Genomic DNA, 72089 nt, shown 5'->3' on the forward strand with positions numbered 1-72089 from the left:
TAGGGGAGCATAATCCAAATCTAAGAACTCTTGCCAGGGGATCTCATACCCACAAACGGTATCATCCTGCGGAATTCGGCAAAGTGCCTTTGTACCACCCTCCTCAGTTTGCTCATAAGGTAGCAATGCACCTACCACATGAATCCGTAGAATCCGGTAACAATCCTCAGGCATCACTGTGATCTTGCTTGTCACCAAATGAAATGTGTTCGTATCACTGTGCCACCTCTCAGCCAATGTTGTCAATAAATCCCAGTTCACGGTAAACCGAGGCATCTCTAACAACAAGGATAGGCCACACCTCTCAATAATATCCCTATCAGCCTATGTCAATCATGGTATTAATGACCACGATCTCAAAAATCGCTCACATGACTGAACCACTCCAAGGTGCTGCTTTCGAACAACAAAACAAGTCCAATATTTGATTCCTCATCAAAAACATAGATATCAAAATCAAATTCATATCAAAACTTGAAACTTTGAAAAACTAATCAAGTTCCACATCATATTAATCCATTTTCATATCAAATCATATTAGCTTGTAACACAACTTAAGTTTCACAATCATATCAACTTATAAAACAACTCAAGTTCCACTATCAAATCTACTTGTAACACAGCTCAAGTTTCACATTCATATCAACTTGTAACACAACTCAAGTTCCACAATCAATGCAGCTTGTAAAACAACTCAAGCTCCACATATATATCAACTTGAATAGTAGAGCTATCAGCAAGCTGTAGGACTGTTGGAGTTGATCTAAGACTAGTAATGTTGAGTTGCTACATGACATCCTTAGTCATCACATTTATGGCTACTCCTAAGTCTATCAAGGCATTTTTAATTTGATTTCCATTAATAACTACCTTGATAATAGGGTGACCTGGGTCAGAATATTTAGGGACAACAAATTTTCCTAACATAATATCATCCAATTGTCCTACTACATGCACTATTTTTGGGTCTTTTTTCTTTCTCGCAGGTTTCTTCAAACATGCCTCTTTAATAGTTTTTCCATATATGGGAATGTCTTTAATATCTTTAAATAGTGGAATCTTGACACACATATGTTTTAGTTGATCTATGAGATCAAAAACTATATCATCCTACTGCCTAGGCACTTCTACCTGTAATCTTTGACGAAACGGGGGAGTTCTTATAGGTGTATCTGAAGTTTCAGACTGCTGAACTTGCTCAAAATTTTCAAGTTTATTAGGTATGTTTTCCTAAGTAACCTCCTCTGATGGTAACTCTGTTATGACTGGAGGAGATGGAGTAGGTAGTCTTGTCCTTGACTGCAAATGAATATCACTTATATTGAGAGAGTATGCAAGACATTTATTAACATCATTCAAAAAAACTTGTTGTTGTTGCTATGGTTTGTTATTTAGATTTGGCATAGGATAAGTTGGAAGTTGGGTTGGCTTGGATGGAGTGGCATTGGGAGCTGGTGGCATTAAAGCCGACTGTTGGGACTGTTGTTGGGGCTGCAGGAAACCTGATGATTGGTTTGCCCATTGTTGTCCTCCCCTCCATTGTGGTGATTGTTGCCAGTTACCCTGAGGGGGAGACCAATTCCCTTGTGGCTTCTACCATTGAGACGAGGGACTCTGATAATTAGGCCAAGGGTTTTGAGATTTGTTCCAAGAATGAGGAGTATAATTTGCAAAATTTTGGGAATGTGGAGGTTGCCAATGATTGTTTTATGCATTGAAGTATAAGGATTAGAAAATGACAATGGATCTTGTGGCATACATTGTATTGGAGGCCAAGGCCTTCGTTGTGCAACATAAAAGAGTTGTTCATCATCTGCATAGACAGGCTTGAAATCTGGGGAACTCTGTTGGCTATCAATTTTAGCTAACGGTTTGCATCTATAGTCCTTCTTTTGTCGACAATGAGGACAAAATTCAGCAAGCATAACCTCTACCTCCTCATGCTTCTTCTTTGCCTGAAGTGTATCCAATTGGGTAGCCATATTATTAATTATATCCTCTTTAAAATCCTTCAATAGATGAGTTATTTCCTTTCTTGAAACTATTGAAGATGACTTTGCAATTGAAGAACCACGCCTATAATGTCTTTCCCTTTTGGCTGCAGCTCTTGAGTACTTTTGATAGATTTGTTTGATAGCTTCCCATTGAACTTGAGTAATATCTCCTCCTCCCATTAGATCTAAGGAGTCAACACAATCATCATTGATGCCCCTTAGAAAAATTAACTTCATAGAGTCTTCACTTAGAGTATTATGCTTGGATTTCCTAACACTAAATAAAAACCTTTCCAAATAGTCTTCCAGGCTTTCATCTTCTTTTTGTGTCATCCTGAAGATATCATCACCATGTCGCTCCATTCCCCTGCAATAGTCTTTATACTTATCCAAGAATTTTGTCTTCATCTCCTCCTAGGTAGTGATTAGATCTCTTCCTAAACTCATAAACCATCTCAAGGCAGCTTCTTTCAAAGTAGCATGGAATAACTTAAGTTTATGAGCATTAGTGGTATAATCATAACTTCTGCAAAGGATATCAAATTCAAACAAAAAGGTGTCCAGATATTCTATTACTAATCCATGAAATTTTGGAAGTGAAGAAGCTAGTATGTTTTTCAAATTTGCATTATCATGCTGGCTAGGAATGGGAAACTCAAATGTTGGGTTTACAAGTGAAGGTGGAGGATTTGCTACCATTGGTCCTTGATAAATGACTAGAGGTAAAATGTTTTGTTCAGGGGGTTCATTTAGGAAGTCTAGATCTTCTTCTGACAAATTAAAGACACCTCTATTTAGCACATAAGTTTCTACAAAAGGGTTTAGTTCAGGTGCTTGGTGTAATCTTATATCTTGAGGTGGAATGCAAGGGAAAGAATCTTCCTAGTGCATCTCTTCTCATCCTATGAATGCAGATTAATGAAGAAAATTCAAAGAGATAATTTAGAAAACTTAGAAACTAATGGTTACAATAGGTTCTTATCTTGGCACCATCCCCAACAATGATGCGAGAAATGATGGTCCTCACAACTGGAATGGAAACTAGGTAATAAAATAGAATTCAGAGATTGAATATTGCTGAATAGCTAACTTTCCTATGGCAAAGGCTCATTTATTTATCAACCAGGGACATAAACTTGAAATGGGCAAGCATTGTATGTGCACCAGGTGCATATTGCAACCATTCTATATTACTCCGGGAAAGGAAATTCTTCTAAAGTAAACACACAAAATCTTAATGAACTACTACTTAATCTTACAACTATAAATTACTTTAAACAACTACTATTAAATGATTAAGTTCTGGCAAGCAACAAGAACTACACTATTGTTGTGGCTACACGAACAAACACAAGAATTGTTTCCAATGGCTACAAGAACAGATAATTGCAGAAATAACTACTACAAAAGTATGCAAACTAACTAAAAAATACAAAGGATTAGTGACCAAGTGGTTCCCCTTGAGTGAGTATCTCCAGAACTTCATATTACAATTGTTTAAGTATTGAAAATCATATCAATCTCTTTATTTCATCTTGACTATGAAAAATACATAAAATACCAGAAGACTGCATATTACAAAATATTATGGTTGTTCTCTACTGTCCCCGAGAGGAGAGAGATCTCTTTATTTATAAGAAAACTTATAACAAACTTCTAACTGATCGACATATTCCTGTGGAATAGGTGAACAAGATTTATTAACAAGAGAAGAAGAAGAAGTCAGCGCAAGAAAACACAACAACATCTGTCCTGCAACTGTGAAAATATAGCATGACTTGCTTCCTAGATCTAAGCTCCACTAAGAAGAATTATAAATGTTTTCATAAATCAGTCTGCTGAAGAACCAGTCGAGTGGTTTCAATCATTACTACATTTCTCTGACTGGGTTGGTATTGCAGTTATATAGTTGATGCTCCTTTAAACCACCATTTAGTTTTTACTTCACCTTTGTTGGCCTTGCATCATGATATTAATTTGCACAACAAACATGTGTATATACTAATGCTAACATGATATAATGTAAACCATATTTATAATTGATTTTATATATTTGCATAGATAGATCATTCAAAACAATTATATGACATCCTTAGGTATAAGTTAAACCAGTTTCAAAAAAACTTAAAAGGTATCAACTTAGGAGAGTATTATAATCCAAATGTCATCTAATCACAAGATCTAGGCAAGAGTATCATATCAAAAATCTATCAAAGTAGAGCCATTATTTAGGCTCATCATTTCCCTATCATGCTCTATTTGTTTTGGTGGTCCGCATTGACTCTTGTGCACATTCTTGGTGATTTTGTTGATCTGGTGATATTCTTCGTGTTAAGTGGTATTTTTGATGGTGTAGCATGTTGCGGTTGATCTTGGAATTCATTCCAGTGGTGTTGCATGTTTGTGCATTTGGTTTAGGTCCATGTTATGTCATGTACATAATTATACTAGTCTAGTGGTCGATCTTTGTATCATGTGATATAATTTTGTAATTGTGAAATGAGGGTTTAGCCTACCTTGTTGCCAAGTTTGATGATCGGTATATGTAGATAATTTAGTCATGTAATTTATGTGTCAATGAAGTGTCTACAATATCAGAGAGTGATATAGGTAGTGCTTAAGTGAATTTATCCTTCAGTTTGGTCTATTGAGAAGAGATTGATGTTGCTTAGTAGACAAATGTGCTTAACCAGAACTATCATCAAACATAAGGAAATGCTATATTTGGAGTTCATGTAATCCAAATTGTTGTCTAAATCTTATTGTATGGTAGTGAGACTTCCTTGAGGGTTGGAGCCTTCTAGGTCATCTTATTTTGAGTAGTGAGCTCTAGGTAGTGAGCCTGAATGCATGTGAATCTCCCATTATAATATTTACACATACTACTGTAGAGTATCATCTTATTGTGGTTAGGTTCCCATCGTGGGTTTTCCCTTAACCGGGTTTTCCATGTCAAAATCTTGGTGTTGTGTATTGTGATATCAATTTGCTTATCTTTGTTATTGCTATAATTTATCATATTTTCATTTGAGATTGAGCTTGAGTTTGATAATCAGGTGAAAACTAATTCACCCCCCCTCTCAGGTTTGCTTCATTGTTGTTGCCAACAATCTTTGGTTCAGTAGTTTATTTATGTATCATGTGATATAATTTTGTAATTGAGGGTTGAGGGTTTGGCCGACCTTGTAGTCAAGGTTGATGAATTAAATAAATAGTTGTTAAATTCATGTAATTTAGGGTGTCGATATAGTCTCTACATTATCATAAAGTAGTGTATGTGCACATAAGAGAATTTATCCTTTGATGTGGTGTATTGAGCAGAGATTGTTGCAGAGAAGACAAATGAGCTTAATCAAAATTGTCATCAAGCATTAGGAGATGCTATTTTTGTAGTTCATGTAATCCAGGTTGTAGTCCGATCAGTATTGTAAGGTAGTGAACCTTCCTTGAGGGTTGGAACTTTCTAGGTCATTATATTTTGAGCAGTGAGCTATAGGTAGTGTGCCTGAATGCATGTGCATTCCCCATTATAATGTTTACACATACTACTACTGAGTATAATCTTATTGTGGGTAGGTTCTCATCATGGCTTTTCCCTTAATCGGGTTTTCCACATCAAAATCTTGGTGTTATACACGTGTTGCTTCTATTGTATTTATCTTTATTCCAGCTACAGTTAATTGAAATTTGAGATTGTGCTTCATTGGTTTAATCCAGTGAAAATTGATTCACCCTCCCCTCTTAGTTTTCCTTCAGTGGTTCTATCAATAATTCATATCAGAGATAGATCCTCCAAAAGAATCTTAATTGCTTGGGGAGATCCGAGATGCCAGCCTATGTGTTTAAGATGGAGATTCCATGATTTGATTGAAGCAATTATGTTATTTGGAAGGACCAGATGGAAGTTCATTTGAAGTGTCTTGGAGATGCTCTTTGGAAGATTACAAAGAATGTCTACAATGTTCCTCAAAATGGACCAGTTACTACTACTGAGATCAAGGATGTTGAACATAACATAAGAGATAAGGAAGCTTTGCAAAGTTCCTTGACTGATTTAGATATGACTAATGTGATGGTTTGAAGACCACACATGAGATCTGAAAGAAGTTAGAGACCTTGTATGAATGAGATGCACAAGTTAAAGTTGCTAAGTTGCAGAGTTTGAAAGGAAATTATGAAGCATTGACGATGAGAGAAGATGAAAATATAACATCCTTTATGGCCAAGGTGAATGAGCTTGTCGTGAACATCAAATGTGCTATTGGAACCCTTGAAGAAGGTGAGATCATTGCTAAGGTGTTGGGATCATTCCCTCTTGCTTACAAGCGTAAAGTAGTTTCTATTGATGAAATCCAGAGTGTGTCTATAGTGACTAGATATATGTTGGATGGAAAGCTTGTTGCATTTGAGTTGAGCAAATTTGGAGAATCACATGGTAAATTTGAGACTGCATTTAAAGCTTTTGTATCCATGGAGTAGAAGTATGATTCAGGAGAAATTTCATGTTGGGTATCTAGATATGAAAGACAAAAGAGAGAGATGGAAGAGAAAGAAACATAAATGGATGAGCTTGAAGCCCTTATTTCTTGGTTATTTCCTAAGGGAGACAGTAAGTATGAGGGAAAGTTAAATTTGAAATTTTTCTATTGTAATAAGATAGGACATTTTTCTTCTAGGTGCTCTCAGAGAATGTCTAGATATGATAAGCATGATAAATTTGAAAGGTGTGATAGATCTGATAAGTATGATAGATATGAGAAGAGTGATAAGAGTGATAAGCCCTATAAGCCCTATCAAAATTTAAGAAATCAAAAGAGATGTTATTATGTTGCTAATGAAGGTGTGATGGATGAAGAATTAAAAAATGAGAATTCAAAAGATGAGTTTGTACTTATTGCTATCAACGAAGATGATTCAATAGTAATGAATCCTACAAGCTGCATTGTTGAGGAGAAAGCTTTGGCTACTAAGATAGAATAGAAAGATGAATGGGTTATTAACAATGGTTTTTCACATCAAATGATAGGCAATAAAAGTAAATTTGTGAGTATGGAAAGATATGATGGTGGCACAGTGAGATTTGGAGATGGTAAAGCTTGTGTGATTCGTGATAGAGTTTCTATATCTTTCAATGGTAATCATAATACTAATGATGTCTTGTATGTTGAAGGTTTGAAGCATAATCTTTTGAGTGTTGGACAGATGGTTGACAAGGGATATAATTTGAAATTCAAGAATGGTAAATGCAAGATCCTAAATGCCTTTGGTGTAGAGATTGCATTAGGAACTAAGACTAAAGGTAATATCTTTCACTTGAATGCTAGTAAGAAAAGTTGTATGATTTCTCAAATAGATGAAAGTTGGTTATGGCATAGGAGGACATGTCATGTTATTTTGACTACATGATAAGGATAAGTTCTACTCAAGCTATTAGATATTTTCCTATGATTGTAAAGCTTGCTGATACGGTATGTAAGAAAAGTGAGATGGGAAAGGAAACAAGAACTTCAATTAAGAGTAAGTTGTATTCATCTAATGGATTGTTAGATCTAGTGCATAGTGACTTATGTGGTCCTACTAGAGTGAGAAGCGTGCATGGTGATAGATATTTCATGTTTCTGATTGATGATTGTTTTATGATGACGTGGGTTACCTTTCTAAGGGAGAAATCAAAAGTGTTGGAAAAATTCAAGATATTCAAAGTCAGAGTGGAGACTGAGACAGGGTTGAATCTAAAATGCTTGAGAACTAGTAGAGGAACAGAATTTACAAAAGGAGAGTTTGATACATTCTATGAGAGGAATGCCATTAGAAGATAGTTATCTGCTCCTAGAACCCCTCAACAGAATGGTGTTGTTGAAAGAAAAATTATAACTATTTTAGATGCTACAAGGACTATGCTGATTGAAGGAAATATTGCACAGACCTTTTGGAGAGAAGTTGTTAGCATTGTTGTTCACACATTCAATCAAGCACATATTAAAGGTGATTCTGGTAAGACTCCTTATGAGCTATGGTTTGGTCATGTTCCTATAGTTAGATATTTCAGAGTTTTTGGAAGTAAATGTTATATCAACAAAGATGAGGATATAGGAAAGTTTGATGAAAGATGTGATGAAGGAATCTTCTTGGGATATTCTACCAAGAGAAAGGCCTGTCGATGTTACAACAAGAGACCGAGAAAGATAGTGGAGAGTGCAAATGTGAAAGTGGATAAATATATTGGAAAGAAGATCACAACATGTGGTTATGATTTTGATGATTTTGATGTTGTTTCTAAGCCTATGCAGACTGAGATATTGAAGCAAATTGTTCTGATAGAGACAATCATTCCAGATATTGCTATTGTCGATGAAGAAGTGCAAGAGTCTAAGAACTAGAACAATCAGAAGACTCCGAGGTATGTAAGATTGAATCATTCAAAAGTCAGATTATTGGTGATAAGAATAAAGGTGTGATGACTAGGAGAAGGATTGTTATTGAAGAGATATGCTTGATTTCATTGTTTGAGCCTAAAGATAATGTAGAAGCATGTAAAGATAAGAATTGGATAAAAGCTATGGAAGAAGAGCTGAATCAAATTGAGAAGAGTAACACTTGGGAGCTTGTTTTGAGACCTAGAGATAAGAATGTAATTGGCACTAAATGAGTGTTCCAGAATAAACTGAATGAAGTTGGTGAAGTGGTAAGAAACAAGGCAAGACTGGTATGTAAAGAGTGTTCTCAAATGAAAGGAACTGATTATGAGGAATCTTTTTCTCCTTTGTCTATAATTGAAGCCATTAGATTGTTGCTTGCATATGCTCCTTAAAAGAATTTCAAGGTGTATCAAATGGATGTCAAGTCGGCCTTTTTGAATGGTAATTTGGAAGAGGAAGTCTACATTGAGAAACTACATGGATTTTCTTTATCAGATGAACGAGATAGGGTATGAAAATTGAAGAAAACACTGTATGGACTTAAGACAGTCCCTAGGGTGTGGTATTATAGATTAAACAAATACTTGACAAAGCTGGGATTTATTAAAGGTACTACCGATATCAATTTATACTTTAAGGTTGAGAATGATAACATTTTTATTGTTGAAGTCTTTATCGATGATATCATGTTTGGAGGAGATGATGATTTGAGTATGAATTTTTCTGATGATATGCAAAAGGAATTTGAGATGTCTATGATTGACTTGAAATGAAATTCCTCCTAGGATTGCAGATTAATCGAACTGGTAAAGGTATTTTCATTTCTCAATCTAAGTATGCAAACAAATTGTTGAAAAAGTTTATATTAGTCAATTCTAAACTTGTTGGAACTCCTATGGTGATTGGATGCAAATTGTCTAAGAATGATGAATCTCATAAAGTTAATTAGACTTTGTATAGATCTATGGTTGGTGGATTATTGTACTTAACTAAGAGTAGACCACATATTATGCATGTTGTTTGTCTTTGTGCTAGATTTCAAGCTGATCATAAAGAGACTCATTTTACTACTATGAAGAGAATTTTCAGATACTTGAAGCAGACTTTTGACTATGGTTTGTGGTATCCAAAGAATGATGATTTCCTATTATGTGCCTACGTTGATTCTGATTAGGCAGGTGATGTTGATGACCGGAAGGGCACTACCGGTAGAGAATTATTTTTGGGAAAGAAGCTAATTTCATCATCCAGTAAGAAGCAAGATGTTGTATCTCTATCTACTGTTGAAGTTGAATACATTGTTGCTGCTAGCAACTATACTTAGGTAGTTTGGATGAAGCATATGTTGAAGGATATTAGAGTGATTTATGATGAGCCTACTACTATTTATTGTGATAATTCAAGTGCTATTAATATTTCCAAGAATCTAGTACTACATTCTAAACCAAAGCATGTATCAATTGAGCATCATTTATTGAGGGAGAAATTCAGTGATGAGGAAGTCAGATTGGAATATATATCTAGAAAGGATCAGATTGTAGATATTTTTACTAAACCTTTGCATTCAGATACATTTGTCTATTTGAGAGACAAGTTATGGGTTTTTGCGTCTTCTGATGAGAACTAGATGCATGGAGTTGCATCAATTTAGTGCATTTTAGAGCCTTATCTCTTTATCTGAGTTGATGAGATTGTGCTGCTACTCAGCTAGAGTAGTGGTCTGGTGGTTTATTTATGTATTGTGTGATGTAAGTTTGTAATTCAGGGCTAAGGGTTTGGTCGATCTTCTAGTCAAGGTTGATGAATTGTATAAATAGGTGTTAGATTCATGTAATTTAGGGTGTCAATGTAGTGTCTGCATTATGAGAGAGTTGTGTATGTGTGCATAAGAAAATTTATCCTTTTATGTGGTGTATTGAGTAGGTATTATTTCCGAGCAGACAAATAAGCTTAACTAAAACTATTGAATCAATCATTAGCATATTTTATTTTTGCAGTTCATGTAATTGAAATTGTAAGGTAGTGAACCTTCCCTGAGGGTTGGATCCTTCTAGGTCATTATATCTTGACAAGTGAGCTCTAGGTAGTTTGCCTAAATGCATGTGCATTCCCCATTGTAATATTTACACATACTATTGCAGAGTATCATCGCATGGTGGTTTTTCTCTTAACCAGGTTTTCCATATAAAAATATTGGTGCTATGTGTGTTGCTACTATTGTGTTTATCTTTATTCCTACTCTAGTTAATTGAAATATGAGATTGTGCTTAATTGGTTTAATCTAGTGAAAAACTGTTTTATCTGCCCCCCTCTCAATTTTCCTTCATTGTTGTTGTCAACAACTCTCGTATTTTAACAAATTATAAATTATGGGGGGTGAATTTAAAAATTCTCCTCTTGGGTTTAATAACTTTGTTATTCGAGGTAAGCCCTAATATTTTTATACCTTCAAAAAGTAAAGGAGAAGGGGTAGCTAGCCTCTTATCTTAGTTGTTTGGCATTGTTGCACTTTCAAATTAATGGTTTAGGTCTCATGTCTCCTTGTGACATACTAAGGATTACCTTGGAAAGAATGTATAGCATAAATTAATACCTTTAGCCATAGCTTAGTATGGTTAAAATATATTTAGATCACCCCTAATTACTCACAAAATACATCTATGTTGTAAGATAGAGCTAACTAAAGTAAATTAGCTAGCCACTTTTAATAAAGGATTTGACATGTATGTGGTTTTGTCTACTATCTATATATGGGTAGATAGTATTATCTCTGGGTCCACACAATTATATATTCTTAGCTAATTAATTTAAAGATTATTAGTGTAACTTTTTCTTTTATTATTCTTAGCTTAGAACCTCCTCATTTGATGCCAATGGGGATCTCATCCTCTTGACCTTTAGATTTTTTAATCTTCTTTATTTTTTAATTGAAGCTTTTAAAAACAAAAAATTCCAAAAAAATTATAAAATCCATTAACCAAAAAAAAAATTGTCCAAATGGTTCATGCCACCCATTACTAGGTTGTAAGAAAAGAAAAATATGGAACACAATAGTTTACAAATATTTTCAACTAGTCAATATTGTCAAGAGAAGAGTATACAAGTCCACTTTAGAGTTGAAAAATATGACATGGAAGATCAACCTAAATGTCCTATGTTTGTTGATTTTATAAAATATGATCTTACTCATACTTATGTAGATTACTATGTAGGTTTGGATAAAACATATTTCTTTGTTGGGTACACATAAATTTCACCAATCCATTGTGTGAAATCTCAATAGAAAGGGAATTATAGTTACCTTTTCCTTTCAAAACCAATATATGATATGCTCCAAAACATAATCATAACTACCTCTAACATCATCCTATATGAACTTAACACTTCAACATGCAAGAACCCATAGTAACCTCAGCCTTGTAAAATTTATTATAGGAACATTTATAATAAATGATGAACTATCCTCCTAGATGTTATCTCCTAATAGGAGTGTTTCTAATTTTTTCTACTTTATCATCTTGTAATCATATTACTTCTAATAGTATCAAGAATTCACCTCCTTTAAAATTAAACACATCATCTAACACAACTAACCTTAAGATCCAACCCACTTGAGCTAAAAAGCCTAATTAATTAACATCAAACTTCATTCACATCCATGACATAACTAATAAAAAATTTATTAACCTTTTCTTTTCCTCAACCATAATATCCTTAGTTAACCATGATTCTATCTTACACTTCAAATTGTAATGACCTATAACTAATATGAATGGAAATGAAATCTAAAAATTCTATTATAAATTATTGAAACACAAATAGGTTTAGCTATAGTCCTATAGGAGAGTTGAACACTTGGATTATGTTTGTTTGTTGCAATATAGTTGAGATTTTGAAGTGTGTGTTTGAGATATAAAGTTAATGATAGTAAAATTGTTAGAGTTATTTGTATTAGCTAATAATTATTTATTTAATTATTAGTCTATTAAACTCTACACTTAAGCTAAACTTAGGCACTTAATAAATACTGTAAGTATTTAATCATTATTCTAGTTTTTGAATACACATTATCCCTTTAGGGTTTCTATTATCCTTTTATAAGGATTGTATTGTACTTGTTAATTCAATTGATTCCCTTTCTGAATGATAATCTTCTTCTTTAGAGCATTTATGTTTTTTTGTTTTATGTGCCTCCATTCTTCTCTTGTGACAGGTATTTGCATGCAGGTGTTCTCGGGATCTTTGAAGTTGTATTTCCTCAACTTCTTCATGGTATTAGAGCCTACATTTGCTGCTGCTTGTTCTTGATTTTTTAGAAGATTTTTGGGAGGAGGGTTTCAATCTTTTTCAGAGGTTTTTTATTGGATCTGGGGTAGTTGTTTTGTTTTTTATCATTTTAGGCTCAAACAGACCTCACCGTTGAGCTTAAAATGACACCTCATTTTACTTGGGATCTTGCACATCTTGTGCCTTATTGTACATGCACTGCTTATAAAGTGCCATGGGGGGGTTGATGTTTTCCTTTTGTTTGCCATCCTCCTTTATCCAGTGAGTGTTCCTTCCATGACATTTTCCTCATGATGTGTGTCAAGTGAGTGTTCCTTCCACAAAACTATGTACTTTCTCAGCACCTTTGATGTTCTTGGTTCTTTGTCATGCAACTCTTGTTGGTTGTTCTTTTCAGTGTACCTGTCACTCTCCCTCTTCAACATTATGGGGAGGTTTGTCCTGTTGGTTCTAATTCTTCCATGGTTCAATTGATTGGTTGTTTAGGCTTTGGTGTCTCATTCCATCTATATCTTCGAGTTCATTTGTTTTTCCTTGTTTGCCATCTGATTCGAGTAGTGTCATTTTGAGGGCACTCATGCAGATTACAGTCTTCTCCACCTAGTCATGTTCTATTTTAGTGGAGGTTCTTTAGATCAACAACTACTCTTTGACAGTGTTTGCATCTATTTCATGCTTTAGTGGTGTTCTTCTTGCTTTTCAATCTCTTTTGGAGTAGAGTTTTTTTCCCACGTGGTTTTCTCTATTTCTCCGTTTCATAGAGATTTGGTTGTGATTGGGTGCCTCATCAGGCCTTGTTGCCGGGACCCAAATTTGCCTTCATCATGTAGTTGCATTTTTTTCTTCTTGCATTTAGTTTCTAGCTGCTCCCTAAGTTCATCTTAAGGGGGGTGTAAGAGTTATCTTGTATTAGATAATATTATTTATTTAAGTATTAGTCTATTAAACTCTACACTTAAGCTAAACTTAGGCATTTAATAAATATTGTAAGTATTTAATAATTATTGTAATTATTATATACACATTATCCCTTTAGGGTTACACATATTTAGGGTTGCTATTATCCTTTTATAAGGATTGTATTGTACTTTTTAATTCAATTGATTTTCTTTCTAAATGATAATCTTCTTCTTCAGAGCATTTATGTTTTTTTGCTTTATGTACCTCCATTCTTCTCTTGTGACAGGTATTTGCATGTAGGTGTTCTTGGGATCTCTAAAGTTGTATTTTCTCAACTTCTTCAAAAATAAGTGATTTTAGCAATAACAGTAAATACAAAAATAAAATTAAAATGTAGTAAGATAGATACAAAGAGGAAAGAGGATTTGAAATCTGGAGCAAAAAGTGTCAAACATGTGTTGGGCACCCTAGTTTGAAGGTTTCCAAAATTATGTTAGGTGACCAAGAGTATAGTTAGGAGGTGTTGTAGATCTATGTCTTGAAAATTTAGACTAAAGTGGTAGGACAGAGACATCTATCACTTTAGTCTAATTTTTTCATCTTTCTGATGTCTATTTCAAGATGGAGTAGATTTCTATAGGCTCCTATGTCACTTTTTCTTTTGGATCTGAACATTCACACAAAGAATGGGGAGAAATGGTTGTGTTGTATAGGGGTTTTCCTAAGTCAAATATCATGTTGGTGTTCAAACCTCCACAATAGCTATGATGAGATAAAATAATAAATGCCCAAGGGAGGATAGAGGATAAAAAGAAACATTGAATGAAATGATGATACCTTTGGTATGAAACCCTCTCATGGATTTCCACATAGAGGTGGTGATGCAATGATATTTAGATAATTCTTTTAAGTTTTAGTTCAATAACATGATAACAAAACATGAATCCATAATTAAATTCTGAATTCATGTAGTCTACTACTTTTGGATTTCTCTAGATTGAATGAAGTAGAATTTAGATTGATTTCATAGATATCTTAGACCTTATAAATGATAGAAAATATACTTTACATGGGGATTACAAGGCTAACTTTTTATAAAAATCTGACATAAAATCATCAAGTGCAAAGATCAAGACTATAATTCAAATTGTAAAGCCCAACACTTGCAACAACCACAATTCTTTGGATATTTTAGTGATAATACGAAGTTGGGTGTCGTAGTTATCCAAAAACCACCTCTTTACAAGGGAAGCATTAGTGTTGAGGTTTGCGATATTAAATCTGATCCTAATTTTTGTATTTGGTGATGATTAATTTATGATATTAACAATGAAAATTTAAGGTAGAATAAGCCACAAATAGGATTAAAATGATCTAGGAGAAAGCACACTAAAGTAGGTACCAAGTAGAGTTTGAAATTGTGAAGGGATACAATTTATGACACTACATTTATCCTCAAATTTGATGAAAGTATGATCTTACACTCATAGTAAAGTAGAGAGAGAGTAATTAAGGGAAAGGTAGACTAGGGATAAATGACACTAGCTTGATGGATGTGCAAAACTCCAAGATTAGGATTTTATAAATTCACACAAAAAACTTAAAGTGAGATACACATGTACAAAGAAACTAATGCTAGTACCAATGAAAGATAAATTTTTCAAGTAAACTAGATGAAGGAACCTCAATGTAATTGTTGTCTCAACCACTAATATATCATTATTAAAATTTTATTGTAATAGCACATGAAAACTTCTAGGAAGGGACAAGAGCATACACCATTGAGAAGAAGAGGATCCATAATCCATCAACTAGCCATGAAAAAAAACCACCATAAAAGGGATACATAAATGCTAGCAAAGCTTAGGAGGTCATATGATTCCCTTAAAATATTATTATATACTATATGCCTACATTTTAAGGAAGAGAAGAATGGGGAAGGAGATCTAGAAATAAAGATACACATAATTCTCAAGCGAAAGAAAAAAGATACTCAATTAAGGATGAATTATTGGAAAATAATTCCATTCACCCTAGTGTGTAGGTGAGGAAAAATATACTAGAGACCATCATGTTGCTACTAGATAGAAAAATAATGGCTACACATGAGATTATACCACCATAGATGAAAATGAACCTCCATATATAGCTAGAAAATACCACAGAGTAAGGAAAAAAATAATATCAAGAAGTGATATTTAAAGTGGAGAGGACAAGGGTGAAACTCATTGTCACTTGTCATATTAATGATACTAGATTTAATAAATTGTTGTATTTTATCTTCCAAGTTCATAAACTTATTTGTGAGGTGAGGAAGCTACCGATGATACAAAAAAGAGAGAGATTTTTTATTATGTTTATGAAAATTCTTACATTTTTAAAGAGGAAGAGTAAGAAAGTGAATTTGGAGAATCCACAAAAAAGTTCACTCTTGTTTAGATACAAGGTTAGGAGGAGGAAGTAATCATTTCTCCTATGAAGAAAGGCTCAACATCTCATAAGAATAATACATGTAGACCATAGATAATGGAGAAGGTGATAAAGACAAAGGAAGAATCCAAAAGCCTAAATAATCTTTACAAAAGTGTGTGTGTAGGTTCTATAGGAACCTTAAAAATTTGTTCCATTTACCCTTAATCGTTTTCACTATATCCAAGAATAAAAGGAATTGTAAAACTAACCCCATAATATTTCTCTAAATTAGATGTAGAATTAGTAAAGAAAGAAGAATCGATTATTTTGTAAGACTGAATATCCATATTAGGTGTTGAGATGTCAAGATGAAAAGGTTAAATCTTAAGTTCAACTAGTCTATATTGATTTGAAAATATAAAGAGATCCAATCACCATCAATATTTGTATTAGTAGAAGAACTTGGAATAGATTTATAAGTATCTTGGACAAATGATATACAAGGTTCCTTTGAGGCCTTAAGGACCTTGTATTATTTAACAAAGGAGGGTGTAAAGTCTAATGAACCCCAACAATCACTCGATAAATCATTATCAATAGGAAAAAAAGTGTCTACTTTGGTTAAATAGATGAAATCAGAACATTAAGAGGACACTTATATCCTACTTCTGTATGTAAACAACTATGCATACTAGGAACATCTTCCATTGTGTAAATTTTATAATTGTATAGTAGATGATGTTATTGTACCTAATGACTATCTGCCAACACTATCAAAGGCAAGAATAAAGAGAGAATCTAGTTGAATAAGAGATGTATACACATTTATTTTAATAATAGGTTTATGCCACAAATATTAACATGTGATATATTATCAATTAGGATAAACTAATTCCATGTTTATTAATGAGAACTATAATCATGAGGGGGTCATATTGATTTTGAACTTCTAAAGAAGGTAATTCGTGTTTTTGATTAGGGGTAAAACAAATTTTGAAAGGACCCAAAGCTCTATACATATGGATTTTCATGGATCCAAAACCCACTTACAAAATGATACAAAATATAGAACATTAGAAGGGGAAAACCCATAAATAATGAAAACAAAGTGTTTTGATAGGCTCCCATAATATTCATGATAAATTTTAAAAAGGCTCCCATAACCTTCCAGAAAAAGGCAACGTAAGCCCCTATACAAAAAATACCATCCTCTTCAACACAACTAATCTCCACCTCAATAGAAGAAGTCTCCACCTTAATAGGATCAACAAAAAAGGAAGAAAATAGGAAGAAGTACCAAACCCTAGCCTCTCCCACAACAAAATTTTCCACCTTAATATGAGAAGACTCCACTCAATAGGAGTATTAAGAGGAAAGACAAGGGAAGTATTAGAACTAGAACACTTTTGCAAACTAAAATCCTTTAAAGACAAGGCTTCATCTCCACCCTCATGAGTAGACTTCACAAAAATGAAGGAAAAACCCCTAACTAAAAACAAAAAAAGGTCAATGAAAACATGCCCAACTGGAATAGAGGCTAGTAACTCAATCAAAGGGAGGTTATAATAAAAACCACCAACGTCACCTTTACTTATTCTAAGCATCAAAAGAAACTCAAGATCTCCCCACCCAAAGAACCAAAAAGAGAAACAACTAAAGTTGGGAATGGAAGGATGAAGAACATAGAAGAACACAATTTTTTATTATCTAATATTCATGTTTCTAGAACACAATATCTAATTTTTTTTCTTACATAAAATCACACAAGGGTCCTACCTCATTAAATCTCATAGAAGGTGGAACAAATATCTAAAATTACCAACAAAAATTAGATGGGAGTGGGAGCAAGTGTGGGTGTATCATAAACCATAGGAGATACTAATCATGGCAAAGGAGGTGATGATGGTGGATGTAAAGACCCAAAAATTGGTCTGGGCTCCTATGCTATACTTTGCGTGTTGCTTAAATTTGAGGGTCAAGTTCTTTGGTGCTTGCCTTGTTTGATTGGCCTCTTTCACATTACTAATCCTACTTAGTGTGGATTCTCTGCGAATTGGAGGGTTGTGGTTTTCCACCTTCTCCCTTTTTGGTCATTCTTCCTAGGTAATGGGCTCTCCTTTGGATTTTATCAGGTTTTGGTTTTGGTTCATCTAGCGTAGCTCTAGCTAGCTTGACCACCTTTCCCTATTCTCTTTTTTGAAAGGCTCTTCCATGAGACTTATGGCTCTCATGTTATGCTTCACGTACTTGGTTTCCCTTGGCAGTACTAGTTTGGGATTCCTTATATGTGGTGTTGGCCTGTTGTCATCAATATCATTGATATTGTTTGGTCTGACATGTATGTTTTTGGTTTGGTCCAACAAGTTTTCTTTAGTATATGTTATTGATACATTTATTTTTCTCTTCTATTACGCAATGTATGTATGCTTACTTCATGCAGTTTTGAGGTTCGGTAACTACTTCATTGGAAGGCTTTTTGGGTTTGGTCCCATCCAGATATGATGATGGCGAATTTGGATCCAGTCCTATCCAGATATATTGGAGGCATGTTCTACAAGGTATTTTGGGATCAAGATTGAAGATGACATCTTATGAAGACATTTTTCTATTACGAGTGGATATAATGGTGTCACACCTTTTTCAATTGAGCCGACTTATCAGAATATTTAATGCGGATATATATAATCATCAATTTTTCAAGTTAGAGACATGGTTGTTAAGAAATAACTTTTGTGTACATATTGAATGCATGAAAATGTTGTAGATGTGAATGTTATTATGCAATGTATGTACTGTGGATGTAAAAAGGAATTTGTGTACTTCAACAGAACTATAATTCATGCATATGTCGAATGCAACTCTAATAGTTCATTTTTGTATTCTGGCTATATGCCTACTATTCGATAGTGAGCCTTTTTTTATTTAGGCAATGAGCCCCCCACCAGTAGCGAGCCACCCATTTGTACTATGTAACGAGTTACATATTACACTATACTTGAGAGATCACTCTCTCCATGGTTTTTCCCATGTTGGGTTTTCCACATACAATTCCGGTGTTGTGTGTTTTGTGTTAATTTCCTTTATTGCATTTAAATTATGTTATGTGATTGGTTAGTTAGAGGTTTTAATAAGTTCAAGGGAATACCGATTCACCCCTCCTCTCTTAGTATTCCGAATATTCAACAGGGGGGTACTCTTTTCTTTCAATTTCTCCCCTATTTGCTTTCCTTTAGTGGTGGCTCCCAACTTTTTGGCTTGTTTTGACCTACTACCTTGTGCCTTTGTTTTGCGCCTTGGATGGATCCATGAGTTGGTTTCTCATTCTGTAGTGATATCTATTGAAATCGGTGGGAGATGTTGCCCTTAATCATGAATGGTGGGATTGTGGGATCTAGTTCCTGTGTTGTCGTTGGGACATCAATTGAGCAATGAAGAAACATTTTAACGACTGGTTGTTTTCCCAATGTCATTGCTCTAAACATGGATAACCTTAAAATATTAATTCTAATGTGGATAATATTATAACTTCTCAATGACTAGTACAATGGTACTTAATATTTATAAAATGATCAAATCAACAATAGGGTGTTTCTAGAATGATGATGTTATACCACTTAAATCTGATTTCTAGTGTTAAAATTCCAAAGAGGCTTCTTACACTAAAATGAATACATTAAGGAAAAGAAATATTTCTACAAGAAATCATTCATCATTTTCATGTTATTAACATCAGTTGTGATTTATTGATATAATAAAATAAACAAAGCCTTCCAAAATATAGAAGATGAATTTCATACACTTATGTGAATATAATGTGATGAACCTTATTTTCAATATAATTTGAAAAAATGTAAAGTATAGCTGATGTAATTATAAAGAACACAAAGTTTGATACATTATGTAGTAAAACAATCTGATAAGTTGTTGGACATATATTGTATGGAAATGATATACTGAATCCTTTTGAATTTATTAATAAAAGCAGTAATTTTATTAGATCATTGTTAAGCTATCAAGGAAGAAACAAGCATTCATTTGGAGGGCTAGCTTGTAGCAATACGAATCTAACAATCGTGATAACAGATACAAACTAGTCCCATAAATCTCAATTCGCACTGTCCAAAAGTTCCTTGACCATTCTCTATACATTTTCCCATGCATTCATTATCATGGAAGCATTGCCCACTAAATGTACCGCTATAATCTCCACAAGAATCGCTGTAATCAATGGACACTTGTAATTACAAGAAAACATATGGATCAGTCTGAATTTCAGAAATTTTACTTAAAAATTCAATGACAAGCAATATATTTTCATTCATATCAGCAAATAGAACAAAAATAATAAATATTACCAGAAGCAAATGCCAAAGGCGCCATAACCAATAAAAGTGCTAAAAACACATATAAGCACCTCGCCATGTGAAGAATTAGCAAAGTATTATGTTAGAAAAAGAATGAGCAATTTCTATTACTTATAGCTAAGTCACAACATCTCAAGAGGTCGTCTCCTCCATTGGTACAGCATAATTTTTATTATTATTTGTTCTTAGGAATGAGTGAGATTTTTGGATTACTTCAGATAATAAAACAAATACGGGGATTCCAATGAACAGAAAGTGATTTGAAGTGGTAATCTCTATTACTTATATGATGAGCCAAGCAGAAAAGCTTAAATTGATAAATAAAGAATTACAATTTTATGTCAAATGACCGACCGCCCTTTTAATCTCGTCTTACAAATCAGAACTTCTTACGAGACCTGTTATGGATTCCTCCGCTAAATACAAGTAATTATTTCATAATTTCCAAACAATATAGCCCATTATGAAATAATTATTTTATGTTCTATTTTTCTCCACAAATGTTAGAAAATTTCCCAAAATAATGTTGGTTTTCTCGAGTGGAGTTGGGAAAGAAGAAGTGACAGCAATAAATTTATTATTTTTTGTGTCTTGCTACATACTGAACACCCTCTATGGATTGCTACCATCGGGAGATAGGATTCACATCGAACCAATCTCCTTCAATGAAATCAATGGCAACACTTCTCTATGGTATATTTGAAATGTCAAAGGAGGTATTATCCCCTTCTTATAATGCCCATGTGGCTATGATTAAAACTTTTTGAAACAATTCACTAGTCTAGGGGAGATAGCTTTCACATAGAACCAATCTACTTCAATGAAACCAAAAGTAACACTTCTCTATGGTATATTTGTAACAGGGCTATGATGAAAACCTTTTGAAACAATATACTCTACAAGAGGTACAAGTATGGTTCATTTCAATATCATCTACAAGATTAGCTAGGGTTCCATTTGAAACATCTACCAAAGATTTTATGAAATTTAAATATTCTATTAACTTCTTTAAAAAAATCATCATATAAAAAAATGAAATATGTATGAAATCTTTGAGATGACTTGAATATAGGAAAAATATTTAAGTCCCTCATAATGCAGTACATTAAAGTTGTATGATCCAACACATGATTTTTATAAAAATATCTAATGAGTAATGTAATCACATGTGAAGCAACACTCTGTACAAACTCTTAACCAAAACCCTAGCAGTCAGACTCCAGAATCTTCTCCCCATTATTATTAGTGAAGAACAGACTAGCTTCGTAGTAGATAGATCAATCTATGATGGGGTTATTATAGCCCAAGAGGCCATTCATTTGGTCCAGCTCAACCGAGCCCCAAGTATGCTAGTCAAGTTAGACATAAGCAATGCTTACGACAAAGTTGATTGGCGCTTCCTATGCAAATGCTTGGAGGCCTTTGGATTTTCCAAATCCAGGATCAACCTAATCTTTGAATTTATATCCACCCCCAAATTCACAGTCTTGGTTAATGGTTCCCTAGAAGGTCTCTTCAGCAGCTCAAGAGGGCTCAGGCATGGAGATCCTATGTCCCCCTTCTCTTCATCATTGTCGTTGAAGCCCTAGGTAGGTCCATCTCTAAGGCCAAAGAGGAAGGTGGGATCCAAGGAATCCCCATTACTAGTGGCCTCCCTTCCTTTACAACCATCAATTTGTTGACGATACGATGCTTTTTGGGCAGGGAAGTGTAAGGGAAGCGACCACCTTCAAAGGCATTCTTGATTCCGATATGCTAGCCTCGGGCCAAGAGGTGAATCTGGGCAAGTCTGTAGTATTTATGTTCAACATAGACCCCTCCTTAGGAAAAGTGATCAGCAATGTCCTGGAGATTAGTGAAGGAACTCTTCCTTGCAAATACCTAAGCATTCCCCTTGACAAGGGGAGAAGACCCTCAAAATTATGGGACAACTTGGTGGATAAAATCAAGTCTAGTATTAACACTTGGAAAGGAAAATGGCTCTCATCTGCAGGCAGGGCAACCTTGGTTAGATCGATCTTGTCAGCTACGCCCATTTACCAGCTCTCCTATCAACACTTATCTTCTTCTAAACTTGCAGACCTCAACAAGCATATTAGGACCTTCTTTTGGCAAGGTGCTAATGACAATTGTAAAATATCACTCATATCTTGGGACAAGATATGCAAACCTAAAGAAGAAGGAGGAGATGGCACTAAAAAACTTCGTTATTATGGCAAAGCCTTGGGTGCCAAGTTGGTCTAGAGGATGTTTAGATCCCCCAGCTCAAATGGGCTCACTTGCTGCATCACAAATACCTTAATGGAGGGAACCCTATCCAAATCTTCAGAGAAACCAACCCTCCCAGACGATCCTGCCTCTGGAATTTTATGTTAGACTACAAGAGGATTATCTCTGAAAGACTCATGTGGAACCTGGGGTCTAGGAATAAATCTCTCTTCTGGTCGGATTCATGGGGTGGATATAAGGCTATTGATAATATCCATGACTTTGGTGCTTCTTATAGCCTTCTAGAATCTCATAGAGGACCCCTGTTAAACAACTATATCTCCCCTTCAGAGGATGGGGCTGGTTGGCAGTGGATCGAGAAGGAAAATGAGGATATCCTAGTAAAGGATAAACAAAAACTTATGGCAATTCTTAAATCAAGGAACATTGCCTTAGGTCAGAATGACGACAAGCTCATCTGGGATGGCTCCCTAATTGGAGAATACAACTCCAAGGATGGGTACTCTCTCATCTCCAAATTGTTTATAAGACCTATGACTGAGCTTCCCTTGAAACTTTGCTAGGATAAATACTGTCTGCCTAAGGCAAGTTTCTTCTCTTGGCTTGTGGCTTAGAACAAGCTCCTCACTATGGACAAATTCAAAAGATTGGGGTATGAGGGCCCTAGTAGATGTCCTCTTTGCGAGATAGACAAGGAAGAAACCATTCATATCCTCCTTAACTGCCCCTTTGCTCACAAATGTTGGATCTGGTTCACCAACAAACTTGAATGGTTAGCGGCCTTTCCCCACACCATCTTCGGAATGCTCAAGGCATGGCCTCTCCTTAGGCATGGATGTCTCTTTAAAGGTTTATGGATAGCTCTTCCCTCTTCCATTATGTGGGAACTATGGAAGGAGATAAATAGATGTCTCTTTAAGAATGAAAAACTAGAGGTTCCTAGAATCATTAATAGGATAGAATCAGCTATCACTAAGCTCGTGAACAACCAACTGTCTTCAGGCACATTGAAGAATGCATCTATCACTTATTGGGATGAAAAGATGATAAAATGTTGGGAAGGCTTATCCTTTCCTCCCTTTGTAGGTGATGTTCCTATTGCAAGTCTTCGATCAAGGGATGCTTGCAGATGGCAGCCCCCAGCCGAAGGTTGGTTGAAGCTAAACTTTGATGGGGCATCCCGTGGCAACCCAGGGCAAGCAGGGTTAGGATGTGTTGTTCATAATTGGGAAGGCAAGGAACTAGCAACCCTTGCCTCTTCGGTTGGCATCAACACCGACAATTGGGCAGAGCTTATGGCCCTGGTGGAGGGTTTGCATTTATGCAGGAAACTAGGAGTTAAGAACCTGGAAATTGAAGGAGACTCGGCTACAATTTTCAAAGCTCTGAGGAAAGGTAGTATGCCTAATTGGAGACTAAATACTTTGCTGTCAAAAGCTCTTGACTTATGCAGAGATTTGGATATGTTCATAGTCAATCATATTTATAGGGAGGGCAATAAAAGAGTGGATGAGTTGGCCAACTTGGGTGCTGATGGCATCAATCTTCTGTCTGTGCCACCTTAAGGCACCCCCCCATTTTGTCTTCATGTCCTAAAGTGTCGGTATCATGTTTCTCCTTTCTACCCCTTATGTTTCTCTTTCCCAGAGTCTTTTTTAACCCCTTATTTACTCCTCTTCCTCCCCCCTATACTTACGGATAGATACTCAAACAAACATTCAGTTTAAATATTTTTTGTTCCACTGTTACTCTTTTCCCATCGAAATCATCATGCCCTGTCGGTGAATGGATCTATTGTCTTACTAAAGCCTTTCTTTTTCCTCCCTTATCATCTTCCACTGATATAGTCTCATCGATGTAACTAGGCGTATCGGAGGTAGGCCTTTTTAGCTCCCTCGAAACCTATTTCCTCATCGATATCTTTTATCAATGTAGCTGCCCTTTATCTGATCGACATAAATATTTCAATGAGAACATCCCTTTCGGTGAGTCCCTTTATGTTGCACCGATGCTATTATCTCCTCGAATACCTTGCCTCGTCGATGATAACCATCTTTTCTTTCCTCGATATCTTTTGTCAATGGAATTCTATCTTTGATGAGTCTTTTCTAAAGTTCATCGGTGCTCTCTTTCTTCGATTGCCCTTCTATATCGATGAGACATCATTGGGTCTCATCGATATTATTTGAACTCCATTAGGTTTTCATGCTGAAACATCCTCGGGCTCTAGTGACCTCCTTTATTTGCTTCACCGAAACCCTTCTCCCATCGAAATCATCATGCCCTGTCGGTGATTGGATCTATTGTCTCACCAAAGCCTTTCTTTAGCCTCCCTTATCTTCTTCTTTAGATAAAGTCGCATCGGTTAAACCTTGCATATTGGAGGCATGCCTCTTAGTTCCCTCGAAACCTATCTCCTCATCAATATCTTTATCGATGTACCTGCCTTTTGCCTAATCGACATTATTCGTTCAATGAGAACTTTGCTTTCAGTGAGACCTTTTTATATTGCATCGATGGTATTATCTCCTCGATGACCTTTCCCATCGATGAAAACCATCCCCACTTTCCTCGACATCTTATTTTGATGGAATTTTTGTCTTCGATGAATCTTTCTGAAGTTCACTGACGTTTCCTTTCCTCAATGGCCCTTCCACCTCGATGAGATACCATTGGGTCTCATCGATATGATTTGCACTCCTTAGGGTTTTATGTCGAAGAAGCCCTGGGCTTTAGTGACCTCCTTTATTTGTTCCGTCGAATCTCTTCTTCCATTGAAATCAACATTCCCTGTCGGTGAGTGGACCTCTTGCCTCACCAAAGCCTTTCTCCATCGATAAAGTCGCATCGGTGAAACCAGGCATATCGAAGGCTCCCCTTTTAGCTTCCTTGAAACCTATTTCTTCATCGACATCTTTTATAGATGGAGCTGCTTTTTGTCTGATCGACATTATTTTTTTGATGGAACACTCCTTTCAACGAGTCCCTTTTATGTTGCACTGATGGTATTGTCTCCTCGAAGTCCCTTTCCCATTGATGAAAACTTTATAGGCTATCCTCGATATCTTTGTTGATGAAATCGTTGTCTTCGATGAGTCTTTTCTGAAGCTCGTCGGTGCTTCGTTTCTTCGATGCCCCCTCTTTTTTTATGAGACATCGTTGGTCTCATCAATTTTTTTGAACTGGTTATCTTATAGGTTGCTATTGTACCATCTTTATGTCTTGTGGGTCACCATGGTATTAATGAAAATGATGATTTCTTTTAACAATTAGTGGCAACTCCACAGATAATTATTCAAAATGGATGCTCACCAGGTGGCATCACTTATCTTCCTTTAAAATCTCATGTTTCATCATTACCTTTGTTTCAATGAAACCATCGCCATCATCCATGAGCCTTGTGGTTTCACTGATCTCCTCATTTTCATAGAAATCTTCATAATTCTTAAGGGCATCCATCTCATTCTTAGATGTTTAAGTATTTTCTCCTTATATTTGATCACTCCTAAATTTAGCTTTTTAAGTATTGTTGCTCTGCTAGGATAAGTGTTAAGACTAGAAGGAGGCAATACCTTACATTAATGAGCATAGGTATATAAATGTGCTGGCATATCTCGCTCTTGGATATATGTGAACATGGATATATAGGTATTATTGTTTATGTAGATATTGCCTTATTTTAGGACTTACACTTACCTAGCTATCCTCATCTCTATTTATGGAATTTTCCTCATTAATATATATAAAGTTTATGCTCTTCAATGGGTAATCACTCTTGCATTATGTTTTTGGATATTTTTTTAGACTAATATGCTGAGCTATGTATCCTAACAGGTGACCATCTAGGCAGGTATGATATTTTGTATAAGTTGACCTGTTCGGTTTTTCTAACATTCTGGTGAGAGATTTTCTCAAGATTTTGTGCAGCATAAGTAGCAGAGCAGGCTTAACCATGTGTTTCAAGAATAGCAAGAACTGTTGCCCACAAATGGCAGCACCACCCCAAGAGATGGGCAATCTGCTGCTTAGCTTTTCCGAGAGGATTTTTACATACTATCTTCATTATTTTGGACATGTTCCCGTTGTGATCTTGTATCTCCATTATGTATCTCATTCTTAATATTTTCTAATCCTTCAGGGATCTGGGCTAGACCGGATATTTTCTTCCCTCCATTCTTTCCTACCGGTGCCCACACCGAATGGAGGTGTATATGTAATTTTATCTATTTTTTAATTAATAAAATTATTTGGCCTTGACCTTTTATCGATCAAAAAAACAAATGTAATCACATGTGAAATAGGAACCCAATTAGATTTTGTAAAATCCATTATGAAAAATTAGATTTGAAAACACTCAATTAAAAATACGCAAAATGCTAGAAGTGTCGGGTTCACCAATTAGAATAGTGGTGAACTAGACTCAACATTGTATGTAATAAATCATATATTTTAGAAATGATTGAAAATAATATTCTATTAGATGCATAATAATTATATCTAAAAATGAAAATGAAAATTTAATGAAAGTATAAGACACAGAGGGTTCACCAAAGTGTATGGGTGAAATATAGATATTCATTGGTTTAGCAATGTAAACAAGGAATGAGCCTACTTCTTACTCATTAAATTAAAGAGGGATGAAGCCAATAGATTAAATCGCAAATGTTTGAAAAGGGGCTAAATTTTAATTGACTTCTATATCCCTTTTTTTCTTGAATTGAAAATGAACTATGGAAAGATGTGAGTTGTATGCAAGAACTAGGGATAAAGATGTGAAATTTATAGGAATTAGCATTCACACATAGTCTCTGGTCTAATATGAGGACATAATTATAGATCTATAATAAGGAAGAAAAGAGGAACCTATGTCTAAAATTTGAACTCGAAAGTACAAGACAATTTCTCTTGGGGCACCACTGTCCTTAGAGTGTTGGATGCAGACAACGTATATCTTTTCTAGATTAGGATGTTGTTCTAAATGTTTCCCCAAAATTTTGTCATAAAAGTGTTAGAAAAAATTACCTTAGGTAACCTTGTCCTCTAGTTTCTACCTCTGCAAAATTTTATTTATTTTGTGTCTATTTTTTCTCTTTTAGAATTTATATCTATTGTATCTAGATCCTATCACCTTCACACACAAAGGGGTAAAATGGTGTTGTTGAGGGGGATTTTCCTAGGTTAAATCTCAGGTTTGGAATTAACTCTATAATTTAATTGAAATTGAATTAAACCATTTTGAAGTAAAATGTTGAATATTATACCTCCTAAATAATAAAGTGTTGTATCCTAAAATGATGAAAATTTAGACAAAATTTACTTCACATCATATTATTGCACTAACACTTGTGATCACATTAAAAGAGCATTGCATCATCAACCTTACTTTAGCATAAAATGTTGAAGTAAATTGTTGAATATTATTGCTTCAACACATCCTTTTAAGATACTTATCAATTTCATCATTTTTTCATATAGGGGAAAAAGTGAACCACTCTAATAGTTGCGTGAACACTAATCAATGACTCACTATTCAAACTCTCCACTCAAGATGCAATATAAGTGTGTGATTTTCTGGTAACCCTTAGATGACATTCTCTAGGACACTCTCTCTAAGGATGCACATGCAAGTCTTAGACAATGACAAAGCCTGCTAGCATCTCATACGAACATAGTCACAAAGTTTGTATAGAGGGAAGACTGTAATCGAAACATGTATAAATGATTGAAACAAAGTAAATAATAGTATGAAGGGAAAGTATGATTAATAGGAAATAACAAGAAAAGGAAAGAAGAAAAACCTCATAATTTATCCATGCTTGAAGCCTCAAGCTAGATCCTCAAGTCAACTTGACAACCTCGACCCAAGGAGAGAAAATAAAAAAAAGTTGTGGCTATGTTTTAGAGGTTTTCCACAACTAGACCCCTATTTTGGTGTTTCCACCTCCATTGACAACCAAGATAGATAGATAGATAATGGAAAACAAATGATAAATGATACAACAAATATAATCAATAATATGATATGAAGATGATGAAAGAAAGAGGAAGAATAAACTCCTCTTCCACACCCAAAGTGAAAAGATTTTGGGATGAAGAAGAAAAAGGAATTGATCTTCCTCAGAGCATGATGATAGTGGTAATGTGAGAGAGTCAAGTATGCAACCAAAGAGAGATTCTCGACAATTTTAGATACAAGAAAATGGTAGTAAGATCAAAATCACAACCTAGGAGATAGAATGAATGATTAGAGACTAAAAAGTGAGCTTCAAAGGAGAGAAAATGCATCTTGGATGAGGGTGAATGTCAATGGTTGCTTGCAAAGACGTTATGGATATCTTACAGGCATAAGAATAACATTTAAATTATGACCTTCAGGGTATTAGAGTCATGATATGCAATCATTGTGCGTGAACATCTTTGAGGCATGCTAGTATTACAATTCAAATAGTCAATATGGTTGGGATAGGACAAGGTAGAGGTTGACGGGGCTAGTGAGATGGAAAAAGGATAAAGTGGTCAAAGAGTTCTCCAATCAGCGTAAACTAAATGCACTTATGTAGCATAGAATTACATGGGGTGTAATTTACAACACTATATTTTACCCCCACTTTAGTGAGAATATTATTATTATCAAAATGTGAGCTAAATTAAAGATTATCAATATTAAAAGGGGGAGTATAATTCTGTACACTCGTGCAAAGATGCCCCTAGGAAAGTGTCCTAAATCTTCAAAGAGATATTGTTGGGTTGTTCCATCAAAAACATGTTAGCTATAGACAATCATGTTAGATGAAAAATCAAATAACATGATACAAAAAGAACTGAGATAATACATAATGATAAAAAGATAAATGGATTTTTCCAGTATGGGTAACATGTTGTGCTCGATAGCCATATGATAGGGAAATTTTAGATAGATTCGATTAGGATCGACAAAAGGTGATAAGATCTAGTGATTTGGCCCCCACGAAGTCAAATAAGATAATAGTTTATAGATTTTTCCCATATGCGTAGAAATTTATACTAGATAGCCATACAATAGGATGACCTCAGATCAAGTGTATTGGCCCCCACTAATAAGCAAAAAAGATAACAGATTTTTTTTGTAGCCATAACAAATTGTACTTGATGACCACGGGATAGGGTGACCTTAGATCATGTGGATTGGCCCCCACTAATTGAAAAACAAGATGATCGATCAAGTAGTTTGGTCCTCACTAATAGGCAAATAGGATCTAGGTTTGGCCCTCCCCAAGAAAAATAAGATAATGCAAGATGTCCATATGATCATAAAAAAATGCAAAAATATGAAAGCATGGGAGGCCCCCTCTTAGAATGGTATATGTGAAATGCATGTCATTCCAAGGAGAAGATATTTTGTGTCATGTCAATATGACGAGAAGTTTATGTGGAATACCACCTTTCAAAAAATAACACATAGCACCCACAACATCAACAAAAACACAAGAGCATAGGGGGGTCTACTAATTCAGTGTTAGAACCCATAACAACGAGAAAAATGTAATATATAACTACATATGGGTGTTTCATCATGACATTAAGATTTGTACATCGTATGATGAAGGAACATGACGATAAAGAGAATAAAAAGATCGCATTAACATGGAAGAGAGCCTAGATTCCCCCAACGCTTTGCATCATACCCGATGTCAAAGAGCAAGACATGATAGATAGAAGAAACACAGTTTATATATATAAGAAGATTATGATAGAAAATCCCTTATTTCTGAGCACCTACAAAGTCACTTGGGTTCTTTGAGAGAACACATAACACATAAAGATAGATGACCTCCTATATCCAAGTACCAATGGGGTAAATGGGGTCCTTCGGGAGGGATCAAACATAGAAAAAAAGTATGGGGGAACACTAGAAAACATGTTCTAATCTACAAGATAGACAAAGAGACATAGAGAGAGAGGGGTCGACCTATAGGTCATTCACCTATAAGTCATTATCCTCCTAATATTGATCATCTAGGGAGGGAAGTCAAGACCAAAGGAGTATAACTATAGGGGGAATTCATAGCATAGAACCACTAGCAAGGGCTAGGGATGAAGCAACTTCCACATTTTCATTTCAAATCCCCTAGGAGAAAAGGGTCAAAAATCGTGTAAAGATCATTGATAGTGTCGGGATATCCTCTAGGGAGTCAAATAAACACCTCTCATCAAATGAGGGGTTAACTCAGCCTAAGGTGGTAGAGTATGAGCTGCACTACCAACCTTTAAAAGAGGGGCAAAAGAAAACTCTGGATAAGGTAGAACTTCCTCAACAAAGTATATAGAGGTAGACAGAGAAACAAAAATAAAAAAGGCAAAGATACAAAAACTGAAGGCACTGGAGTTTATTTCCAATGGAAAAACTCAAGCAAGGGGCCTTGCTCAAACTTCTACTTAAGTTTGTATGGAGGTGAAGACCTTCAATCCATTGTAGTAGGTTAAGGATCTTGAGAAAAATCTGATGTGGAGGTGGGTGTGAAATAGGCAAAGCAAATAGGGTTGCACTAGGCACCACTTGCATGTGGAACATGGTCACAAGCTGGGAGAAATGGGGAACATACAACAAGGAAGTGATTAGGGGAGGCACCAAGGAAGGAGTGACAAATACTTGCCCCTGTTTAGGGTGAGGCTCCTCAATAGTTCTTGGAGCAGATGGAAACTAAACAAAAGACAAAGTAGGAGAAAGATCAATAGCCATAGAAGAAGGCACAAAAATGAAAGGGATAGATACAATTAGTTCACGCATGACACTCGTAGTGGCTTCGCATTCACAGACCATCATGTGATGATGACACTTGCACTCATGTGCTCACTGATTATGGTGTATATGGGGTCTAGAAGTGAAAGTTTGAGGAGGCTTAGCAGCATCGTGATCTACAAGAGAGGCCTCTAGACCTGGATTTGACAAAGAAGAAGTCCAAATTGATCAAGAAGGAGGTGCAGCTAACATAGGCCTCACATTCATAGCCACAAATTTTCTTCCTCATTTTGTTTGAGGAGAATTCAGAGGAATAGGGGACACCTTCGAAGGCTATGATGTGGGATCTAGTAGAGATGAAGGATAATGACATGAACATCTACCCTTATCATGTCAAGTACGACAAGAGATGTCAAGGAGGAATGGAAGCCTAAAGAGAGGGAAAGGTATGGACCATAGTAGCACAGGGGCCATTCCTTTGTCTGTACTAGGTATAGACATAGGAATAAGACACCATAAGGGACTGTGTGGTCCTACGTGGATGATGTTGTCTACCCTAAGGAACAAATTTAACCTTATCCCCTGGTGAAGGAGAATAAGGTAATACTTGCTCAAGAAAAAGAATAGACAACATGATGATAAACATAGGAGGCAAGGAAACTGTAGCTTGAGTTGATGAAGAGGCCAATTCTCTCATCTTGTCTTTATAATATGTCTTATATAGAAAATCACCATGGGGAGTCATGGGCCCAATTATAGAAGACACAAAATGGTCTAAGGTAATACCCCTATGGCCAATTAGTGGCTGGTCTACGGTGTATTGGATTTTGTGCACTGTGCCTTTGTGAGGAAATTTTAAACATTTGTGAACTACTAACAAGACTTCTTCCATGGTAATTATCCCAGTGACACCTAGCTTAACCTGGAACAAGTCCAATTCTGGAGTGACAACAAAGGTGGTGGAAACTGCTTTGGGTCCCATGAGGACTATCAAAGTGGTATTCCTAAGAGGCAAAATGAAAAGCCTATCCTGTGCGTGGTAAAAGGCATGACACTCATTAGAACTCACCCTATGCCAACCATTGATAAACAAAGTTTCCTCTATGATGACATCGACTCAGCATATGGGATCCACTATCACACCTGTAACTGATGTAATTATTGATCTTTGTCATGATGCATAATAGAGAAGGTTCCCTGCTATAGGGAGCCTCCAAAGGTGTAAATGATATTTCCTTGTTTTGTATTTTCTGGCTAGGGGTGCAATATGAGTGATAGTGACCATGTTGAAAAAGGGGCCACCACTTAACTTGAGGTTTGATGATGCAAAAAGAGAAGACACATGAAATAAATAGGAGATAAAGATAATCTAAAGATATGCAAGGTGGTTTCATGTCTGGTTCACCAAAATGTAGAGGGGAAAAAGTGAACTAGTCCAATAGGTTGGTGAAAATAGGTCAAGGACTCACTATCTGACCTCTACACTTAAGATGTGGTACAAAGTGTGTGACTATTTGGTATCCCTTAGATGACATTGAACCTGTCATAAAATTCTTCTGATGTAACTCTATGACACTCTGTCTAGGGATGCACGTGTGGGTTTCTCATACGCACAAAGTTATAGTCTGTATAGAAGACATGCTATTATGGAAATGTGTTTAAATGATTGAAACAAATTAAATAACAGTGCAAAAGGAAAGTATGACTTGTTGGGATCCGAGAACACTGAGATGGGGTGGTGAATCAGTGTTCTACCAATATGATAAGATTTTATCCTTTTATACCATACACATATAAACCGGTAAACAAACAAACATATAATATGAAGCAAATAAACCATCCACATAAATGAACACCATAACACAAGGAATTTATAGGTTGAAAACCTCAAAGAGGAAAAACCACGGTGGGATTTATGACCCACAATATCAGTTCACTCACCATATGAAAGGATATTACATATAATGGGGGCTTGCACATGCAGGAAGGGACACTACCTAGAGCATACATCTTGTCACTAAAGAGCCTCATTGACTACAAGCTTTTGCCAAAGTAAAATACTGAAAATGAACTCAAAAATGCATCTGCTATGCCAAATAGAGTTCCCGTTCTAGCTCTGTTGTGTACCAGTTCATAAACCTTGAACACAACTACCGGTATCTCTTCTCCTCCAAGAATTATTTCCAAGATATCTACAAATCATTGCATGATATAACACTCACATACAAATGATCTACATACATATACTTTGCATTATACAGTTCTGCTATATTCTCCTATGTCCATATCATGTTGCTATATCAAAAAGACCTAGCTTACTGACCTATATACCTATTATAAACAATATGCCTTATGCTGGCTTACAATACATTACAAAAATATATTCAATATCGACCTCAACAATAATTACAAAATTATTTACGACATAAATCTTCCTTGATGTCGGCTTCCTTGAAGTATTGATGTTGGTGCCAATGTTGGTGTCGGTGTCGGTGTCGGTGTAGCCATGAATGCTCCAAAGCTGGTGTCTGTCAGTATATGCCTCCTAATGCTGGTGGCTGATCTTGTTGCCATCAATGACAAAAAAATAAATCCAATGAGTGTTAATTTCCAAAAATCTCCCCATGTGGAATTGATGGCAACACTCATGTGAAAAATGGATTCCTTGTTGGTTCAACTGAAATATGCTCCCCCTGAGCAATACATTGCTTATGATATCATGATATCCTTCCCATGTGTTCTTATCTGATCTGATATTTTTAACATATATACATACTCCCCCTTTGGCATCAATGCCAAAGATCAGTGAAAGAATTGAAAGAATTTAGGACAAAAGAATTAATGAATACTGTTAATTTTAGTGGAGCTTGACCAACTTAAAAAATTTTGGGGTAAGCCTTATCCAACAACTAAAGATATGTATGCTAGCCGGTTTTTAAAAGTTTCAGAAATGGATACTAGTCCACTTAGTAAGTGTGCCAGCACGTTTCCTTCTCTTTGACTTCTGTCAGTGTGGGTTTAGCAATCATGTCCATGCACTCTCTTATGAACACCCAATGAATCTAATCTGGGACTTACTAGTCCTCTAAGACTTCTTGCCCTGCGAATGATCTTATCTTTCTCTTTCTCCAAAGAAAAAAATTGGTTCTCCAAGGACAAAATTTGTCCATCAACAAATATGGTCAGGATAGTTAATCCATCAAAAGAATTAGCAAGGTTAGCTATCTTATCATATAACTCCTTCAATTTGCCATCTACATTAGCTGTAAGAATTTCTATGTTAAAACACACTCTATAGATATTTGTGCACTGTTTTAAACAAACCTCAATAAGAACGATTTTGGCCTCAATTTTCTTTTTCTATGATTCTATGATCTGATCAAAAGATTCTCTTTTAGCTGCTATGAACTTCCCAAAGGCTGTTGGTCTGCAATTTGCCTCAGAGATTGAAAATTGTTAGAAATGTGTTTGTTAGAGTCCTGAGCTTGTTGAAAGGGCTTGCTCCATCTTCAATCTGATAGTGAGGTATCAATTTATGCAATAGTATAACTAATTGATCAATTATTCCTTTGTCTGTAGTACCCTCCTTCAATAATTTATGAGTTTCCATCATCATCATCTCAGTTGGACTCATCTCAGAGACTAATTTCTTCTCAACCTGAGAAGTGTCAATTGTCAAAACCTTTGCCATGGAATGAGTTTTAACTGCGGGTATAGACTCAGTTGCTTTTACCTTATCCTCTTCAACCTCTTTTGCACCAGCGGCTTCACCACTTGGTGTAGTGTCAGTTACTGCCAGTGGATTATTATCCATAATATTTACAGTATCCTATACATTGCCTTGCTCAAAAATGGTTTGTGTTGGTATAGACTGTACACTATCCTTTACTGTCAGTTGTGTCTATATATCTATATTTACTGCCGATTTTGTCAAAATTGGAGTTGAACTGCTCAAAATACCTTTCCCTTTTGATTTGTCAGGAATGGTGGAAGTTGTTTCTTTTGCGAATTCTTCTTGAGATGTAAGAAAATCTATATTTTTCTAGAAGATTTTGGTTCAACCCTTACTAGTCTCATTTATCACCTCATTAACTCTATCCATCATAAGGCTTATCTGTCAGGGTTTACTACTGAAAATTGTCCTATTCGCAACATCTATGCATCTTTTCAGTTCCTCATTTTTTACAACACAACACATTTCCAAAAGTGCTACTTCCTTAATCTCCTTATCCCTCTTGACAATGTCAAGTCTTCTAGCATCAAGTTTATTATACAAAGATAGAGGTATCTCCTTCAAAATTTCTACTAAGGCTTTCTTATAAATGTCTATATATAAAAAATAGCCTCTTCTATTTCATTTTTCTCATTTTCTTCCAAGTCTTCATAATACTTAGATACATTTTTCAAAATTCCATCTTTTGTAATTTCATTAATTATCTCAGCACTAGTTTCCTCTTTTGCATAGGCTTCCTTGCCGGAGGTGCAGGTGCAACAGGTTTAGTTGCCTTTCTAACAAGTCTCCTCCTAGGCTCCGCCTTCTTCTTCTCTACTGGTGGTTGATCCACCTTCTTCCTTTGTACCCTTGTGATAGCTAGAGGTTCGTTGTCCTTAGGGTTAGAATCAGAACTGATGGTAGAAATGTAAGCTTCAGGCTTCTTCACTTCTGCAGTACTAGCCACAGTCGATTTTGCTACCGGTTTGGATCCAGATCCCGATTGAGTTTCTATCTTATGAATTATATCTTGTACATATGCAACCATCTTTTCTATTTTCTTCTCTCTTCTCTTCCTATTAAAACTAGTTTTAACTTCAAAATCCTTCTCTTGTGTTGTACCAAAATGCTTTGTTTTATCATCTAAAGGGGCATTTAACAACAATTTTGCATAGAGTTCAAAAATGTTATCATCTACTGCATATCCAAGCTCTATAACCCATATGGTTGTAGTTTAAACTGATTCCATAAGAGTTTCATCGGTTTTTACCATAAAACAGATATCAGTGGAGTACTTCTCCACAATGATCTTTGATATTCTCTCCCTTTGCCTCATGTTTTCTTGGAATGTTTTGAAACACCCCCAAATTTTCTCATCTTTGTCGGTACCAAGACCGGTGATTTCTTTTGTGATCTACATACCTATCGTATGTCATGCACCCAATGCTTCTTCCCTAGACCAGGTAGCTCATTTAGGAAGTAAAGCATTAAACAAACAATCAAGTTTCCGTATCTAAAATTTCCTTTCTTAACTCCCTTGATATTTCCAAGGTTTAAGATCAATTCACTCCTCATCCATTCACATTAATCATATTTTGTATTATTCTTTAGCATCTAATATGCAGCATGAATGCATGACCTAGCAACATATTTCAATCAATTAGATTGAGTTACCTTATAACCTATTATCATGCTTGCCAATTTCACATCAGTGTTGGTGATTGTGATGATCCTCATTGATCTACTATCAGGAGTTGCACCACTGCGTTTTTCGACCTCAGTGCTGGAAAATTTCTTGCCAGGTTCTTGTCTGACTTTGGGTAAGTCGGTGACTTCTTGAATAGCCACCTTCATGATCATGCAAGGTCGATCCAGCTAGATAAACTCATTGTGAATCCTCCTCAAAAAGTATCTGATGGGCTCATCTTTGAATTCTAGTATATACAGAATACCGGTTAACCCTAGGTTCTTAATTAATTTGTATTCTAGCTTGATGGTTCTAAAGTTTCCTAGTATCATGGATTGATACATGCTTTTGATGTCCTCTGCTCCCCGATCCTCCAAGGTGTAGTGAATGTATGCCCTCACATCTTCAACATACATCATGCCATCAAGAACGCTAGAAAATGCTCCCGCATGGTCTTCCTTCTTAGCAATTTTGGGAACCTCATTGAATACAGGCCTTAACCTATCCTTGACTTTGACAATGGTAGAATTTGCAATGGAAGTAGGAGCTGAAGATCATGTTGGCATTCTACACTCTTATGAGAATAGTTGATGTTGTCATTGATGGCAACCATCTAGCAACCATTTGGAAACCAACTGAAAACTCACTGGCAATTGGTTTCTACATGCCCAACATCACAAACTTCATACACCGGTAGACACCGGCACTGGCAAGCACTTCAGCAACATTCAAATTACATCGACAACAAAGCATACCGACACTCCAGCCAACATGGGATGAAATTTTGTTTATTGGAATATTATTATGTTTTGTAAGCCGACATGGTATATTATAAAAGACTCATATATGTATGAGATCTTATGAGTCATTTTGATATAGGAATTGTAATAGAAATGGATAGGCGAATATAATATCAGGTATTTTAGTGACAGAGAAGGTTTTTGGTTAAGGTATCTAACTGAGATTAAACCAGTACTGAACCTGGCATTGGAGATGCTATTTTGAGCAGTACATTGTATTGGATATAATTATCCATTTTGTAGTCAGTGTGACTCTTCATTGAGTAGTGAGCTCTAGGCTGTTGGCCTCCCTGTATGTGCAGGCCTCTTATTGTGAGTAGTATTTATTCATTGGCCAGTGAGTAAATATTGTGTGTCAGAAATCTCATAGAGGTTTTTCCCACACTGGGTTTCCTTGTTAAATATCTTGTGTTATGGTGTGTTTCTATGTTGTCTCTGTTATTTGTGTTTACTACATTAAATCTTATTTATTGGTACACTATTTTGGGATGCAAAGTTATCAATGAGTTTAAATATTTTGCTAACTGGTTAGACACTAATTCACCCCCCCTCGGTGTCTTTGGGATTGTCATTGAATCTAACAATTGGTATTTGAGCCTGGTCCTTTATTTTCAAAAGCGTAACAGCTTGAGAGAGATTCTGACACCACTACAGATGGAGAACTTAAGAAAATAGTTGGAAGGAGTGCTTGAATATTTTGATGTAGAAAAATTAAAGAATATCAAACTTGAAGATGATCTGAGGATTGCATAGGAATTCATTAAAGGACTTTAGGAGAACTTTGTTATAGCACAAAATAAAAGAAAAGAACTACATGAGAAAATGCAGAATGATGATGATAAAAAGGAAACTCTTAGAGACTTTGCAAATTAGTTGAGACAAGAGAACAATAATATGATGAATGAAATGAAAGATATGAATATGAGATTATGTAAGGATATTGAAGATAGAAAGAAGAATGAAGAAGACTTGGCTAGGAGACTTAATGATGCAGGAAAGGAAAATCTGAAACTTGGTCATGAAAATGATATTTTGAAGACAGATCTGATTCACATGCAACATGATAAAGATGAGCTTGTGAGACAAATTGGAATTCTCAAAAATGAGTTGGTTATTGCAAACAAACACAAAGACAAATTCAAGAAAAGTTTAGAATAACTTGATGGCATGCTTAAAAAGCCAGAAACCTGATGGAGATACAAATTGACTTGGATTTGAACATGGAGAAAATTCAAGTACTGCAAATAATCAAGATCAGAACAAACCGATAAGACAACCTAATGCTTATAAATTTAATGGGAGATGTTTCAATTGCAAAAAATATGGTCACAGAGATAATCAATGTAGATTTAAAAATAATCAGAATATAAAATCACCCACTGGTTAATGTTCCAAATGCAACAAAGTTGGTCATAGTTCAGAAAATTGCAAAATGAATATGAAATGCTATGTTTGTGGAAGATTTGGGCATTTATCTAATCAATGCAAATCACAAACTAGTCAATGATATGGAAAGGTTATTTAGGGGAATAATGTAACTTGTTATGCATGTAAAAAAGATTGGACACATTGCTAAATTTTGTAGACACAAGAATGCACCAGCGAAGAATAAAGGATCTAGTTTGAAGGGAAAAGAAAAGGTAAATGAAGTAAAGCAAGAATTTTCAAAATAATGGATTAAGAAGGTGGATTAGAGAGTTGACAAAACTATCTCTGCACTGGTAGAATAGAGTAATCTTCCACCAGTAGGAGATTCTTTGTCTGATTGAGGAATAATCCTTAGGGGGTATTGCAGCAAGTTGAAGATCATGCATTCTACCCTCAGTTGATGTTTTAAAGAACCTTTTTGGCTATAAAGCATCGGGAAACCCTCATTTTGACTTACTGAGCATTCAAACAGTCAGAGAGCGTGAAACTGAGCAAGGGCATTCTAAGGCGAAACTACGAAGTGGTTTTCAGGCATTCTAATTTTAGTTAAGAGGTATTTATCTTTGAAATGGATTCCTCATCTTCTGTTCCAGCATTTATTTCGAACCCTACCATTGTGGAAAACATCAAACGCCCTAGACCCATATTTAATATTATCCCCAAGATGCAAAATAGGATGATTCTATTGGAGCTTTTTCGAAAATTCCTAAGAGTGTAGCATTTGTAGAAGACCCTAGAATTTACATACATTGAAACAAAGGAAACCTAGGGACTGAGGATTTGAAGAAAATGTATAATGAGGTCGTTACTGATGAACATGGTGCAATTAAACCTGAACATAAGGCTGTGCAAAATTTAGGTTTTGTAGAGATTCTGAATATTCCCGAATTTCCAAAGGAAGTTGGAAGACTTGTATTAAGAAGAGTCCATGGAGAATTCATGTGGTTCGAGTCATTTTGCAAGATAACCAAGGAAGCAATTAAGGCATTTACTAGTTTACCTTCAATCGGTAGTAGACCTGATAAAACCAAGAAGATACCTAACAGGGGAGTTATGGATTTAACCGAAGCAAGATTTGATAAAATGTCACTTAGAGTGAATGATGTTAAGGATATAAATATAAGATATGTGAGTATGGTACTAGGATACAAAGAAACTCATGCAAATATACTAAATTTCTTTTCCAGCCTATGTATTCATAGTGCATATGAGATGGAGAACAATAATACTAAGATTGATGTGTGTGAATGGCTTAAGGATGAATAAATTGACAATTTGAAGAAGATTAAGGGAGATAAGAAAGGTACTTTCCATTTTGGAAACCTACTAGTATGCCTAATGTTATACTTTACCAAAGAAATACCCAACATAGGTCACAAGTATTTTGGTTATGATATCTCGATAGGAAGATAGATTCAGGAAGCTTTCACCGGTATGGGCACTGACAGTGTTAAGAACATTACATACTACTTCAAAACATTCCAATCTAAGATGACAGCAATAGAGAGACTACCACAAAGTATAGTTGATAAATATGACAAGGAAATATACTTTGTCATTAAGCAAGATGAAACTTGGTTGGAAGCAGAAAGTCCTCAAACTATTTGGGTTACGAAGATGGGTTGTGAGGTAGATCTACATGTTCTGGAAACATATGCTAAAACTCTACTTGATGCACCAAGGGAGTCGAGTGAGCAATTCTTTGGAAATGCAGAAACTATTGAGAGTAATGTATCTATGCAGAAAATGACTAAAAGAAGAGAAAAGTTTATCAAAGATGCCTCAAAGAAGGTGAAAGAAATCAAAGAAAATGTCATGAACATCAGTGGCATATCGGCAAGTGAGCTTGAAGGACTGCAACTTGAAGGACTACAACTTGAAGAACATGTTTCACTGGTTTAACATCTTCAGATACTAATAGTGGAAAGGAAAAGGAAAACCTCACTGGTACCTTCTCCTACTCCTAAGAAAACTAGGACAGTAAGGAAGAAGCATCAAGTAGTTAGGAAAACGAAGAAGAAGCTTACTACTAAGAAGAAACAGACACTGATTACCCACTCACTAGATGATTTACTGAATGAGATAACAGAGGAAGGTAATATATCTAATGTGAATAAATGGTATAATTCTTTTAATGATTCTGATAGAAACACCATTGAGGAAAGTGTTGTTCTACACTTGGATATATACAAGAAAGTTTTGATAGAAGTGATTGATGAGCTACCAAATGATTTATACATGAGATTGGAATCTAAATGGCTATCTATAATGGAACTGGACAAGAAGTTGAAAGTTGAAGCACTCTTAGTTGTACATCCAGTAATTTCTAAAGAAGAGATATATGAGCTTATTTCTGAAGCTAACTGGTCAGTATTTGTTAGTGGACACTAGCAAGTGAGCCTCACAACTGGAAGGGTAAAAGAAATTGCAGATGAGACTACAGATAAATGGGACATATTCTTTGTAGAGAAGGAAAAACAAGAGGAAAGGAGCAAACCTAAAATGGAGAAAACATTCAAAGTATATCAAAAGGACAAGGGAAAAGGTAAAGTAGGTGGTGTACCTTCTATAAAGATAATAGACAACATCCCTCCACCAACCCAGGACACCTCTCCATTAGCACCTTTATCATTGATTCATATAGCTAATCCACTGGATATAGTTATTGAAGGTTTGACACATGATGATACTAACCCTGAGTCGGAGATACTTTTTACAATGAATGTGGATACACTTTTACCGGTACTCAATTCTATAATTTTGGAGTATAAGGAGTTATATAGGGAAGCATGTAAAGCTCACTGTTTGACTGAGGACATTGATGAGGAGATCAAAAAGACACAAAAGGAAATTGATGACATTACGGAAAATATTATAGGTTCATCTGGACTTATATCAGTTTTTTAGCAGGAAATGACAGTTTTTGAGGAGAAATTAGGAAAACTTGAGAAAGAGAAGATAAGAATAAGGTATAATGCCTAGGAACTAAAGGATAAACTTGGTCTGAGGTTTGATAATCTGATTTCTCAAAGAGTTGAATTATCTAAGGCAACAGTACAAGGAGAATGATCACCCAAGCAACAAATGCACTATCTCACCGGTATGATCCAGCAGACTGAGGAAACTCTTACTGACAGCAACAAGTTTATGTAGAGTCATAAAAATGATTTTGGTGGACATCTTTCAGATTCTAACCCACTGATTACAGACCTTGAGGTAGCATTTTTGTACTCTTTTGATTATTTATGACATCCTTTGTCATTCATGTAAAAGGGGGAGTAGTGGAGGAAAAAATGCATGTATAGAGGAGATCATTTGCTCAGGAGGAACACATCTTTTTGGATTTCAGTTTTTGGATAATAGTTTTTTATTTTTCTCATGGGCGTTGCCATCAATGCCAAAGGGGGAGATTGTTAGCATTCTACACTCTTATGAGAATAGTTGATGTTGTCACTGGTAGCAACCATCTGGCCACCATTTGGCAACCAAACTCACCAGCAATTGGTTTCTACATGCCTGACATCACAAACTTCATACACTGGCAGATACCAACACCGGTAGGCACTTAACAAACATTCAGATTACATCGGCAACAAAGCATACTAGAACTCCAGCCGATATGGGATGAACTTTTGTTTATTGTAATATAATTATCTTTTGTAATCCGACATGGTATATTGTAAAAGACTCATATATGTATGTGATCTTATAACTCATTTTGATACATGAATTGTAATACGAATGGATAGGTGAATATTGTATAAGGTATTTTCGTGACAATGAAGGTTTTTGGTTAAGGTATCTAACTGATCTTAAACCGGTATTGAACATGGCATTGGAGATGCTATTTTGAGCAGTACATTGTATTGCATGTAATTATCCATTTTGTAGTCAATGTGACTCTTCATTGAGCAGTGAGCTCTAGGGAGTTGGCCTCCCTGCATGTGCATGCCCCTTATTGTAAGTAGTATTTACTCATTTGCCAATGAGTAAATATTGTGGGTCACAAATCCCACTGAGGTTTTTCCCACACTGGGTTTCCTCATTAAATATCTTGTGTTATGGTGTGTTTCTATTTTGTCTCTGTTATTTGTGTTTACTATGTTAATTCTTATTTACCGGTACATTGTTTTGGGATGCAAAGTTATCAATGAGTTTAAATATTCTGCTAACTGGTTAGACACTAATTCACCCCCCCCCTCAGTGTCTTCGGGACTTTCATTGAATCTAACAAATCCATATGCCATTTCGAAGAATACCTGAAAGTGAATGTCGGTGGAAGATTGAGTGCTTCTTAGATAACTGCTCGAAATCCTTTCACCATTTTTTTGCTCGCTCTTAACTCGCCTGAAATTTGCATTTTATTTGTTCTAAATGCTTCAATGCTCGGTGAGTGAAAATGATTTCACTTACCCTTTTTATCAATAAATAAATCCCTAATTTTTCTCTATAATAAATGCTTCGCGAACAACTCTAGTGGATGTCGGTTTCACAGTCTTATGCTGGGTGAACCTTAATCAATGATGAACACAACTCTCCAGATCTCCTCTAGGGTAGTATGCAATATTTTGCAATGACTTTGCCAACCCTTAAGGCTTATGCCTTAGTTACCGGTGGATTTTTCTGTCGGTGCAGGAATGCTCTGTTCTACTGGTGGAGTTACTGGTGTAGATCCATCTCCACTTGGTTCTTCAGATTTTCTAACCCATCTCTTGGTGTGATCTTGTTGTATTTCATCTACCTTCTCCTTTCCTTTCTCGTTATCTTTATCATTGCTAACTGGTTGAGTCTTGCTTATGCAATACTTAGCAATATGACCTATTTTGTTGCATGCATAGCATATAACATTATTCTTTTGAAATTCTTTGACATATATGGTATCATTCCTTGACCTACAATGATTAGAAAAATGTCCAAACTTTCCACATGCATGACATTTAACATTCATTATGTAATCTTCTAATCTGTGACCATATTTCTTGCAATTTGTGCATTGACTGGGAACATAATTGTAGTTTTGATTTGCTTTATTTCTACATTGTTTAGCCATATGCCCAAATTTATTGCAAACAAAACATCTACCATTGAATTTATAAGCATTATATTTCCTTACCGGTTTCCTCTGTTCTAATAAATTCTGCATACCAGTTGTCTAATCTTCATTTGCAGCACCAGAGCTTTCACCTTGTACAAATCCAAGTCCTCTAGAATCATCAATTTGTCTTTGTCTTTTCAATAAGTCATCCAACTGTGCAACACTGATCCTAAATTTTTCTTTATACTCACTTGCAGTAGTCAAATCATCTCTCAGAGTAGTTATTTGTCTTTCAAGTACTTGTTCATTGTTCTAGTAGTGTGCCAAATTAGTTCTCAATAGATTATTTTCATGACTCGATCTGCCACATTCATTAAATTTGTTCTTTAGAGATATAATAGGATTATCTTCCTTCTTTTTGTCCTCAATATCTTTTGATAACCTCATAGTCAAATCTTACATTTCATTCTTCATGAGTATGTTTTCTTAACTTAGTTTCTGACATTGTTCCTTAAGTGCATTCTTCTCCTCATCATCCGGGTTTTGCAAAAGTTCTTTTCTCTTGGCTTGAGTTAATTATAACTTTTCTTGAAGGATAAGAAAGAATTCATTAGAAGAATTCAATTCATCTTGCAATTTCAAGTTCTTTATCCTTTTAACATCATAATCCTCAAGAGCCATATCAAGTTGCTTCTCCATAGCCTTGTTCAAAGATTCTGATTTTAGGATCTTTGTCAAGCTGTTAAACTTCTTCCAAGGTAACAGGCTCTAATACCAATTGTTGGGATCTGAGAACACTGAGGGGGGGGCTGAATTAGTGTTCTGCCAGTATGATAAGATTTTAATTTTTTATACTATACACATATAAACCGGTAAACAAACAAACATATAATATGAAGCAAACAAAACATCCACATAAATGAACACCATAACACATAGAATTTATACGTGAAAAATTTGAAAGAGGAAAAACCACGATGGGATTTGGGACCCACAATATGAATTCACTAGCCATATGAAAAGATATTACATATAATGGGGGCCTGCACATGCAAGAAGGCACACTGCCTACATCATACTTCTCATCACTAAAGAGCCTCACTGGCTACAAGCTTATGCCAAAGTAAAATACTGAAAATGAACTCAAAAATGCATTTGCTATGTCAAATAGACTTCTAGTACTAGCTCTGCTCTGTACCGGTTCATAAACCCTGAACACTACTACTGGTATCTCTTCTCCTAAAAGAATGCTTTCCAAGATATCTACAAATCATTGCATAATATAACACTCACATACAAATGATCTACATACATATGCTTCGCATTATACAGTTCGGCTATATTCTCCTATGTCCATATCATATTGCTATATCAAAAAGACCTAGTAGACTGACCTATATACCTATTACAAACAATATGCCTTATGTCGGCTTACAATACATTACAAAATGTGAGATTTTGCCAAGATCTAGAGGCAATGGAAAGTACAAAATAGAGAGACAAAATATATGATAGGAATAAACTGTATTCTATCAAGATGCAAAATATGATCAACTGGATCATTACAAGATGTTCAATGAATGCCCATAGAAACAATATAGATGAGCTTGCTTATATAGGCAAGGCTATATGGATATGTGAGCACACAAACATGACACATGGATCAATAAGAAACAAGGGTAGGTAGGAGAAACAATAAAATATTTTACATGAGGTGGATCACCCATCGAAGGTGGAATTATCACTCCACAATAAGTGGATATGATAAAGTAGTAACAAGATCAACACCATAAAAGGTGGAAATTCTACTACACACACTATCCCAATGTGGCACAAACACCCAAGTGTCCCATACCCAAACTACTATGAAATGCATTTCCTAAGTAAACTTAAGTATAGTGTAATAATATCCAAGATGAATAATTATTTACACCAACACCCACCCTTAAGTGAAACTTAGGGGAATACACTAAATTCTATAATGCAACTAAGCAATGCAAGATGGGTCAAGGCTATGAGGCCATGTTAGGTACCATGAACAAATGCAAATGTAATCTCCCATAAATGAGAAAAGAGAGAAAAAACCAATGGGAAAAAACCCTCCCCCAAAAGAGAGATGATGAAAGCACACAATGCTCTCAATGATGAATGAGAAGAACAAAACATGTCCCCCCCATAAGAGAGAAGCAGAGAGCATGAAGCCCCCCCTCAATGTCGAATCTCCTGCAGGGATGGTCCAATGATGTTGACCAAAATACCTACCCATAAGGAAGAAAGAGAACCAATGCTGCACAAAAATGTTAAAGTGTGACAAAACCAGGTACCAAGTCGATGACGATGAATCACTCATTGAAACAAAATGAAGATCAGGCATGGAGACAACCTTCTTTGAGCATCATCTGGATACTTGTAAATAGAAGAAATACTGGTACAATCTAAGTCTCACGGGATCCATGCACAAATGTGTACAATCTAAGTCTCAACTGGAGCCATTCACCAAGTCTCAGAAGATATTCTTAATCTGTGTACAAAAGGATTACATCAAATATATCAGCAATGACAAGATACAAAGAGGTGTGGAACTTTATGATAGTGCAAGTACAACATTGCTCATGCAAGAGCATACAACATGATAGTGCAAATCTGGAAAAATAAAAAATGATGCAACCAAAAGAGCCTTGTAGAAAAAGTCGCCTCTAATTGGGATGTGGCCAAGACATATAAAGGAGCAAATTGAGCCCCCCACTTGACTGTCGGTTGGAAGCACTGCAAGATAGGTATGAAGTGACAAGGAAAAATTGTGTTCCCAATTTGATTTATTCCATGATATTTGTGTTTTTAAAAGATTAAAAATCTAAGATTTTTTTTTTATTATGCCCATATTAAAAAATAAAGAAAAAAAATTAAAAAAATTAAAAATAAAAAAAACTTTAATAAAAATTTATTAAAGACAAAAAAACCTTTAAATTTTTTTTTTTTTTTTTATAATTAAAAAAAACTTATTAAAAAGTAAGAAAAAGTTTTTTTTTTTTTAAATTATAAAAATAAGGAAATCTTGTTTGTACCCCCCCCCCCTCCCACGGGGAGGGGCCTGCAGAGCCCTGCGGGACCACCATAGGTACACTACAAAGCCATAGTGCCTGCGGACACCCGCATGAACTCTGCGGTCACCCGCATGAACTCTGCGGTGACCGCAAGGTCTACAAGCCACAGTACTGCGATGACTGCAACCTACGTCATCCGTAGTAATGCGATGACCCTAAATAAAAAAGATCAAACCAAAGATGCCCCCCACTTAATTAATTTTATTTATTTATTTTTTATTTTCTAAAAAAATAAATTAATTAACGAAAAAAAATAAAAATTCAAACCTATACCTACAAGTCTGTACGGCGGGCCACGGGGGGAATTTTCTCAACTCAGAGTAACGGAGGCCGATTTTGATGAATTGACAATTGATCTTGGGGTTTTTGGGCCTTCTAAGCGCAATGGCGATGACGGATTTGGCCAAAAATGCTCCAAAATTGTAGATTAGTGTCGGGACAAGTCACCACCCTCCACCTTCAAATGACTATAGATTTGATCTCAGATGTCAGACTTGGATGAAACAAAAGGTGATTCTAACTTTCTTGAACCTCCTTAATCCTATGGTGACCTCAGATTTGACTCAACAAGCTCCAATAATAACCTGCAATAGAAAGCTACAAAATGCAAACCCCAAATTTCTCTCAATTGACAAACCAATGACACTATAATGGCTCTGATACCATGTGAGATTTTACTAAGATCTAGAGGAAATGGAAAGCACAAAATAGAGAGACAAAATATATGAAAGGAATAAACTTTATTCTATCAAGATGCAAAATATGATCAACTGGATCATTACAAGATGTTCAATGAATACCCATACAAACAATGTAGATGAGCTTGCTTATATAGGCAGGACTATATGGATATGTGAGAACACAAACATGACACGTGGCTCAATAAGAAACAAGGGTAGGTAGGAGAAACAATAAAATATTCTACATGAGGTGGATCACCCACCGAAGGTGGAATTATCACTCCACAATAAGTGGATATGATAAAGTAGTAACGAGATCAACACCATAAAAGGTGGAAATTATCCTACACACACTATCCCAATGTGGCACAAACACCCAAGTGTTCATACCCAAACTACTATGAAATGCATTTCCTAAGTAAACTTAAGTAAGGTGTAATAATATCCATGATGAATAGTTATTTACACCAACACAAAAATATATTCAATGTCATCCTCGACAATAATTACAAAATGATCTACTAAATAAATCTTCCTTGAAGTATCGATGTTGGTGTTGGTGTATCTCTGAATGCTCCAAAGTCGGTGTCTGCCGATATATGCCTCCTAATGTTGGTGTTTGATCTTGTTGCCATCAATGCCAACAAAATGAATCCAATGAGTGTCAATTGCCAGCATGACTAACTATAAAATAACAAGAGAAGGAAAGTAGAAAAGCCTCACAAATGTTCCACACATGAAGACTATAGCTAGCTCCTTGAATCACCTCAATAACCTACACACAAAGATAGCAAAGGCAAAAGGTTGTGGCTATGTTTTTTAGAGGATTTCCATAGTTAGACCCCCATTTTGGTGTTTTCACCTCCACAAACAACCAAGATAGATAGATAATGGAAAACAATAGATAAATGATACAACAAAGATAATCACTAATATTCTATGGATATGGTGAAAGAAAGAGGAAAAATAAAACTCTCCTTCCACACCTAAAGCAAAAGGCTTGCTTGATGAAGAAGGAGAAGGACTCAATATTCCCTGAAGCATGATGATGGTGGTAATAGGAGAGAGCTGAGTATGCAACCAAAGAGAGATTTTGGGAAATCATAGATGCAAGAAAACAATAATGAGATCTCAATCACAACTTCAGAGATCAAATGAATGACTAAAGACGAAAAAATGTTCTTCAAAGGAGAAGGTATGCATGTTGGACGAGGATGGATGTCAATGGTCACCTGTAGATAGATTACGGGAATCTTCTAGGAATAGGAATAAGACTCAAATGACCACTTTCAGACTATCATATTTGTGGGATGCAAGTGCGGCACACAGACATCTCCATGGTGCACTAGTGTCTACAAGTCAAACTATCAATATGGTCAGGAAAAGTACAAGGCAGAGGTTCATGGGGCTAGTGAGATGGACAAAAGGACAAACTGGTCAAAGGGTTCTCCGATCAGCATAAAGAGAAGGCATTTATGTAGCATATAATTGCATGGGGTGTATTTTACGACATTACATCTTCTTACCCTGGTGTTGACCTCTATCTCTTGACTACTATATTCTTACAAAATGGGCATCTCTAATGGAATCATTTATTGGAATTCTATGAAAATTAAACTTATCATATTCTTCTATCTTGACTACTATTGATATCAACTAATTAAGAGTGTAATTGGATATGATAAGATGATTATTTACATGTTCTCCCTCTTTAATCTTTAAAAGATAATACTTCATCTAAAAAATAATATTATTAACAAGATTTTAAAACTAAAATAGAGCTATTATCTTCTAAAAATAAATAGGTAAAATGATTTTTTGACATATTCATCGATATAAAATTTGAAAGATGGAGATGAATAGTATTTCTAATTTTTCCATCCAATATTATAGTCCTTATTAGCATACTTATAGGTTTCAACAATATAATATATGTATTCTACCTTTAACTTTCATAAATTAAATTCTTAACGATTGAAATGCTTAGTGACAAACATCAAAAAGTGTTAGATGAATGTAATAGCATATTATCTCTATATTTTCACAAGATTAATCAAAATATCACATCTAAATATGTTATAGGTTCTTTGTACTAAACCTTAACTTAATGGGTCTAAAACTATCATCCCCTAATTATCCACCACTCAAAATGTTTTAATATAACATAAATAAATATATTACATTGAAATAAATCTCACTCTAGTAACTTTTTTTAAGAAAATAATCTATATTACTACAATCCATAGTATTTATTTATGTTCTAAGAACACATATACATACATCAAATACAAATAGTCAAAAAATTTCAGTTGCATGTGAGTGTTAGGAGCTAAATAAATTTGATGATTATTCTTGTAGAGTTTAGTTGTTTTGATATAATGACTAGTATTATTCCAATGTTGGATGGTTAGGTTTTAGCCGAATTCTTGTTAGTATTTTATATAGCAATTATACAATCAAATAGTTGATATTCCATGATAACACTATCTAGTTTCTTTTTTGAATGAATTGTTTTGAACATGGTTCATACTTTGTTGGAGGTTGTCTATTGTTGTCCATATGTTTAAATATTATACAAGAGACATGTAATGCATGTAATTACCTAAACAACACAATTTTTATTTCTATTTTACTACAATAGCAATTAAATTCCGAACATCATAATTGTAAACATAAATTATGAATTAAAAAGAATAAGCATGGTGTCCACTCATATTGGGACACCGATTGAGCAATGAAAGAGAATTTTAATGATTAGTTATTTTCCTAATGTCATTTCTCTAACATGGATAATCTTAAAGTCATCGTTCTAAACATGGATAATCTTTAAATATTGATTTCAATATGGATAATGTTATGGCTACTCAGTTACTAGTACAATGGTACTAAATATTGATAAAACAATTGAATGTCAACAATAGGATGTTTCTCAAATGGTAACGTTGATGTCACCAATATTGATAAAACAATTAGATATCAATAATAGAATGTTTCTAGAATAGTGATGTTGATGTCATTTAAATCTATTTTCTAGCATTAAATTTTCAAAAAAACTTCCTACACTAAAATGAACACATTAACACCCTTATATATCTCACCTTATCTGTTCTCATCTCCCCTTATCATTCTGCAATCCATCGTGGCACTCCATAAGGCAAGCCTGACTACAATACTTATATCTCCTTTAATCTTGTTGTCACTCCGCTCCTTATCGCTCCCACCTTATCTCTCCACTAGTGCTATCTCCTGCAATCCATCGTGGCACTCCATAAGACAAAGCTGGGAAAGCATGGTCTCACCTTATATCTTCTGTCACGTAAGAGCCAGCGAAGGGGCCACCAGTCAAACACGGGAGCAAGCACGGCACAACAACTAATGACATCAGGGCCAGCACGGTATCCAAACACCATGATCAACCGCTGACAGGAACCACACAACGTCTCCATTGACCAAGCAAAACCTAGAAGGAAATACGTGAACCTACCATGGAGTTCGAAGTAGCAAAAATCTACAGAGTTTCCAACTCAAGACCTTGCCTTGGAAAGGTACGCAACATTTCATTGCACTATGTGGTCACCCCCGCGATCATTGATTTTTTTATGTTATTGACATCAATTGTAATTAATTTATATATAAAATCAACAAAGCCTTCAAATGAAAATATAGAAGATGAATGTTGTAGGCTTATAATGCAATGAACTTTATTTTCAAAAAACATAATATAGGCCAAATTATAAATATCACAAAATTTGATAAATAATGTAATAAGGGAGAGGGACGAGTAGTTGTACGGGTTCAATAGTCGTTATAGCAATTGTGCATATAATATCTAGTCTTGCCACATATTTATACTATATAATTTAAATAAACAATCCACATGTAAATAAAAAAATTACCAAATGTTGATCAAAATGGACTAATACTTGAACATAAGAGAACCCATAAATGTTATATTAAAAAGACATAAAAACTTTAATTAACAAGTGAAATAGATCATTTTTTGTTTCAAATAAAATATCATAGCTATCCACTATATATGTGTCATTTATAAAATAAGATACTCACTTAAACAACTAGTGTTATCATAGTGTAATAATATTATTCTTATGTGTACAACTATTGGGATAGCAATGTATATGCATTGGAATATTTCATATTAGTAATTTGTCCTATCACAAATATAAAAAGTGAACACAATAAATACCTTGTTTTTCTCCATTAAACGCGAGGGATTGTCCAAAGATTTAAGTGTTCAACAATTGGTCCCTTTGTGTTCATGTAAGTTTTATTTTATATCATAATATGTTGTTTTCGTGTTCAACTATTGGTCCTTTAGTGTTGGATATAGAAGTTAGAGATAACACACACTTATGATTACTAATAGGTATTTGGTCCATTTAAGTTTCATATAAGTTATATTTTAAAGAAAAATCCGATATTATATTAATTACAAATGATATTTTTTTATTCAACAACTAGGGATTTTTAGATTAAGTTTTCATTGAATCTTTAAAAATTCATTTTTTTGACCCTTCAAACCTTAGTTATAGATAGTTAAGTGTCCATATTACATTTCTATAAAAAAATGGAGGTCTTACGATATTCCATATGATGGCTACATGTTGACAAAGTTAGCCCTAATGACTACTAGTCCCTCTCCCCTAAGTCAAACTGATAAATTGCACAAATCAGCTATTCTTTTAAGTTAAGAAATTTGCTTATGTAGATTCTTTTAGTTTGAAGGGAAATGATACATGGAACCTTTTTTTAATTAATAGAAACTCTTCCTTCTATATTTCCAAACTTTTATGTTCATTATGAAGAAATTTCTTTTAAACATTTGATGTTAATATTTAAATTTTATAAATTCTTTTTTCTTATATTAATTGTAAGAACGTATTAAACTATTAAATCATTTTCTCTAAAGGAAGAGACTCAATTACAGCCCATGTTCCAATTATTGTTCATTAGATTTGTTAATTGAAACTTCAGTAATAAATCATATAGTGGGTCAATAGTTGGAAAAACAAAAGTTAGCTATTATACCAATTGTGCACCTAACGTCAATAAGACAATAGAGAATATGTATGAAACATCAACTCAAATTGATCACTTTTTGATCCTTACATACAAAATAATATTTATCATAATGATAAACCAAAAAGATAGTTAGAAACATTTAAATCACATACCCAAAAAAATTTAAAAAATTTAAAAAATTAAATTAAATATGGTGCATGAATTCTTCCCTTATCTTATTTTAGATATTCATCGTGCACTTAGTAAAAACACTACTCTTATTATATCATGTTTAGCCATAAAAGAAGAAACACAGAACCTTACTGGAACAAGCATTTCTGGGAATGGCTACCTGGTAGAATTACTATTCTAACATTTATGATAACAAAAACAAGCGAGGCCCCTAAATACTAATACGCACTGTCCAGAATTTTCACCACTCGCTATACACTCTCTATTGCATTCGCCATCACTGTAGCATTGCCCAGTAAATGTACTGCTGTAATCATGGCAAACACCGCTGTAATCGATGGACACTTGTAATTACAAAGGAAATAAAATGAATCAGTAAGGATTTCAGAATTTTTATTGAAGAGTTCAACGACAAACAATATGTATTCATTCATATCACAAAATAGAATCAATCTAGTGATCTGCATAGCATGGGAGAGAAACAATAAATATTACCAGAAGCAAATGCCAAAGGCGCCATGACCAGTAAAAGTGCTAAAAACACATATAAGCCCTTCGCCATTGAAAGAATTAGCAAAGTATCATGCGAGAAAAAGAATGAACAATTCTACTACTTATAGCTAAGTCACAACATCTGAACAGCTAATCTCCTCCATTGGTAGAGCATAGTTTTTTGAATATTCGTTCTTAGGAATGTACGAAATTTTTGGATTGCTTTAGAGATACTAAAACAAATACGGCGAATCCAATGCACGGGAAATGATTTGAATTGGTACAATCTATTACTTATAAGATGAGCCCAGCAGAGAAAACTTAAATTGATAAAGAAAGAATTATAATTATATGTCAAATGGCCGACCATGAAAGATTACTTCTTGTGTTTAGCGGAGGAATCCAACGAATCCATAAGGGATCTCGTAAGAAGTTCTGTTTTGGAAAACAAAAGATTACAAGGCTGGTTGGCCATTTGACATATAATTTTAATACGTTATTAACCAGTTTGGCAATGTCTATTTAGAGATTAACATGCATTGTTGATTTTTTTGTTTTGTTTATTAATTAAATTGAAAATACAGATGCTTTCTTAATTAAAGTGTAGAATTTTGAACCTGACCTATCCTATCTAAATCAGTTGATTAGCAAACAATAATAGCAAAAAAAAAAAATTGTAAAAAGAAATCACAATTCAGAATAAAAAACATAGTGCCCTATTTTTTGGAATTGCACACACCAATTTTTTTATTGAAGCTTAATTAAAAATTACATAGAGGCTGTATATATAAAGAATTTGCAGTCTAGAAGAATTAATAATAACTGCAGTTCTAAATATATTCCTAGCATTGCATGGAAAGCTACTAAGGCTCTAAAACTAAAAAAAGCAAACTGCTCCCTAAATTAAGAATACAATAAGTGCATGCACAACATGCTTTATTTACTAAAAGCAAATTCATGCAAAAAACAAAACTAAAAATAGTCCTAAGGATTAATGCATGTTGGATTATATGCTTTATTTGCATGAATAAACAAAAAACTATTAACTAAACTAATCTAGCTGCATGCTAGAGCAGCATCAGTTATCAACATACTCCCCCTTGATGTTGAGAGGGCTCACAATCTTATCTTGCAGTGCTATAAACTAAGCTTTCGCAACTGCTTTGGTGAATATATCTGCTAGCTGATCCTATGTGTTGATGTGCTTCAATTCGACATCCTTATTCTGCACCAAATCTCATATGAAGTGATATTTCAAATCAAAATGCTTTGTTCTACTATGATGAACCGGATTCTTAGCTAACTAGATGGCACTCACATTGTCACAATATATCACTGTAGGTTGAATTTGTTTTTCTCTAATTTCTTCCAAAACTTTTTTGAGCCAAAGAGCTTGTGTACCTGCTGAGGTAATTGCAACATACTCTGCTTCTGTAGATGAGAGGGCAACAATACTTTATTTTTTTGAGCTCCAGGTAATTAAACTAGAACCAAAAGAAAAACAATTTCCAGATGTAGATTTACGGTCATCCATACTACCTCCCCAATCTAAATCACTAAAGCCTACAAGATTGAACTTTTCAAAAGAGTAGTAATGAATACCAAAACTTAAATTCCCTTTCACATACCTCAAAATCCTCTTGGCTGCCTTCATATGTATTTCAGATGGATTTGTCATATACCTTGAAACAAGTGAAACTAAATAGGCAATATCAGGCCTTGTGTGGATTAGAAACATCAAGCTCCCCACAATACTTCTGTAAGCTGTCTCATCAACTAAATCAGCACCATCATCTTGACATAACAAAACTCCATGAGCACTTGGAGTGGAGGCAGGGTTACAATCAGTCATATTGAATTTCTTCAGCATATCTTTTGCATACTTTGTTTGACAAATGAAAATCTCATCCTTACTTTAATAAACCTCCATTCCAAGAAAATATTTCATCAGACCAAGATCTTTCATCTCAAATTCTTTCATCATAGTAGCTTTGAATTCATCTTTCATCTTAGAACTACTACCCATATACAAAAGATCATCAACATACAAACTTATGATGAGAATATCAGTACCTTATTGTTTGTAGTATAGGGTAGGATCACTCTTACTTCTCTAGAAGCCATTCTACTGAAAGTATCCATTAATCCTGGCATACCACGCTCTTGGTGCTTGGTTGAGGCTATACAAAGCCTTCTTCAACTTGTAGACATAATTATCTTTTCCTTCCACTTCAAAACCTTGTGGCTGCTCCACATATACTTCCTCTTCTATGTACCCATTCAAGAAGGCACTTTTCACGTCCATATGATGTATGCTCCAATTCTTCTAAGCTGCTAATGAAATCAGCATTCTTATGGTCTCTTGTCTTGTTACTGGTGCAAATGTCTCTTCATAGTCAATTCCATACTTCTGTGTGAAGCCTTTATCAACTAATCTTGCCTTGTGTCTTTCAACACTCCCATCACTGTTAAATTTGATCTTGTAGACCCATTTGGTGCCAATCCTTTTTTTGTCATGTGGAAGTTTTGTTAACTCCCAAGTGTCATTCTTGTGATTGAAATCCATCTCTTTTTCCATGGCTTTCACCCAAACCTCATTAGTACATGCATCTTCAAAATATGATGGTTCAAAATCAGCCTTGGCTAATAAAGCAAAATTCATTGTCTCACCTATTGGGTTTTCTTCATGTACTTGATTTCCACTCTTCTGGTAGATATCACTCAATCTCCTTACCTTCCTTGAAGAACTTGGAGAAGAAGCTGGACTTGAACTTGGTACTAAAGAACTTGATGAAGGATTGCTTGGTGGAGTTAAACCACTAGATATAAAAACATTAGTTGGCTGCTCATGATCAATATCAGCAATTATATCATCATTCAAAATAGATTTTGGCTTCTCAACATGGCCTTTTCGATGAATGGAATCTCCCTCTTCACCAAAAATCATATCTCTTGAGACAATAAGCTTGTCAGTGAGGGGATTATACAATCTATAAGCCATGCTTTTCTCACTATATCTAATAAAAAACATGACTCACTCTTTGCATCTAACTTCTATCTATTTTGATCAGGTACATGCACATAAGCCAAACAACCAAAAACTTTGAAATGATTAACATTAGGCCTTTTACCATACCAAGCTTCATAAGGAGTCATCTTTTCTAGTGCACTGGTGGGGCTACGGTTGAGGATGTATACCATTGTAGCAACTGCATCTCCCCAATAAGAATTGCTCAATCCCTTGGTTTGTAACATGCACCTTGCCATTTCAACCACAGTAAGATTCTTTCTTTCAGCTACCCAATTTTGTTGAGGTGTGTATGCAGTAGTAAGTTGCCTCTTGATGACATTAAAATCACAATAACTTTGGAAAGTCTTTGAGCAAAACTCTCCTCCATGATCAGTCCTTAAACATTTGATCTTGCACCTTTTCTCATTTTCCACAAGGGCTTTAAACTTCTTGAATGTATCCAAGGCTTCATCTTTGGCCTTCAAAAAATATACCCAACAATTTCGTGAGTAATCATCAATAAAAGTGATGAAATATGATGACTTACCCAAACTCTTAGTCTGCATAGGACCACATATATATGAATGAACAAGCTGAAGTGGGTGATGAGCCCTCCATGCATTGCCCTTTGGAAACTTTTCTCTTGCATGCTTTCCTTTAGCACAACTTTGGCAAACCTCCTTGTGTTCCTCAACCTTGGGCAAACCAGAAACTAATGCATGTGAGGTTAGAAACTTCAAACTATGAAAATTTAAATGCCCATACCTTAGATGCCATAACCAACTTGAATCCTCATAAGCCATATTTGCCAAATTGTTGTTATGCTCACCAAACCTCAAGGGGAACATCCTATTTCTTGTCATAAGAACAACAATGATCACCCTATTATCCTTATTCTTATCATAGATAGTACAAGTCTTATTCTCAAAGACTACTTTATATTTTTTCTCACATAGCTACCCAACACTTAACAAATTGTGCTTCAATTGTGGAGTATAATAAATATCATGAATACTCTTTATACCTTCTTTTGTTTGAACCTCCATAGCTCCTTTGGCAGCAACCTCCAATGATTTATCATCATCAAGATAGATCTTGGATTTGAAACTTCCATCCTTTGTTGAGAACAACTTCTCATTCCTTGTCATATGGTTAGAGCATCCAGAATCTAGGTACCAAACATCTTTACTAGTATTTTCACCCTTAGCATAAGATAAAAATAAGTGATCAGGCGGATTCTCACTACTTTCTTGAGCATAGTTAGAACCTTTACCTTCTTTCAATCTGCATTCTCTTTCAAAGTGGCCATACCTATTACAATGGTAACATTGAACATTTCTCTTATCAAATCTGCCTCTACCTCTTCCTCTGAAACCACCACTTCCTCTTGAGCCACCTCTTCCTCTACCTCTTGAAGAATTTTGGCTTTTCCCTTTACCTTGGCCTTGATTGATTTTGGCACTACTGCTACTTGCATCTTCATTTTTTGTGATTAGCAATTTAGAGGAAAACGCTTTCTCTATTCCTTCAAAAGAATCTTTCAATCTTTCTTCATGAGACATCAGGGATCCAATCAGTTGATCAAACTGTAGTTTTGTCAAATCTTTACTTTCTTCTATGATTAATGCTACATGATTCCATCTGGGTGTCAAAGATCTTAGCACCTTTTTTATCAAAACTTCATTGCTAACAATTTCCCCAAGTGTAGCCATTTTATTGACCACATCTTTGACTCTGACACAATACTCACTTATACTTTTAGCTTCTTGCATCTTCAAATTCTTGAACTCTCCCTTCAATGTCTGAAGCTTGACCACTTTAACTTGATCACTACCCTGGTAAGCTTCTTGTGGAGTCTTCCAGGCATCTTTGGCAGTTTTTGCTCTTGATATTCTTGGAAATAAGCTCTTATCAAGAGCTATCTAAATGTGAAACAAAGCTTGAGCATTTTTTTTCCTTGCTTCCTTTCTTGTTGTTTTTTCATTGGATGTAAGGGCATTCCAATCAGTTGGCTCTTCATAACCTGATTCAATAATCTCCCACAAATCTTTTCTAATCAAAAAGGTCAGCATCTTAATGCACCAATAATCATAATCATTCCCATCAAATTATGGAACGGGCATATGGTTAGAATTCAACATGATTAACTTTGAAGAAATTCCAACAATAAAACTTTAACCTAAAACAATTTTACCTGCTCTGATACCACTTGTAGAATTTTGAACCTGACCTATCCTCTCTGAACCAGTTGATTAGCAAACAATAACAGCAAAAAAAAAAATTGCCAAAAAAAATCACAATTCAGAATAAAAAACATAGTGCCCTATTTTTTGGAATTGCACACACCAATTTCTTTATTGAAGCTTAATTAAAAATTACATAGAGGTTGTATATATAAAGAATTTGCAGTCTGGAAGAACTAATAATAACTACAGTTCTAAATATATTCCTAGCATTGCATGGAAATCTACTAAGGCTCTCAAACTAAAAAAAGCAAACTACTCCCTAAATTAAGAATACAATAAGTGCATGTAGAGCATGCTTTATTTACTAAAAACAAATTCATGCAAAAAACAAAACTAAAAATAGTCCTAAGGGTTAATGCATGTTGGAGTACATGCTTTATTTGCATGAATAAACAGAAAACTATTAACTAAACTAATCTAGCTACATGCTAGAGCAGCATCAGATATCAACAAAAAGTACATTGTGATTCATGAATGATTAATGCAATTTTTTTTTCTCGTTACTGGCCACTAGATTTAAGTATTTCTCATGCTGGGAAATACTCCAACACTTGCCATTTAAATGATGCAGTTCATTGGTTTCACAGTCAAATTAGATCAGATCATATCGGATTCTAATAAGAGGAAATCAAATCAAATAAATTTTTGTCACTTGTTATAAATAAATTTATTGATTTTTCTAAATGGAGATTAGTTTTGGTGCATCTCATTTTTCATTTATTCACTTATAAAGATATATCATATTTAAATTTTGGATGATTTTTATAATGCAATTACAACCATAAATTCAGTTAGATGTAAGGAGATTTTTACACTATTAGAAGCAATTTGTAAGTATCAGACACAAATTTTGTACAACAGAAAATTGTGAAATCCAAGAAAGAAACTGGTTAAATAGTATGTATAAATGTGGAGCTCATATTTATAGATCAGAAAAAAAAATAGTATGTATAAATGTAGAGATCATATTTATAGATCCAAAAAAAATTGTGTTTTTTATGAGATTATTTTGTTTAATATTAATCATTTACAGTAGTTTTTATCAACTAATTAATGGAAAGGCCTATTAAATAGAGGTGCTTTAATCATTTAGACATACCTATAAGTAGAGCAATTAGGGGATGTAGCCAAAGATTGATAATTTCATTCTTATGATTCACTACATTGACTCTCCTCTATCCATTTCATATGTCATTACATTCTAGAAAATTTGTCATGTTATATTGGATAGAATTTTTTTTTAGCAAAAGTGGCAAAGTCACTAAAATATATAATATTAAAAAAAATAAAGAGTACATGACAGATTTATGTCCAACAAGGAACAATTGGACAGGATTATTGGAAACTAGCAAATCCCCACCCAAAAAAGGACCTGCATACAAACAAAGAAGTATCAAGAAGCAACAGGAGATGATCCATTACATAAGGCCATGAAGCTATCCAATGGTGAAATGACAAAAATAAAGACTAAAAAAGAAGCATAGCTTATCTAGTAACAAACAACAATTTCCAGAGGCCAATCTGAAAAAATATAAATAGGACCATCATCCACATCCTCAGGTGGAAGCGCATGAAGAGGCAAAATATAGAGAGGCACCCCAGCCGAACTGCAAAATCAAAGAGGAAGTGTAAGCTAGTGAAAATGTTCAATCCAAAAGCAAGCGACACTAGATGAACAAGGCCAATAATTCTCTCAAACACTAGAATTGTCTTATCGAAGACAATTAGTAAGTATTAGTAAGTAGCTTTGTATGAGAAATCAAACTACAACTACTAACAAGAAATTAGTCATATCGAAGACAATTATAATCCAAAATCCATAGACTGAAAGACATAGGAAATCACACAGGGGTGACAAAATAGAAAGGACAATAAACATAGTCATTGGTGACGGACTTTCTTGCAAAAAAAGCAATTGATGAGGATATACAATATCAAGAAGTCTCAGGTCATATCCTTTCCACCTTTTGTTTAATAGTTTTAATTTTTGTATTTCTTAAATATTTTTCATACTATTATATTGGATATATGCTTGAGATATATTTTTTTAGTTCTAGTTTCTTCTATTTTAATTAGAATGACATGTATTTGTAGACATATAAATCTGACCATTTTCATAAATAAATATTTAATATTTATTTTAATCCTATTCCCCCTATTAATTAAATCCTATTTAATTAACTTTTTCATTTTCATCTATTTGATTAAATAAATTACTCAATTTATTTAATTAAATTCACTTAAACCTTTTCTAGCCTTTAATTAAATTAACCACATTAGTTAATTAATTCCCCCTTCTCCCTTTTTAATTAAATTTACATTTAATTAAATTGATCCTTGCAAATAAATAAATCAAATTTATTTATTACATCCCTCCACTTTTATTTATACAAGTTGCATCTATTTTGGTTCAAATAAAGTAATTTTATTTTAGTAGAACTCCTTTTCTGCCCACTTGCATTTTCCTACATGTCCTACTTGCCTCCTAAACCCCTTCTAGATTCTTCTAATAACTCCCAATTTAGCCTAATTCATCTCCTAATTAATGTCACATTCCTAGGCAAAGAGAAGTCACTTCTCAAAGCCTCCAAAGTCTTCAACAACTATTAAAGGCTTTGTGTCTTCAGATGGTTAACCTCTAAAAGTCTTCCAAACCATTAAAGGCTCTTACATAACCATTTATGGTTAACTTCTCTTTGACCTCTAGTTAGAGACGTTCTTCTAACTTAACTATCGTTTTGACCCAAGGGTCTCATTAGGCATTCATGGCTTTAACCTTGGTTATCCTATTAACCCTTGCACAAGAGTTTACCCTTTGGGTAAAAGATTTATCCATTGGATAACCTTAATCTAACATTAACCCTTACCTCCTAGGGTAACCTTCATGTCTTCTTAGGCATTTCATGCTTCATGCATCTCCTCTCAAGCAACCTCTTGTTGACAATTATCACCATTTCATTGGTGAGAATTATAAACATGGATTGATGAAGTTTCAATCCTAGCCATTGTTAAGATTATCAACTCTCTTTCATGCATCTACATTATAGTCTAATTTACTAAAAAGTTTAGCCTCTCTTTGTTAAATCATCATAATAACATTTAGAGGCATTTTTCATATCATAAAATATTCATGCTCGACTAGTATATCATTGCTAGGATAATCTGCTAATCTTTTATCATATCATCATCTTCATACTAGCTTAATCATCATAGTTTTAACATTATATATATCTTAGAATGCATTCATGCATATAAATCAAATATCACTCATTCTTATCTAGTTGTCATTCCTAAGTCATTTGTTCGATGATCTGAGAGAAAAACATTGACTTTAGGAATCCTGTGAGATAGAGGACAATGGGACACCCCTTGGGAAGTTGAACTAATTGGATCAGTTCATATACTTGCACCAAGACTCTCATTGGTGTGTGGGTCTTTTGGATTCGAGTTATTTGTGTTCGTCACCAAATTTTCCCACATACATTTCTAGTGCCCACCGTGGGGCATGTCCCCATAAATAACATCGTCTTTTTTGTAGGCTAAGGATTGCAAGCATGTTGAAATACCCTTTTAGCATAGGTGGTATATACATTAGCGCATATGTGGAAAACAGTAGTGCATTCATCAAATTGTTTAGCGCTTTGGAACTTATTTTTAACGGATAAACTTCTATGTTTCTTTGTTATGCATAGAAGTATCAGTGTACCACATTCAGGACTGATACCACATTCAGGAATCAGAGTAGCACATAAGAGTCATCTTTTAGCGATTTATACCATTTTGTAGCGCATCTATACATAAGTTCAGTGCACAACTCTTATAGAGAAAAATGATAGTTTGTAACAAAGTTAGAAAATTAGGCTTGTGCAAGCGCGCCTAAAGTTTTAATTTTTCACTAACTTCCTTTTATTGCAGGTTACAAATCATTTCTTGCAGGTTGGAAAAGTTAGATTTAGGAATTTGATTTCTTTTTATCTTTTTAAGTGGGATTAAAAAGAACTCATTTTCCTTTGGTTAAAAGGAACCTCATTTTATCTTGGCCTTAAAACAAATCAAATTTTCTTTTGGACTTAAAAGGAATCTCATTGCAAGTTTAAAAAGAACAACAAAATCAAACACATTTACTTTCTCGCAAGATTAGGGAAAACACTTCAATTGGGATATAAAAAGAACAAGAAATTTTTATTTTATTGCAAAGGTAAAAAGTAATCAATCTTTCCTTTTATTTTGCAAAGCGATTTAGATTATTAGGTAAATGTGTTTTACATTTTGTTGACCAGGATTTGAACTTCCTAGTTAGACAACAAATTGCTTTGTGAGGTAAAAAGAACACCATGCTTGTTGGAGCAAAATCTCTAAATAGATCTTAGCTAATCATTTCCATGAAAGTTAAAAAGAATATTGTTTGTCTTGTGTCGAAAGTGGTAGGAATATGCTCTCCCCTTAATTGGGTGACCAAAAAGCCAAACCATTCTTTTATGGTTTCTTTTACTTCAAGAAATTAAATTCTTTAGAAGGTCTGCCCTACCAAGTTTCCCTTAGGGCGCTATTAATGGCTAGTGAGAGGGGAATGACCTAAGTGGGAAATGACTTCATCGTCAAGTATTCCAACCCACTATAATCAAATGTGGAGGCTAACGAAAGTCCCATTCAATGGTTTTTCTTAGTGATTAGTCTTCCCCCAATATATTTAAGATACATAAAGCCTTTGTTTTAAATGTTGGGAAGCCTCCTGAGGGATTTTATCACTAAAGACTGCATAGAAGCCTCATTACGAACCTTAGCATTAGAAAATTTCAACCGATTCAATCACCAAACATTGGCAATATAATAATTTAAGGGTGGGTAGAATCCACCCCAAAGGTCACTCACCATATATCTCCCAAGATAACTACCCAATTGTGAAGTAATTCACTTTGGGTTAATTTTTGGCAAAAGGCAAAAAAATGGGTGCCCTCTAGGGGGTGACAAGGCTATTTGAGCTGACAAAGTATTGAGACTAGTGGGCTATGATATTGTCAATGACCCTTGAATAAAAAGTCTCCTTGATATGTCTTCTTTGTAATCTAAACCAGTGAAAACATTGGAGATTTGAAAACATCTTCAAAAGAACATACACTATTTGTTTAGCATAGGCAAATTGTTATCTCTTCTATATGTCGTGTTTTCAAGTCATTTTCAAAAAAATCATCCATCAAATAACAAGTGTTATTTTTCAACATCACAGCAAAAGCATCAAACAGCTAAATCAGGATAGTTAGCGCATAGGAGTAACAACCTAACACATCTCAAACATTCAGTAGCATATTCAAACCAAAACTTAATGCTTTCATCACTCAACTTAGTGCATGACTAGTATCATACTAGTAAGAATCTAGATAGCGCTTGTCAACATCACTATAGCACATATGAGAATCAAACTAGCATGTTCAAAGCATATTATAGCACTTTCATACCAAACATCAGTGTGCAAAAGGGACATATTAGTTCATAACCTATACCACAATTTTATTATCCAATAGTCTACAATAGCATGTTGGAGAGGCATCATGGTGCATAGTGAACATTTTGTAGCACATTAAGAACATACTTCAGCGCATTAGGTCTCTGTCTTAGTGCATGGTCAATATTAGTGAAAAACAGAGAGCAAACTGGTCACTTTGAAAAAATATTATCAACAGTTTCAAATACCCTTTTGGGTCCTCTGACAAAACCAGCAACAAAATTTTGAAAAAGGATCATAAGCGAGAAAATTCCAAATCCACCAAAGCACTCTTAGAAAGAGTTTTCTAATCATCAACTAGCTTGAGATCATATTTCATCCAACAAAATTAAAGAGTATCAGAATAGTGATCAAAGTTCCACCATCCAACAAATCTTATCAAAACAATACCAAGTTAGGCTCTCAAGTTGTCAAATTAAGTTTTTACATTGTGAAACTTGACTCATATCATTTGAAACACTTTGTTGTGGGGACAAATCAAACTAAACCTCTACTTGACAAGTAAGCTTAAGTATCTGAAACAAAGTATCCATATCCAAGAATCAAACATAAACATTGATCATTTGTGTATGACCACTCCCCACATTTTGAGAAGAAGTCTTCATCAAAAGACTAAGTTGAAGAAGAGACAACCTAGTCCTAGGGCCCTTACCAAAATGACTAAATTTCTCTACATCAAACTATCAAAAACATCAACTTTGATCATTCATATTACCATTCATCATCAAACTAAGAAAAAGGAAACCCAGTCAAAGGAAATGAGTCCTAGCATAAATCAAGATCACAATATCATGACTTCTAAATCTGATCCCATCTTTGATCAATATCCCACCTATCAAGAATCTTACCATGATTCCCTAATCTTTTGGTATTCCATCAATGATGATCCCCTTTCATCTCAAGAGCAGAGACCCATTCAACATCCATGTCCTAAAGAAGAGCATGTTATCACTTCCATATCCTCCACTAATCTAATTGAAAATCAAGAAAAAAGCACAAATGATCCTACTCCAAGTCATTACAAAGTCAAACTCTTCAGCCTCCAAATCCATTTTAGGTCCTCTCATTCCAAAGTCAAACTTTTCATTATCCAAATTCATTTTAGGTTTTTTCATTCCAAAGTCCAACTCTCCATCCCTTCCATCCATCTTGGGTCCTTACCTCCCTCCATCCACCATTCCATCACCTCAAGCTTTCCATAAGAAATATCAACAAAGGAATACATCTTTGAACTTGTTTCAACCATCTATCTAAACATCTTTCCAAAATTATTCTTCCATCATTTCCTCTATCTATTTTGGGTCATTATGTCCCAAAATTCAATTTTCCTCCATCTCTTCATCACTTCTCAAGTTGTGTACCAACACTAATCTTGAATACATTCTATCTATCCTCGCACAAATCTTCAAACATTCTATCTATTATCCAACACCTCTTTTCCATTCTTCCATCCTTTTCATTAAAATCCTTTGCATAAATCCTTCATCTATGAAATAGGCATTTGTGTCATTTTGTCACATGCTTGCTCGTGCTCGAATCTCATGTTTAGTCCTTTTCCTAGATATCTATTCATGAAACGCTTCAGAATCCGAGGTTGTTCCTCTTTAAAATTTTCTTTTGGTTGGGATACACACTTAGTCCAGAAAAGAACCACTTATCCTATTCTGATATCGACATCTTTTGATTACTATATCTCATACACTCAATCAATTTCTCTAAATCATTATGATCTCTTAGTTGAAGACATGGCTAGTGAAAAATCTAAAATCTTGCTTCAACACCACTGTAATTATCAGACCCATGTAAGTTTTATCACTTACAAGCCAATGCAAGAAAAATAAAGAGCAAAAAGACAATATCAAAAGATCACAAGCATGAGAAAGAAAATAAATATCAAGAAAAATAAAATGCAATGAAATACAATATCAAAATACTTGGCTATGGGAATAGGCAAATAACGCCATCGAGGCTATGAATGCCTGGCTAGCAATGGAGCAATATTTGTGATATTACAATGATAACCTCATTGGGGCTATGGATGCTCGCTAGTAGCAAGGCTCTATCTGGGATGATTTGAAGTCAGGGTAACTCATGTAGTTAGCCACATTGGATTCTAAATATTACAATGATCACATGAGCTGAAATTAACCCACTTGCACACACATGGATAATCAAAGACTAAATACCTTGATCCAGTTTGGGATTCTTCTTCCCTTTTGAGTATGCTTCCTAGTTGCTAGATATGTTCAGTTGAATTTTTTCTGAGGTTCTAAGTGTGGGTTGGGCCTCTATCTTTGAAAATATTAGGAACACTTATTCAAGTGGTACCAAATATTGTGACAATCTTACATATTGCCTTTTTGCAAATGGAGACCTCTATGCTTGGGGGAAAAGTTTGACCACTCTATTCTTCATACCATATCTCCCATTATCCTTCCTCCAATATCCATTACCCTATCTAAATTCATCAAGTTCTATCTATGATCTTGCTTCACCTTATCCATACCGTCTATCCTATCTATTCATTTCTTCCATCATCCAGTGCTATCTATGATCTTGCTTCACCTTATCCATACCCTATCCTATCTGTTCATTGCTTCCATCATCCCTCACTATCTATGATCTTTTTTCTCCTATACATATCCTATCTCTATCCATATCCCCTTTTCCATCCTTGATATTGATCAAAACTAAGGACAAAAATATGATTTCAAAAAATCTCTTGATGTGTCTCCTCATAAGCTACCTTTGTCTTTCTCCTATCCATTTCCACCTCAATAGTTCAGTCATCCATTCATAATATTCCTTGTCTTGCTATACATTAGAGCAACCAAATAAATCTTTTTTCTAATCGAAAAAATTCAAAAATCAAAATGTCCATAAACTAAAAATAAAAAAAATTGACAAAATTAAACAAAATTTGAAAATCAAAGCATGAATGCATGGCCCATCCATCAAATCAACAATAGGAAAAATCTCAAAGTTTGCAATCAAACTAATCACATGTCTTGTTAATCAATTCATCACTCAAAATATTTCAACATCAACATGTCTTATATAGGGATAGGTACACTCAAAACTAGACAGATCAGTCTTATACCAAGTACTCACTCTTTGAAACTAGACATTCCTATCAATCATCGAGTCTTGTTAATTAATCCATCTATCAACATCAGCATGTCTTATACAGGGATAGGTACACTCAAAACCAGATAGATCAGTCTTATATGGGGTACTGACTCTTTGAAACCAAACATTCTTATCAATCAACAAACAAATCAAAACAATGATATATATCAATATGACTGCTAGATTTTTTTCTAGTTAGCCTTATCTTTAACAATTGATGGTAGTACATGTTTCATCTTTCAAAAATCATAAAAATGAAAAAGTGCAATAAAAACAAGTGGTAAAAACATGGCAACAAGTGCCACTTGTGAGCGAATAACTCCTCCATCTATCAGTGCTTGTATCATATCTTTGAATCATCTAGTCTCAACTAATAGCCATCACCAAACATTTATGCACACAACATTATCCCGGACATACTTAGCATAGTCACTATCTTTGATTATCTAAAATAATTATTCATATCACATCCCACCATGGCTTGGTGATCAATGCATATATCCACATCAACGAGTGTCCATAACCAGGGGCAGCATTCCTTGCACTTTAGCATTCAGGAAACAAACAAGGATAACAACATGCTAGGGAACAAGTGTCAAAACTGCTTGTCAGACTAGAAAACAACATTATTATCCAACTACAACTTTAACACACACACAATGGATGATTTTTCTGAATTATGATTTGTTTATAGTTTAGCATGATGTTTTGACTATTTGTATCTTGATTTCTAAATCATTAGATCTCCTGAGATACTCAAGGATGCACTAAGCTAGAGAAGCAACAAAGGAATCTGACATTTTCTTTGGTTTTCTATCTGTGAGATGATCATTTGTATGGTGAATTTTTTTCTTGAGATATGATTGGAAACATATCATTGAAGATATTTTTTAGTTTGCACATAAAATGGTTAACTCTTGTCTATTTTATGCAAGTGACACTCAGGTCATCTTGGTTCAATTATACCTCGACGCTTGTGCTGCCTTGCAATATAAAAAATTCATGTAAGTTTTACTAAGGTCATTATGGTTCAATTATACAATGATGCTTGTATTAAACTTTCAACATATCCAAATCTCAATGATGACAAAAAGAGCACAAACAAGTGACTAAACAAGAATGACAACAACATAATTAATGTGATCATTTAGTTGCATATCATTTTTAATATTGCATTAAGTTGCGTATCATTTTAAATTGCATTAGATTGCATATGATGTTAATCTTGCATTATCATACATCTCATTTTCAATATACATCTCACAAATCATAACATTCAGATAACATTGCATCTCATATCAAAGTAATCAATGCAATACATCATCACATTATAACCCATTAAATCATGAATCATGCATTCACATCATAATCCAAATCAAAAACATTATTATTATCTAAGCATCTAATCATCGTTATAGTATCATCATATCAAAACATAATGCACATCATAAATCAGTCATCATCAATAAGCACATCAAATGTGGATTAGAGAAATCAATTCCATATATATATATATAAAATGGTCGAAATGTACAAGGGATATCATGTTTATCAAAATACAACAAAGCTGATAAAAAACAACATAAACAAGTCTCTCAGGTATGACTATCTCCTAAGGCAGATGGTCTGATAGTTGATTTCCCAACTCCTGGATCTCAACTAGGTGGATCACATTAGACATTCCCCATAACAACTCTTCTCTCTATCCTCGTATGACTACTACCAGATCAACTGGATGCCACTGCAACATAGCTAGGTGCTCTGTGATCTCGAGGGACCACCTCCTCATATAAATTCCTATAATACTCGGCCTCCTTGGCCGAGTACTATATCTCTCTGATTGTGTCCCAAACTAGGGCACTGACTGTGACTCTCTCTAACCTGTCAGCAAGGGCCTCCGCTTGATCCTGATGCTCTATCTTTGTATCCCGCTCTGTGATAACCTGTGTGATTTGTCATTGTTGTGCTAACACTTATTCCTATAGCTGTTGCACCAAGACCTATAGCACTTTGGTATGAGAATCCCATTGATCGATGGACACCTTGATCTAAATGGGTACCTATTTCATCATCCCATTCACACTTGTCCTTGTTCGAGGTGCTGGTGGAGGTAGAACATCAGATCTCCTCCTCTTGGCAGGTCGCCTATCATCCTCTATCCCACCCACTACAGCTAGCACCACACCGACCCTACCAGCCCCACCATCACCAAGAATGAAACCTCCTCATCCTCCACCCCCTCTACCTCTATCTCCACCTTTATCTCCATCCCCTCTCCCTCTATCTCCTCTCTCTCCTCCTCTTCCCCCTCTATCTCCTCCTTTCCCTCCTCCATCTCCACCTCCACCGCCATCTAAACCACAACTATCTCCAGCTCCCTCTCCTACCTCCTCTCCCTCAACCAAATCTCTCTTTCTAGCTCCCCCTTGCCTCTGTGCCTGCTGCTCCTTATCATCATCAAAAGTGGGCAGTATCTTTTTCGGATAAGATATATGTTCTAGTGCATGTGCCACAAAGTAGGTGGAGAACTCCTCTCTCATCCCAACATCCACTACCTCGGCCCCATAATCCCAGATCTATCCTGCAAAGGTCATGTACTCCTCAATAGTTTCTTCGCTATCTAGGGTAGGTCCCCACTTCGACACATCCTATCACTGACGAGTTGTCTACCATACTACCGATGAATGCGGTTGTGCAAGAATCGCTCAATAATAAAAGGAGTCTGACCAATCAGGTATCTCAACATATATACATAGGGCATCTTTAGTTCATCCTCTGCCCACACCTCACAATCCATATATGGTCTCCAGATGACCATATCAATATCATCTAGTGCTCAGTGCCAATGCTCTAATTTGCCCAGCTTACACTGGACAACTACACCTATATACCCATAAACATAGGCCCAACCAACTGGCCTATCCCTATCTAGAAGAAGTCTTGACACTGGTATTCGCTCCTAGGTCCACACCTATAACAATGTCACCCCAACTGATAAACTAGTATATCCAAGATATACTAGCTAGTGAAGCCCTTTGTATAGATGGGCAAGCATACAGGACCCCCATGCAAACCTATGTCGTTGTGTCACCATATCCTCAAAAGGTAATCCCCATCCAATGGCTAGTACCTTTGACCTATGATCGAGATAGAGGAACCCACCAATGAAACTTGCTAATACTGATGGAAGTGTTGCATAACCTAAATGCAAAAAATATTGCCATGGGATCTCATAGCCACTAATATCATCATCCTGAAAGATGTGGCAGAGAGCCTTTGTGCCACCCTCCTCAGTCTTCTCATAAGGTAAAAAAGCCCCAATTATGGGAATCTGTAGAATTAGACAATAATCCTCTGGTGTGACTCTCATCTCTCTAGTCACCAAGTAAAAGGTGTTCGCATCACTGTGCCACCTCTCGACCAATGTTGTTAGTAAACCTCGGTTAATGATATACCGAGGCATGTCTAGTAAAGAAGAAAACTCACATCTCTCAATAACGTCTATGTCAGCCTGTAAAAAATGTGGGATAAGTGTCCATGGCCTCGAACATTGCTCTCAAGACTAGACCATACCAAGCTCTACCTACAAATCAACAAGTATCCATCATCAGCTCTCAATTCCATCCAATTTATCAACAATCAAAGAAAATCAACTTGTAACAGCAAACCATATCAAAAATCAAGACCCATATCAAAAATTAGACCCATATTGAAAATCAAAGAATCATATTGAAAATCAAGACTCATATTGAAAATCAAAGACTCATATCAAAAAATCAGGACTCATATCAAAAATCAAAGACTCATATCAAAAATCTGGACTCATATAAAAAATCAAGACCCATATTGAAAATCAGACCCATATCGAAAATCAAAGACTCATATCGAGAATCAAAGAACCTATGTATGGTGAAAAGTGGATAATAGAACAACAATATTGAAATACTAAAGGAATTCAACCACAAAACCCTAGCCTAAAAACAACAAAGATCCACCATAACATATGAAGATTACCTAAGACAATGCAAATTAACAAAATAAAAAAGATTATACCATCACATGTCCACTAGGGTTTGAATCTCCATTCTTCCTATCTCAATTGATCTTGCTTGATATATTTGCTCTCAGATTTTATGTGTGCACAAGAGCTCAACAAAGAATGGAAATATGGTTGATAGCTTGATTGTAAAAAGGCTTGATTGCATAAGATTGATTAGAATTCTTAGGAGGGTCGATAATGAAATAAGCATCCTCTTATATAGAAGACACTGTAATAAATTAAGTGATAAGATTAAGAGGTGTAAAAGATAGATGGTTGGCTAGGACTAGATAGTTGCCCCAAGATGGGAATGATATGCCCCCTCAAGAGATTGGATGAAAATGTTTGAAAAGGTCGTACACAATCTCTCAATAAAAAAAGAAAGGCTAGAAAGGAATGACAAGATACGATAGAGTGATAAAGTCATAGGATAAAGAAGACTGACACATGAGACTAGGGCTAGGGTAGTCTATAAGATAGACTACGAGGGAAAAAATCCTCATTGTCATCCACACACCTAAGATATCATACTATAGAGAGAGCAGAGAGCAGTCAACCTTTAGCAACGATGGCATTGGTGCACAGATTCAATCATGTTTGTCAATATCAGAGGCCAGTAGATGTAGGAGATCTAGTGAGTACCACAAAACCTCCTTGTACCTTGTTGCATTAATTATTGTCTTAAATAA

The sequence above is a fragment of the Cryptomeria japonica genome, chromosome 1 (genome assembly GCF_030272615.1).
Source record: "Cryptomeria japonica chromosome 1, Sugi_1.0, whole genome shotgun sequence".
Classification (NCBI taxonomy): domain Eukaryota; kingdom Viridiplantae; phylum Streptophyta; class Pinopsida; order Cupressales; family Cupressaceae; genus Cryptomeria; species Cryptomeria japonica.